The following is a 72,089-nucleotide window of genomic DNA, read 5'->3' as shown; positions in this document are numbered from 1 at the left end:
TTTTTAAATAAACAAGGGCTGAATAGTATTTATGCTTCTTAACATCTTCTGAAATGATCCTATGAATTTATTTTTGTTTTACCACCTTAGTGCTGTGTTTTATATTATTATAATTTCTGATTGCATGCTCCTTTCACCTCTGGATTAAAATGAAGTTGTTTATGATTCATTCTTTATACATTTTATATGACTTTTATATGGCATATTTGCCTCTGTTCAAAAGTGAGATTGGTCTATAAGTTTCTTCTGTTATCTCTGTCTGATTTTAGTCTCAAGTTATTCTAGTCCTATAAAATGAATCATTTCACTTATTGTTAAAAGTTTTTGAAACAGTTTGTTGTGATGGGAATTATTAATTTTTCTTTACTAACTTGACAGAAACATTCCATATAGAAACACTGAGAGCTTGGAGATTTAGGGGGGAGAGGGAGGTCATTGAGGATAGCACTTTGATTACCAATTCAATTGATTCACTGGCCATTAGTTTATTCAAATTTTTAATTGTTCTTGAGCAGATGCTCACTAGTTATAAATGTAAGCAGTATGCTTAATGATTATAAACAGACTGTTTTCAAATCTGGCAGCACAGGTCTAAAGCCTGTCTTTTCCATTTTCTAACCACTGACCTTGGCCAACTTTCTAAGTTTCTTTAATGTTTGATTTCCTCATCCATAAAAGAAGCATATTAAATATGCCTACCTCATTCAGTCATTTTAAGCATTAAATGAAATGATGCATATAAAATGTTTACCACAGTGTTTGGAAAACTGTGAGCATTTAGTCAATGTTAACTGTTATTAGCAGTGGTGTGGTGTACATACAGCCATTTAACTGGATAATTCTAGAGAAGACAGGTGCTGGCTGGACATGTCAACATCTCTAACTGGAGAGAATCTGCTTCTAAGCTACATGCTTTCCATTAAAAAGAAATGTTTTTCTTTTTTTCTGTTTCTGAGCCACCTTCCTCATTATGACAGGCAAATAGGCAAACAGGTTTCTCTCTATTGGTGTACAAGCAGATTCTTCAACCGTACCCAAGATGAGATTATATGAGTTCTCAAATGATTTCTCTCTTCTCTGCATTGCGGTCCCTAGTTATTCAATAAATCCTAAGTGGTTGTATGCATAAGTTTGCCTCCAGTGAAGGTAACTAATTAGGGCAGATTCTACAGTTAAATGCAATGTCCCCTGGACTCACACAGAGCCAGGCCTGGCTCTAGTACTTACTGCTCATAACTTTAGGCAGGTTACTTGAGTCTCCAAACATCAGTTATTATTCCTAGAGAATGCGAGTACAGGCTTAAATCCCTTATCAAAAACTCTTGGGAACTAATGTGTTCTGAAATTGATACTTCAATTTCAAAAAGTTAATAGGACACACATATACCGTATATTATGTAGCATCCCAGCTGGAGTCTGAGGCACATCCTTATAATCAAACACACTAATATTGCAGAAGACAAATATAAGATTATTCATACTAAGTCAAATAAATAAAGATTACAAACAGCTTGACACCACTCAGGTCAGGTCAGATTTTGCTACCAAATGAGTTGGAAAAAAAATTTCCAATGTTCAGTGCTCTTTGAATTTCAGTGCTGCAGGAAGGGATCTGTGAACATGAAATATCAGTACCTGCCCTGTCATGTTTTTGTACACATTGGATGAAATTGTGTACAACACAGTGAACTTAAACTGTCTTTTCACTACTGAGAAGTGCTCTTCAAACACAGGGGACTCAACACCCTAGAAATAAATACAGCACATCTTCTTATAGCAAATTTTCATGTAATTATCTTTTTATACTCCCTCTTCCTCTCTCTTTCTCTCTCTCTTTCCATACACACACACACACACACACACACACACACACAGTTGACCCTTGAACAGCATGGTTCTGAACTGTGCCTAAGTCCATTTATGTGCAGGTTTTTCAATAAATTATAGTACTGTAAATGTATTTTCTCTCCCTTATGATTTTCCTAATGACATCTTCTTTTCCCTAATAACATTATTTTCTCTAGCTTACTTTTTTATAAAAATATAGTATATAATACATATAACATGCAAAATATATGTTAATTGACTCTTTATGTTATCAGTGAGGCTTCCGGTAAATGGTAGCCTATTAGAAATTAAGTTTTCGAGGAATCAAAGTAATATGAGATTTTTGACTGCACAGGTGTGGGTGCCCCTAATCCATGTGCTGTATACAAGGGTCAACTATATATAAATATAAATTCTCTGCTCTTCTCCACTTGCAAAGGAGGTAAACTGCCACTGGGCTGAGACCTTACACCATTTGCTTTCTCCATCAAGGCTCATGTCCTAGATGAATACAAATGGCTTCTCAACATCTCCACTTGGAGATCTAACAGGCACCAAAACTAGACCTCTCCTCTCCCACCCCCGATAAATCTGCTCTTCTTTTAGTTTCTCTCATTACAATGAAGAGCATCTCCGTTAGTCTAATTGTTCAAACCAAAATGATTGCATAATTCTTAAATTGTTTCTTTCTCTCCTACCACACATCCCAATTCATCAACAAATCACATTTTGCAACCTATGCATTCAGACAACAAGCACTTGCTACTAGTTCCAGTGCCCCACGCTAGTTCAAGCCTCCCTCATCTCACAATGAACTCAACAGCCACCCAACTGGTTAATACAATAGCAACCTGTTTGATATCAGTCCTTCATTGTCCACAGCTGTTTGCTTTCTCTCTATTGTGACTAGAGTGGTCGAGTGGTCTTTTTAAAACCTGTCAAGTAATAGTCTCTTCTGCACAAAACCCTCAAAGGGGTTACTCAGAGAAAAGGACAAAATTTCTACACATCACATACAGTCCAGACCCAAGTCCCTGCCTGAGCTCAGCCACTGTTATTCTCCCTCTTGCTTGCTGTTCCAGCCATACTTACTGCCTTGTTATTTCCTGACCATACCAGTCACATTCCTGCCCCAAGATCTTTGCATTCTCTTTCTAATTCTTGGAACACTCTTTCCCAGACACCAATATGTCTTGGTTCCTAATGTCCTTCAGGTCCTTAAATGTTGTCTTTACACTGAAGTATGCTTTGAACCTCCTCTTTAAACTGTACTAACACTCTTTCTCATTGAACTGCCTCTCTTGCTTCCATGCCTTCTTATCCATTTGCTTGCTCCTCATTGTTCAATACACCATGTATTTTCTCTATTTATTTGTTTGTGATATGCCTTTCCCCACTGGAATAAAGCTTCATAAAGGGTAAAATGTGGGAGTGTTTTGTTTTATTTATTTATGTTTAGAGAGGGGGAAGGGAGGGAGAAAGAGAGGGAAAGGACCATCAATACAGGAAAGAAATATCAATTAATTGCTTCTCGCACATATCTCAATCTCAACCAAATGCACAACCTAGGTGTGTGCCCTGACCAGGAATTGAACTGGTGACCTTTCTCTTTGCAGAATGATGCCCAACCAATTGGTCAGGGAAAATTTGGGGTATTTTGTATCATTTCTTTATCTTAGTGTCCTAGAATAGTATATGGAAATATTTATTGAATGAATAATTAAATTATAACATCTCTATTAATTTTTAATAGGAACAGAAGATCAAAAGAAATGTCTTGCTTGTGGGGAGTACTGGGTGCCTCTCTCATGTCTCTAGGCCTAACCCTAATAGAATTACCTTTATTGCCTTCTGCCAGCAGGAATTCTTTCCAGAAAAGATTTCAGGTAGCTCTATATAATGCATTCGACCCCAAAGGTCATTTCAGGATGACTACAGCATCCCTTGCTTAGACATAACCAAACACTAATGTAAACAAAATAGATTTTGGTATCATACCTTGTTATTTTTAAAAAGTAAAGCAATATATTTTACTTTGGAGGGAGTTCATGATATATACATGGAACCAATGAAATTTCTACAATTGTACCCAGCCCCTAACAGAATAAAAGCAGAGTAGCTTGGCTGTGAATATAGGCTAACTCGCAGGGGGGAAATATGTGTTGAAAAATTTTAGTAGGGGAGAAAGGGGGAAACTCTTTCAATCCATTAAGTATGGGGACCAACTGCCTAAATGAATATCCTAGTATTAAAATGAAGTTCAATACCTGATATCAATAGTTTCAATTCTGAGTTACTGAGGATGGCTGAAATTAAGGTGAGAATATGCATTTTTTATCAAACCTCAATTTCAAACCTTTATTTTATTTTATATAACTGTTTTATTGAGATATTTATATAGCATACAATTAATTTATTTAAAGTATTCAAATCAATGTTTTTTAGTATATTCAAAGAATTTTGTAACCATACCACTATCTAATTTTATAGCCTCACAAAGAAACCTCATACCCATTAAAGTCATTCTCACTTTTCTCCCAAAGCCACCCCCTCCTCCCCAACAGCTCCTGCTAACCACTAATCCACCTTTTGATTCTATGACTTGCCTATACTAGACGGTTCATGTAAATGAAATTATTCAATATGTGGCCTTTTGTGCCTGGCATCTTTCAATTAGCATGATGTTTTCAATGTTCATCCAGGTTATAGCATGTATTAATATTTCATTCCTTTTAAGTTCTGCATGTTTTTAAGGAAGGCAGTTTAGTGTTTCAATATTCAAATTATTCAAACCTAGCAAACAGACTGTGACCTGTTAATATCATTTCCCTTAAAAATGATCTAGGTATTAGAGGAGTATAGTTAAAGAAAGAGAGAGAGAGGGAGAGAGAGAGAGAGAGAGAGGAAGGAATGAAGCAAAGAAGGAAGGAAGGAAGGAAGGAAGGAAAGAAGGAATGAGAAGAGAAGAAAAGGAAAGAAAAAAGAAAGAGGGAGGAAAGAAGGGAGGGGGGAAGGGAGGGAGGAAAAGGAAATGAAGAAAACATCACATATACCCAGAGGTTAAAACATATTTTTAAGGAAACTAGCCAGGTCTCTATAGTAAATGTGTTATGAAAAAGAAGTTGTACTTGATCAAAAGATATTAAAAGAATATAGTGACCAGATGTAATGTACAAAAACTTTTGAGGGTCATTTGAGGAAGTTTGAATATGATCTAGATATGATACAATAAAAATTTACTAAAATAGAAAGGTGGAGTTTATTACAAACATAGATTACAAAAGCGTATGTACTGTATTAATCTCATTTTCATTAAAAATGTGTGTTTGTCCATGTGTAGGCAGATTGAAATAGAAAGGTGGCTGGATAGACAGATATGGAAGGATGCACAGTGATGATTTCTAGAATTGTTTCTTAATTTTTTTAAAGTTTTGCTTGCCTAATTTTCTGTAATGTACTTCTGTAATAATTTTGGACTATGTAAAATAAACTTAAAATGGTGTAATTCCTAGAAAATCAATCAATAAACTATTTTAGATCCTAAAATAGATAGCCTTGTTCAAGATGAAAGATGAGGAAATCTTATGGAAATGAGAGTAAAATAATTTATAAAGTATATTTTTGAAGACCTAAAATCCTAAAAATGGGGAAAGTGTGAGGGAGATCATATCCAGGTTGAAACAATATATATGCATTTAAACTGAAAGAGAAAGAAGATTATATAGTAATTGGTAAATGAGACAACACAGAGGTCTTTAAAAACATATTGAGACGTTAAAGCTGAGAAAGGAGGTTTTTCCAGCAGGAATTTAGGGATTCTCTAGACTCAGAATTAGCTAGTATAGAGGGTGAAGTGAAAAGTGGAGCTAAAAAGTGGAGTTAAGTGGAGGGTATGGAACCAGATAATGCCTCTTCCCACTCATCAGTCTCCATACTAAAGCAGAATCTCTTAAGAATTTACCCCTAGGCAAAATGCATAATATATACATACATAAGAATTAAAATTTAGAAAGAAGATGAAGGCCTTAGAGAATTAATTAATTAATTAATTCAGAAGGCCCAACTATTAGGTTTTCTAAATAAAGAAAACAGAGAAAATAAAATGTGAAGGAACTCAACAAAAAACAAAAAATAATAGAAGAAAAAGTCCCAGTTGTGAAGAAAGACATTAGCCTTCAAACTGAAAGTGCCCACCAAATGTGTGATTAATTTTAAAAGACCTATTTGGCACATATAATAACCAAGAATGATGGAAATTTGTAATATGATGTAAACAAAAGTATTACAATTCTTATGTATCCTCTCCCTTTTCACCTCTGCAGAATATCAGGCTTCGAAAGTAACTTGGTCATTAATAATTGCTTATATAAGTATGCCCTCCGAAGAGGTGGTAAGTAGTCACAAGTTAATCAACTTCTAAAATTAAAATTCTTAGGCTAGAAGGGATATGCAATATGGTATTGCCTACAATAGCCAGGAAGCAAAATCTCAACAAACTGAGAAAATGCTCTAAAGAATGGCAATTTTGCATCTTATTTTATACATTAGAATCAAAGAAGGAGATGTAAGGAGGGTTACATGAAGTTCACTGGGAGGTAAAAGAAACCAAAGCGAGGAAATCTCTGAGATTAGGTTAAAAAAACATACTTCTACATTGGTGGGTACAGGATAGTTGACCTTTACAATACATAGAGATGACGTGTGGGCAAAAAGTTAACAAGGTTTTCCGGTCCTGGCGATTGTGCCTTCTAGGGGCTTGGAAAAGAAAATTACTCCAACATTTCAAAGATATATTATGTTAGATGCACAAAGACAAGAGACAATTTCAAAGATAAAGACTGACCTTGGTCAGGGAAGCTACAGACCTAGGATGCAACTACCCGCCCTTACATGCTTTCAGTTAGAAATGTTTATGTTCAGACCATTTTGTGTGGTTACTTTCAGTCTCTGAGTCTATAAGGTCTCCATGCAGACTTCCCCTTATCATGCCAGGTTCAGTATGTGGCCCTTTTTGGCTCCACATTATTTTATATTAAATAACACATAAAATAGTATTGTGGGTTCTGATTTTATGAGAAAATGTATCCAAGAACAAAAAAGAGACACAGTGCTATCTAATTTGAGAATGAATGTGTATCTTCCATAAAAAGAGTCCACTTTTCTCCCCCAAGGGATTAAAGATCATATCTACCATGCCTTCAACCTCAAATTATCATTGAATCATTAGAGAGTATAATGAATGAACCTACCATACAGAAAAAATCACAGTTCTAAACAGTGTTTGTGATATTAGAAAAGTTAATGTGATATTAGAAAATTATCAAAATTTTAACTCTCAATTTCCCTAGCTGTAAAATAGGGTTAAATATCTGTCCTGCCTGTCTTATAGCACTACTGAGATTATTCATTCATTCAATACATAGTTATCATGTATCTGTTACACACACTGTATACAAATATTCACAAAAACAGTAGACAGGTTTGCTTCTCTTCCTTCTAGTGGAAGGAAATAATGATAAAAGTCTCACTAAAATCCTCTTAAGTTGTTTTAAAATGTATATGCAAGTAAAATACTGCTTTAAAATTTAAGTCAAATTAAGCTGATTTTTGGCTCTACAAAGTTCTTGTGCTATCCTACCCCTGTAAGTATTTTCAATAAACACATATATATTCCAATGTATGCTTTTAGAAGTACTAGACAATCTAAAGTTATTTATATAACACTAAAGTAAGAGTTTCTCATATCAGCCTGGCTTAAGAACTTTTAAGTAAATCAGGATATAAATTAATAATCATGATGAATGTGGAAATTTTGCTACCACATTAACATTAAACAGTTATAAATTCTTGGTGCAGAATAAATAATTAGAAGCAAATTATTTTTAAGAGATTTTGAGAAACTGGTTATCTTACATTTATTTCAGAAATAAGTATAATATTTCTAATGCTGTTCTGTGAGTGAGATTATAAAAAGAATTGATTTCTGTATTAAATTCCATCTAAAATGTATTATATAGTTCTTCAGGTCATAAAACATAGAAATTCCATTTGGTTTACAATGCTCAGGCAATTTAGAGTCAGGTTCCGCCTCCCCCCACCCTTTTTTTTTTCTTGCCAAGGGAGCTTAGCTTTTCTCCTTGTTTTGAACAATAGATCTTTTAAAGACAAGAATCCAATGACCTTCTTCGAGGGTCATTTGGAACCTTGAGCTAAATGTAACAGTTCTTACTGATGGATTTCCACACACAGTTACTGGAGTCTCAAAGTCTATAGTAAATAGAGTCTAAGGAAACACAAACCTGGATCTGTCTGCCAACTCATTATTAATACATCTGAATGGCCTGAACCCCTGACCTTTGCACTGAATCTTTAAGCAAAACTTCCTTTCTTACTCACTCTTCTCTATGGCACTGGGGTTGTTGCTGACTTTGCTTACTTTCTCCTACACTTAGAATTCATGTAACCCCCATCACAATATTAAATCAGATTTATTTTGTTTTCCACATCTATTCTTCTCAACCCTATTGATACTTCATGGCAAGATGAGCTAGCGAAAGAAAATAACCAGAGCGTTTGGGGTTGTGGGAGTAAAACTGGAGCTCTCCTTCTTTGATTTCCAAAGTCATGTTTCTCCTACAGAGCTTGCTTTGTGCACCTTGGAAAATATTAGATGTTCAAGTCACATTATTAGAAAGTTTGGGAAGAGCAAAGAAGAAAGAATAGGCAACAAAAAGCCTAGAATTAAAAATGAGTCTTTACAGAGCCCTTAAATATTAACCTAAACATTAAAAAAAGGAACGTGCACAAAATTCATATGCAAGTGCATGCATAAATAAAATTACTGACATAGTTAACTCTACTAAAATGTTAGTACTAGTCAGTTGATTATTTGATAAGAAAAAGAAGAATCTAGCATCTATAAAGCATATTAATGTTGCTACAAAATTTGAAATCTTCTCCTGAAATTCTCTACTACCATTGTAATATCAGAGCTTCAAGAATTTAACTTTTTTATGATGGTTTGTCTCCAAAGACTTAGTTATTGACTAAAGAAAATAATCATTAGTAGCAACATAGACATGTTCATTGTCTAATCGATTCATAGCTCTCTGACTGGCTTAACTATGAAAACATAAAATCTAACCTAACTTTTTTCCCAAAAAGAACTAACACGGTTCTCTGGGCATTGAAATCTATACTAACTGTCATTTTAATTTTGTGTCATTATTATTTTATTCCCCATTTTTCTTTAGGAAGTAAAAAACATCAAATTGTAGTTCCAGTTTTGCCCAGTTATTTTGACCCCAGAGATAATAATAAATAATATAAAATTATTCATTACATTATTGTTAAGCAGAACCAGTACTATTCCTCCCATACAGCCCTTCTCAAAAAAAGTAATTTAGAAATGGGTTCATGGCTGTGAGTGTGGAAGGAGTTGTACATAATGCTTAGAAGTATTAAATCTGAGTTGAGTGAAAATGGGTTCTTTTGCAAGCAGTGAAAAACCAAGGAATCATTTCATTGTCATGACCCAGTGACTACCAGATGCTTAAAATTCCACATCCTTTAAGGACAACCCATTCAATGACTCTTTTGACACCCAAAGTATGCCAATAATTCAATGTATTAGTTGGATGCAAATTTTATACAATAAGGTATGGAAAGCAAACTGTAATTGGGAGTGCCAGAGTGAATGGAGCTCTATCCTTTGACACAGCCCATTGTTGAACTCCAGCCTGAACCTCCGACCCTTTACTTTGCAGGGATACAATAGCCTTTGATATGAGATGGTGGGAAAAGGACTTAGAAACTCATTTCACATTCAGTTGCAATTCATCAGTTTGGCGAGGACTTTTAGCAGCTTTAATGACCACAGCAATTGATGGTTAAATCAATTTGTGCCGGTGACAGCATGGCTGGCCTCTAGACTGTAACAATCCAGGATTGCACCAGGCAGAAAAGACTGTGTTATTCAGATGTGCACGGCTCCCGCTCAGTTCAGAGTGAGAACAACGGGAAGACAGTCTCTCACAGGGCAGGCACTGAAGAATGCACACATTCACACAATGCTGGGGCTTCTTTGTGAAGGGGTGAAGTAGATTTTTTTTTAAGTATTGTTGCAAGTAAAAATATACAGTAGAAGACAAAGATTTCTAATATTTAACTATATCCTAAGAGAAAGTAGCAACCCAGAAAGAATTTAACCTTTGTTCTTCTGATCAAAATGGGTGGTCCTACTCCCACCACCACTAGCCACTACTGCCCCCATAAAAAATAGAAAGAACTAGAAAACCAACAGCAGAGATTATGACAGAGGAGGTTTACGTTTAGGAAAAAAAAAAGAGAAATGGGAATTTAAAAAACATTGAGTTCTGTGTCAAAAAGAAGGAAATATTGCTCCCTCTTCTGTTTATCAGAGGGATTTTTTTTCCTGAACACAAGACCTATCATTAAAAAAATTTTTAATATAAATGTTTATAATGAAAAAAATGGCAGTGTCAACATGGTGGGACAGCCAGTATGGCTTATGTGATTCATTTATATACAAATATTAAATTAATAAATACTTCGCTAAGCCTACTTCTTCATGTTTGAGAAATTTATAAGCAAAATTGACATTTTAAAGATGGGGGAAGGGACAAAAAGTCATTTCACACCAATAAAACTTTTTGTGTCAGCATAGTATTAGAATGACTAAATCATATACAATAGTTTACAAGTCTGCATAAAATGGGCTACTTAAGGCATCTCAGTCTAAGTTCAAGTAATTAGGAATGCCAATATATCATTTAAATATCTGAATTATAGTGGCTGAAATAATTTAAGGGCCACAGATGTACTTTAATGCACATCTGAGGTATGAGGACTAATTTAAGTAACTGTTAGGGTTTTTTTAATGGGCATTAATGCTACAATGTTTGCAAAACAAAAATCATCTTCAGAAGAACAAAAATAATACAATAATACACATGTATTAAATTCAGTATTTATTGAAACTGACTACAAGGATGGAATCTCTATAATCTTGAGTTATCTTTTATGCCCTATTAAAAATCAGACTACACAATACAATACATTTTTAAAGCGATGGTGGAAAACGGGAAAGGGATCTCTTTCAGAACATAGGGAGATCCATGGGAAATTGTTTGCATAAAACATGCAGCTATAGCACTGTGTAAAAAAATGTAAACAACATTTTCCACCAGATTTGTCTAAACATTGAAAGAATATTGAGGTTGTACAGAGGAGGTCTTGGCACTGAGTCCAGAAGCTGTACTTGGTAACTGGGGAGGGGGGAGAAAGGAGGTGAGTTTCCATGACAACGCTGGTGCTGGTACAGAAAGCAAATGGAACAAGCATGCATCTTCCCAAGGGAGGAAGGGAGAATGGAAACTGGAAATGGAGGGGGAAGGGCAGTGGCAGATTTTGAAAAGCTAGTTTATGCTGAATAAGTGTTTTGTGTAAAGCTGCGACTTGATCGTTATCAGAGTGTATATTCGGAGAGATCTGACCTCTTCTTGTAATGTACTGCTTCAGTGATTAAAGTCGCTTTGCCTGGAAATATATTATTTGTCTTTCAATTTCCTGGTTAAATATATAAAAATATTGAATTCATCTTGATGCATACATTGTCTTCTGCCTTCATAATAAAATGATATGAGGTCACTTGAATGGACCTTTGCATGCATTTTTCTTTACCATTGTATCTAGAAATTAAGTTTATATTGGGGGGGAACCTTTTTATTTCCTTCTCTTAGCATTCAAAGTCAGATAGATGTGGTTTCTCATACTTTTGCTTATGAAACTCTAATTCACAACCCTGATAATGGTGTTTCATGTGTCACAAGGCAGTATGTTATTCCTAAGGAATAAGATTGTATAAAAGCTAGGTTTTTCATCTGATTAAATAAATAAATAAATAAATAGATAGATAGATAGATAGATAGATAGATAGATAGATAGATAAAATGATCATTAATATTATTTTCATCTCAGTGTAAAAATTAAAACAGCAATAGCACCAAGAAGAGGTGACGGAGAGCTCATTCTCCTCAGTGCTCTGGAAATATGCGCTGAAGAAAAGCCCTTTCATTAAAAGTCAGATTATATTGCATATTAGCTTGAGTAGAAGTACCCTTATAAAATATAGGCTCAGTTACACAGTAGTTAAATTTACACCATCAACCGATGGTTTTAATAATAAAAATCTGGATCAGAGTATACACTGGTCCATAAACTATGTAAGCACAGTGACTGTCTACCTTTTTCACATACTATTCTCAACATAGCCCACCTCCAGAGCCTACACATAGCAGATGCTCAATACATATTTGTTGACCATTGAAAGAGTCAAATGAATCTTTTTCAAATTTGTGAGACACAACTTGTAAATGCACAGGGAAAAAAAATGACCCTTGATTCGCCTCCAGTATTAGGCAACGTGCTCATGTTATTTTATTTAATACTCACTGATACCTGGAAAGGAAGGTATTATAATCAACATTTTAAAAATGAGAAAGGAGAATTGCTGGGAGCTTCAGTTACTTCCCCAGCTTTACACCACTGACAAAGCTAACACTCAAATCCAGTCCTACGCAAATAACACAACTCATGTTCTTTCAACTTTTCATACTGCTTTCTTTACTAGATAGTACTGACTAATTCCCACTTTGGTCTATTCAGAAAAACTATCGTGCTAAGTATTCACTTGCCATACTCATCGTTCTCCTTGAGACCTCCCTGAAAGCCCGGGGAACCAGGCTTCAGATCTCTCATCAGCCCTGCTCCTTGGAAGCCAGTGGAGGCCAGGATCTGAAATCCAAAGTTGAAGTAACCATTTATAACTCTGTCTGTCATATATAACCAGGGTTAAAACTCTGTAGAAGTAAAAATATGTGTTTTTAAATTTTAATTCAATCTTGGCACAGCCTACATTTCTACTGTGCTACTCTAATGTGCTGCTTCCCACACACTATGATTCAGTTTATGCTGAGATTGAACCCCTCTGGACTGGCAAAGCTTTATCTAGATCCATCTCAACCTCTTCCCTTCCTCATCCTTCCTCTACTGACCTTGTTTAAAAAAGATCAGTTCCAGTGAATCTAATGGAACCTCTGTTCCATAATCAATATTTAAATTTTACTATAAACTTTGACTCTTCATAGAATAATACCTCTACCACATCTTCATGGTTTTCTCTTTCTCTAGAAAAAAAAAAAAAAAAAAAAGCTGTTTCTTTTTCTTCTACTTGTATTTCAAGAGTCATAACACTCCCAAGTTCCCACCTACATTTTCAGACCATTATTCTTTCACCAGTGTTTCAAAAGGTAGGCCACAACTTTATTTATGTGCCCATATATTATTAGAGAGATAACGTGACACGCTTTGTCCAAAAACATTGGTTTATTTTCCATAAATCTCACTGCAGCTCCATGAAGTGGTGATTTCAATCTCCATATAATGTTCCTTAAAAGTAAGTTTCAAACAGGTTAAATAACTGACCCAACTTTTGAAGTAGAGTGGAAATTAAACCCCTAACCCAAGTTCTTTTCACAGTATTGCAGATCCTCTCTATCTTTCCATCATCATTCTGTCATTCACGAATCTCCATAGAACTTCCACAATCATTGAGGGCTCTTACGATATTTTTTCTGCTAATTCTCAATATATTGGGGCATGCTCATGTCCACCTTGATTATACATCATAGCAACAGCACTGACCTCTTCCCTGATCATCTTTTTCTGTATGTCAGAAACCCACTCTCATGTCCTAGAGATCTTTGATGGTCACCAATGTCAGCAAACACCTGGCAGTTAAAAACAAAAGACAATAAAACCATTTTGTTTACTTTTATTTCACGAATCTTGTTTAGTCCATAAATAATCTTTATGCACAAATTAATTGCCCGTCACTATTGTAGGCAATGAAGATGCAGCAATGAACAAGACAGACAAGTTCCTGTTTTCATGGGACTCAATCTTAGACTAGAGAATGGGAGAAATAAAAAATTATAAAAGAAAGAAGCAACACCTTATCAAGTAGTCACTTGTAACCATCATCTATTCATCTATTCAACAAATATTTCTTGAGTTCCTGCTCTCTGTTAGTCACTATTATACATAGTGGAGATTAAACAATAATCCTAAAATGCTAAAACCAAAGAAATATTTACCCCTGGAAAAGAAAATGGAAAGAAATCTATCAGCTGATTTTAGCCACAGTTGGTCCATGACCTTGGCTTCAATATATTGCAAGAATTTGTTCTGTATTATTGCCAAAGTGTCTGGAATTAAAACATGCAGGTGTTCATGTAATCACCTGTACTTTTCTGTGAATATAATGGTGCTTTGCTCATATGTTCAACTGAGAACTCCTTGGAAGCAGGAGTTTCCTTGGCAATAAAGTTGGATAAGCCAAGGTTTGTTATCTACCCAAAGGATAGTTTTTAGTTTGTTTGTTTTCTCCCGAATAAACAATGTCTTTGTTCTCTCGGAGATTGCTTTTTGGTGGTGGTGGTGGTGAAGGGTTGATCTATAAGTAAATGATAATAAATAAGTTTGTTTCATAGCATAGGGCATGAAGAAATAAAACATGGTAATGTGATAGAGAGAGGTAAGAGTTAGTTTGAGGTCTGAGAAGAAGAGAATAAATATATTGCTGGAAGAAGGCCCTTTGAAAGAGGAAACTTGAGAACTGAAGAATAAGAAGTGCCAGAAATTCTATGATGTGCTGAATAATCATCACATGCTTAAAGACTACACATGTACAACAGCAACAGAAACAGTCAATAGGTTTATCTGACATTCAAGTTAAGAGTCATCTTATTTAATATTTTTCAGAACATGCCTGTTTTTGTTTGCAGTTATTATTATCCTATAATATATTTCAAAATCAGAAAAAAATAGATCAATGGCTCAAAAGTTGCTCATTGAAGTATAAAAGTGCCAGAAAGAATCAACAAATTACTACAACCAAAGAAGTAATAAATAGCGAGCCGAATTCCAGGACAACACCTAATGTGAGTCTCTGTGCAAGGCAAGCAAATCTGCAAATGTAACCATTTCACACAGAGAAAGACAAAATGAGAATAGACTACATGATAATGAGTATCTGAAAATTCAATTTTATTGAACCAGTGATCATTTAGTCTCAGTGCATTTTCTGTTGAAAGTATATCAAATAATGGTACAAAGTCATAAAAGCTTCTTAAATTGTTCTCAAAAAAGCACAGTAACCTCTCTGGTAACCAATTGAGTTTTTCCAGCATGGGGAATAAATAATGGTTTCCAGCAGAGAATTGATAATCTGGCTTGCAAAGGGGGAAGAAGAAACTAAAACAACAGAGGTAATATTCAAAGTCATATGTCACATAGTACAAATAGGTATTAATACATACTATTGCTGACAAGTCTATAAGGTAGTCAGCACAGTCAGTTGTAGGTGTGTGTGTGTTTTGAAAAGAAAGCAAAATAAGTTGCATACCAAATACACCAGTGTATTTTGCATAATATCAATGGTACATAATTTAGAAGAGCGATTGTTGTTATATTTGTGCACTAACTGATATTTTGATTTAGAGTTCTACCTGAATTAGGTCCTAGTATGTGAGGGAAAAGCACTAGGTCATTATTCCTTTCTGTTTATTGCTGAAAATCTGCACTTACAGAGATGTGATTTTTGGCACTTACTGATCACTTTTTCAACAAGATATAGTCTGGCAAAGTTCATATAGATCAATGCTGGCGAATTCCAATTATGTGTGTGGCAATAGGATATGTCGCTACACAAATAAAACTAATTGCACCTGCATATCAATCAATATGCATCTTTATTGACAGAGAACTGTTAATAATCAACACCATTTCTCCTGAAGTGGATGCAGTACGGGGAAAAAAAATGGAACTTTGTAAACATAATTAGATGGGACCACTGAGTATATTATTTTTGAATACATTAAGGAGAAATTAGTAGGGCGGTAACTATAAGAAAATCCCCTGGTTGTTGAAGGGAAAGACACATCTATTTTTGAACTAAGGAATAAGATATAAATACTTCATAATAACACTGATACTGCTCAAACTATTTCAAGTAGCTCTCTCTGGTGTTCTACCATGAATATCCTTCATTTATCACTTAAACATAAACATCATACACATTTTAATGATGAGAATCATTTGAAAAATCTCCCAGGATTTCTTACAAAGATAGAATGATTGTATTAATAGGTCAGTTGCTAAAGGTTTCATGTTTCTCCAACCCTCAATGATTTTTTTCAGTAATTGGACAAATTGATAACATATTATCAAGCTTTTCCTTTTTAATTGTGACTAAAAAACATATACAATTTACCACCTTAACCATTTTCAAGTACACAATTCAGTAGTATTAAATATTTACATTGATGTGCAACAGATGCCCAGACATTTTTTAACTTGCAACATTCAAATTCTACAGCCATTGAAAATCAGCTCTCCATTTCCTCCTCCTTCCTACCCCCAGCAATAATCCTCACTGTACCTTCTATGAGTTTAACTGCTTTAGGTACCTCATATGAATGGAATCATACAGTGTGTCTTTTTGTGACTGGCTCACTTCACTTGGCATAATATCCTCCAAGTTTATCTATGTTGTTGCATGTAACAGGATCCCTTTCTTTTTCAAGGCTGAATAATATTCCATTGTACATATATACCACATTTGTTTATCCATTCATCCATCAATGGATGCTTGTGTTGCTTCTACCTTTTTGTTATTGTGATTAATGCTGCAAAGCACATGAGTGTACAAATATCTCTCAAGATCCTGCTTTCAGTACATTTGGATGTATTGCTATATCCAGAAGTAGGAATGCTGGACATATTTTGAAAATGTTGAGGAATTTCTATACTACTTTTTATTGCAACTGCACTATTTTACATTTCCCCCAATAGTGCACAAGTGTACCAATTTCTCTATATCCTCACCAAACTTCTCATTTTCTTTTTTTTTTGATGGAAGTCATCTAATGGGTATGAGGTAATAACTCATCATGGATTTGATTTGCAATGTCCTTAATGAGCATCTTTTCTTGGTTTGTTGGCTACTTGTATGTTTTCTTTGGAAAAGTGTTTATTTAAATCATTTGCTCATTTTTTAATTGGGTTCTTTGATTTTTTTTGTTGTTAAATTTAGAAATCTTTTTATATTCTGGATATTAACCTCTTATTACAAATATGATTTGAAATAATTTCCCCATACTGTAGGTTGCCTTGTTACCCTGTCTATTTTTTCTTTACTGTGCAGTTGTTAAGACTGATTCAGTCCCATTTGTCTATTTTTGCTTTTGTTGTAATATCCAAGGAGTCATTGTGAAATCCAATGTATGAAGCATTTCTCTTGTTTTCTTCTGGGAGCTTTATAGTTTAGGTCTTGCATTTATATCTTTAATCTATTTTTACTGAATTTTTGTGTATGGTGTAAGGTAAGGGTCTAACTATTTTTTTGCATTGGGATAATAAATTTTTTCAGCACCATTTGTTAAAGATACTTCCCTTTCCTGTTGTGTGATCTTGACATCCTTGTCAGAGATCACTGAATCAATTTTGAGAGGGTTTTATTTTTATATCACATTCAAATTCTATAAAAATTAAAATACAATTTCCAGAGATAAATGCAACTAATAAGTGGATTATAAGCTTACTTGCATTTATTTTCCAACATCTAGTTCCAGTGGAAAAAGTTTTTTAACAACACTGGAATTAGTTTAAGTGAGAAATCTCTCTGAATTTCTGGACACATATTTAATCTGAGTATCTAGTACTATTTGACAGCTATCAAATAATCATTTTCATGTTGCAAAATCATGATTGTACATATAGGGCTAATTTAATACAAATAAAGACCAAGAAGAAAAAACTATTGAGCATGGTTCCTAATCTTACATATTAAGGTACCTACATTGGAGCTCCATTTCGAAACTTTGGTGAAAAGTTTAAGCAATTTCCTTACATTAAACAATGATCATTATTTTTAAAACATATTAAAATGTTATTTGCTCTTTATTTTTATACTGTGACAGTTTTTATATGCATTTCAAATTATTGGTCTATTATGCTCCATGTGTCCATTAAATAACCCAAGACTACATTTTGTAAAACTGTCTTGAGTCTATAATTACATATCTACTAAAACAGCACCACCCAATAGAAATATAATGCAAGCTATATATGTAATTTTAACTTTTCTAGTAGCCACATTAAAAAAGTAAAAAATAACAGATGAAATTAATTTTAATAGCATAGTCATTTAACTAATTATATCCCCAAAATTATCATTTCAACAAGGAATAAATATTCAAAATGTTTTAAAATATTGTGATATTTTGCATCCTTTTTCATTTTAAGTGTTCAAAATTTGGTCCATATTGTACACTTACAGCACACTTAACCTTAAAAATCACATTATCTTTTCTTAACCTTCTATCCATTCACTTTTTCCAATATTTTTCTCTCACTAGACCTAAATTTAAACCCTACAGAGACCCTGTGCTTTGCTCCCCTTCTTGGAGCCTAGCAATTCCCTCTGGTCTATGTTGGGAAAGCTTTGCTCTCTAACCAAAGTGCTCAGTGCTTGAGCATTCTACGATAATGGATCAGTGTAAGCCCTCACTTTTCTATTTCTTCTCCATAACCATGAGCACTACTGAAGAAAGAATAAAGCCATGTCAGTGGGTGCCATCTCACATTTATTCCTTTCGCTCTCAGCTGAGTTCACAGAATGAACAAAATTTGGGGATATAAAATTTGGTGAGCCCAATGCCCCACAGCTGGTCTTAATAGCAAAGCCACAGGGTGGCGATTGTATGCAAGGAGCTACACTGCACCAGACCAACTGTGTTTTATGATCCCAGGTCTGTTTTTCACATGGCATATCCTCCCACAGCAAATGCCTTACATGACTTGAAACTCTTCCCCAACTCCTACAGACCTTGCTTTGTTAGAATGTTGAGGTTTCTAATGTTAATCTTAACCACATTCTCCCCTCTGGGTGCTGCCCTAGGATGGTTCAAAGCAGATGCTTATGTTTAAAAAAAAAACAAAAAACATTTTCATGAAATAAAATTCACATTTCTTGGCCCTATATAGTGAAGAGAATTTGTTTCTTGTATATCACATTATTTCCATCTTATGCTACTAGCAAGATGCATTGCCACGTGTTCAAATCTCTTAGAAATGTCACATTAATGGTTTCACCTCACCTCCTAACCTCCCTAGCCCTGTGCTCCTCTGATGCACTATCAGACATTCCATCGTTACATATATTTGTTTCTTCCTTGATCAATAAGTTGTCTGACTCCCTTCATATCTGACAACTATGTGGCTTTGTACCTAGTTCCTCAGCCAGACACAGAATTAATAATATTGTACTGAATTTCATTCTAATAGTCCTTACATAACAGTTGTCACTGCACAAATAATTTTCATAATTCTAACAAACATTTATTGAAACAGGCACCTTTCTAAGCATTTATTTATATTAACTTAGTCGATATTGACAACTACACTGCAAAGTAGAAAGCATTATTCATTAAACTGAAACATTTAGAGATTAGTTAATTTGAAAGTTATACAGTTAGCAGTTAATGGAGTTATGATTTAAACCCAGGAACTCCAATGCTACAACTTGCATCACTACCCTTTCTGAGATATAGGTTCATTAGTAACAATATCATAATTTTAATGTTTTTATCTATATTTTTTCATTTTTAAATAATTTCAAATTTACAAGAAAGATACAAAAACTGTGTGCTATCCATATTACCTGCAACCCATAGCACAATTAATAAAACCAGAAACTTAGAATTAATACAATACTAATTAATTAAATTAATATAGTTTTTATCTTCAACTATTTTTCAAATTTTGCCAATTGTCACACTAACATCCATTTTCGGACCCGTGATTTAATCCCAGACTAAATATTACATTTAGTTGTCATGTTTTCTTAGTCTCCCTCATCTGGAATAGTTCTTCAACCTTTCTTTCTTTTTTATGATCTTGACACATTGACCTCATTATTTTGTCAACTGCCCTTTTGAGTATCCAAAATAACCTTGAGGCTTGGGAAAGCTGTACATTAATTAGTGAGAGGTCCTCCTAACATCACACAAAGACCCACCACAGATGTGTGTCTTTTCCTGTATGTATCTTATGGGACGCAAGACTGGCCTCTAAAGGAGAATTCATAGGTTTCATCTTTGAGGTGACTGGGATTAGTTGCTGTCTCTCTACTCTATGCCTTTTCCTCACCAGTGCACCTTTTCAGAGTACTATTGGTTTGTAATGAATTAAAGAAATATTTTATTCAGCTGGACAATCTGTATGAATGTGATCTCTCAAGCATTTTCTTCCCTGAGACAATTATACTGAGAAACATATGAAGGAATTTAGTTTGTTTTCTTGTATATGTTCCTCCTGGGTATTTCCAGCTAATTGCCTCCAGATGAATTCCCTGCATAAATAAAAACTATAAATATGACATTTCTACTGTGATATAGGTATGATAAACAATGTCTATGTTTTATAATCTAAGTTAAATGCAATTATTTGCCAGCTTCAGGTTATTGCCTACTTCTATTTCCTAGATTATCAGGGCCAAATGTACAGAATTTAATGTTAATAGACTAATCCTTGTGTCACTTATAATTATCACAGTAGATTTTTTTCAGTGGACATTCTAAACACTAAATGTAAGAACATGGGGAAGGGGTGAAGAAAGAGCCTTTGTTAAGTGTTATATAATTCATGTAATACAAAATAAGCATGGTTAAAATTGGTGGGTACCGGGGAGTGAGGGTTTTCTCATACAGTTCAGTAAAAAAATGACTTGTTTTCCACTAAACAGGAAAAAAAATTGTTTGTTTGTTTTTCTTTTACACTTGTCCCACTTTTTTTTCCCTATTGCTTCCCCTCACCCTGTCCACCCTTTTTCTCGCAGTTGGTCCCCACCCAGTTGCCCATGTCCATGGGTCATTTATGCATGTTCTTCGACTAGACCCTTCCCCTCCTTACCCCCTTCTCTCCCTCCCCCCTCCCCCTCTTGTCATTGTTTGTCTATACCTTGTTTATATACTTCTGTTTCTATTTTGCTCATTTGTTTGTGTTGTCCATTAATGTCCTGTATTAGGTGATAGCATAAAGTATTTATCTTTCCCTGCCTGGCTTATTTCACTAAGCATAATTCTCTCCAGTTCCATCCATATTGTTGCAAATGGTAGGAGTTCCTTCTTTCTTTCTGCTATGTAGTATTCCATTGTGTAAATGTACCACAGTTTTTTGATGGGCATTTAGGTTGTTTCCAGCATTTAGCTATTGTAAATTGTGCTGCTATGAACATAGGGGTGCATAAGTTCTTTTGAATTGGTGTTTCAGGATTTTTCGAATATATTCATAGCAATGGAATTGTTGGTTCGAAAGGCAGTTTCATTTTTAGTTTTTTGAGGAAATTCCATATTGTTTTCCATAGTGGCTGCACCAGTCTGCATTCCCACCAACAGTGCACCAGGGTTCCCTTCTCTCCGCATCCTCGCCAGCACATGTTGTTTGTTGATTTGTTGATGATGGCCATTCTGACTGGTGTGAGGTGGTATCTCATTGTGGTTTTTACTTGCATCTCTCTGATGGCTAGTGATGTTGAGCATCCTTTCATATGTCTATAAACCTCCTGTACGTCCTCTTTGGAGAAGTGTTTGTTCAAGTCCTTTGCCCATTTTTAATTGGGTTGTCTGTCTTCTGGTGTTCAGTCATATAAGTTCTTTATATATTTTGGAGATTAATCCCTTGACTGAGTTATCATTGGCAAATATATTTTCCCATGTCTGGGGACAGCCAACTGACCTGGAGTCTGCAAGAACCTTCCCCATATGGGAAGGATACCCGCCTCCCCCCATGCCCCCACTCTTATTAGGGAATTCTGGACCCAAGGGTAGATAGGACGACAACCACGCCCAGCTTGAAGCAGCTAGAGGAGCATGAGACTGTCACCCATTGTCCTCCATAAGATTATAAAGGGTCTAAAGTCTGAAGGGGGGGGAGAGTTGTTGTTTTTTTAATTTTTTTATTATTGTTATAAAAATTAATCAGTTAATGAATTAACTCTAAAATAATAATAATATAAGAAAGGGAGAAACCAGAAAGATTGCATGCATGACCCATGGACATGGACTAGGGAACGTGGAATTGCTGGGAGAAGGGGTGCTGAGCGGGTGGGAGCAAAGGGGAAAAAATGGAACTATTGTGACAATATAATCAATAAAACATACCTTAAAAAAATGACTTGTTATCATCATTATGACCACTCAAAATTTACACTGCTCTCTCTCAGATTTAATCATTGAGTCGTCATTCATTGATCAATGTGCTTAACTCTATGCTTTTCCACGCTGACAGGTAAGACAATGTACGCTAATTTTATTTTATTGTTGTTCAATTACAGTTGTCCCAAATTTCTCCTCATTACTCTCCCCTGCCCCGCCTACTCCCCCACAGTCAATTGCCCTACCCTGTTGTTCATGTCTATGGGTCCTTTATACTTGTTCCTTGACTAGCCCCTTCCTCTTCTTTCCTCCGTTTTCCCCTTCTCTCTTCCCTCTGGTTGCTGTCAGTTTGTTCCTTATTTCCATATCACTGGTTCTATTTCGCTTGTTTGTTTTGTTCATTAGGTTCCACTTACAGGTGAAATCACATGGTATTTGTCTCTCACCACCTGGCTTATTTCACTTAGCATAGTCTCTCCAGTTCCAATGTACATTAATACATTTTTAAGAGATTTTATTTATTTATTTTTAGAGAGGTGGGCAAGGAGGAAGAGAGAGAGGGGAGGAACATCAACATGAAAGAGAAACATACATCGGTTGCCTCTCATACATGCCTCAATTGAGGACTGAGCCTGCAATCCAGACAGTGCCCTGACTGGGAGTTGAACTGGCAACCTTTTGTTTTGCAGGTTGATGCCCAACCAACTGAGCCACACTGGTCAAAGCTACATAGACTGGTACTTTGTAAAGCAATAGCAGTTCTCATGTTTATCAGTCTCAGGAACATTTTATACTCTTAAAAATTATTGAGACCTCCAAAGAACTTTGTTTAAGTGGTTTTTATATATATCACTAGTTACCATATTTGATCAGAGAAGGAAAACTCTGACTCCAAAAATCCTCCGCTGCCTTGCGGCATACCTCTTCAGGGGAAAGGCTAAGGGAGTAAACCCCGACAGAAAATCCGGAGCCGGAGTCCCTAAGGTGGTTTGACGTTGTAGTCAACACCGGCAACTCCTGCGGCGCACCTGAAGCCAAGCTGTATTGACTCCGTCTTTCCCTTGGACCCTTCAGCTGCGAAGAGAGGGGGGGTCTGCTGCATGGGCAACAGCAGACCCTCCATATCACCCTGCCCAGGCTCTGTAGCTTCAGCTTCACTGGAGAGGACACTCCAGCGACATCGCAAGATGTCGATTCAACACGGGAGGAGACAGATACCGTGTCACTCCCGAGTTGGACTGCACAGCCATTCTCGGCGGTGCAGATAGACTCTTAAGAAGCTACACCATCGTCTCTCGAGACGGACGGCTGCCGACGACGACGACCATATTTGAAATTGAAACAGAATATTTAAAAATATTTATCAGTTTTTTTAAAATAACAATAAATGCAGATAAATAACATCATTGCTTTATTGTCAAAATAAGTTTGACTTCACAGACCCCCAGGGATTTCAAGATCACATTTGGAGAACTGCAATATAATAGACATTAAATCTTTGATGCATCTCCAGAAGAAATTTAAGTCATGGCTAAGTTTCCAAATTATGATATTTTTAGTAGATACATGAAAAAAGAACAAAACCAAGTTTCTCAGCCTGAGAAGATATGACACAATAAAAGATTTCCTTAAAGAAGACTGACAGCCATTTGTTATATTGGTGGGGATGAAATTTTAGGCATTATGAAAGCTGACAACAGGGTAGTAATTTTTTTAATCTTTTGTCTTGATACCAATTCTGTGGATAGCATCATTCTTTGACTATCCAACGATGGTCAGTAACATAGTTAATAAAATACTTAAGCAGTCTATATAATACTCTCTTGCCTACATATAATATCTATCACCAGTTTTAGCACATGTACTTAAAAGATATAAAATCAATATAAAGCAATGATTGATTAGGATTCATAAAAAACTGTAAAAATAAAATGAGGCTAAAATGGTCTAGAAATTTGATCAACTGCCTCCAAGTACCCAAGAGATGACAAAGTTTTGGATTACATTGTATCACTATGAAATTTGTTACCAAGATTTCTTAAATCACTTTCCTATTGTATTTTTACTTATGAAAATCAAATCTGAAAGAGTGCTGTCTCTCAGTTCAAATAGTTTCATATTGCAACTTCTTATATTTTACTGTTTTAAATTAATGTCATAGAATTTCAATATTCTTACAAAAACCTGCATTGCATGTCTACTTAATCGTCATAAACAAAGACTTTATCTTTATTAATGTATTTTAGAAACAAACAGATAAAAGCATATTTAAATCTCCAAGCCACAGAAAAGGGATGAAATAATACTTTAATTTCTATCATTCCTTTATTCTAAAGCAGGAGACTTGCAGACAGTACTTAGCTCTGCTTTAGTCAGGGTCCTGACCCAACTACTTCTCTTTGGAGGCTTTGTAATGATTAATTATGTTCCTGGAGCATAACACAACTCAATATAAATAACTTTAATCACAACACAGTCTATTTGTAGAATTGTCAAATCTTCTGAAATATTTAATAGTTATTTCACATATATATCTTCTAGAACTCACCTGTCTCACCACCACCACCAATCCCAGACATTTTAAAACCTTGATTGAATTGGTAAAGTCTAGGCCTTTATTACCATATATTACTTTATAATCTCTGCCCCAAACATTACCTAATTGTAAGCTTCAAGTCAATTGATATCTGCAGATGAATAACTTTTTTTTTCATTTAAAGTTATTTTTATTGATAAATTCACCATTTAGGGAAAACTCTTTTTTTTTTCTTCTTTTTTCTATTTTATTTTTTGGTTTCTCAATTACAGTTTTCCCATATTTTGCCCCCACTGTTCGCCCCGACCCAGCCCACCCCTTCTTCAATTAATAATTTTTTAAAACTCATGCTCTCACATAATTTTTGCTCTCACAATTTAATTGGGAACTATGCTAATTAGAATTTTTGTTACAAATTACATTAACCAGCTCAAACTATCTTAAGAAAATAATAAAGTTTATCAGGTGAATACTGGGCTAATTCATTGAAGTAAGGAAGAAATGCAGAAAATCAAGATAGTTTTACAGACTTTGAGGACTGTAGTGAAGAACTCAAATGCTGCAGGCACTGCCTCTGTCTCTCTTGGTCTCTCTCTGTCTTCTTGTCTCTCCCTTTTCTGTATGTGAGCAGGAGCATGCACACCTCACCTTGCTTCACACTGCTTGTCAACTCTATCCTCCCAGGCTTTTTGTCTTTACCAGAGAACATGGCCCCCAGCAGCTATGAGTTGAAATCCTTACAACTCCAACAATGTGTTTTTCTCTCCAGCAGAAAGAGGAAAGGCCCTTCTTGAGCCATATTCACTCCTGTAACCAAATTGAAGCTAGAAGATGAGGAACGCAAAACAGACAAGTTTAGGTCACATGGCTACCCTTAGAATGGGAAAAAGGGGGAAAGAGGCTAGGAGAGCCGCCATCAAAACTACTTGATTGGAATCAAGAAGAAGAAGGTTCTGAAGGGAAGATGAGAGCTATTTCCAGAAGAATGATGGGGGGAGGGCAAGATAATACTTTCCAATGAAAACAAAATACAGCAACAATAAATAGTTTTTTATTATGAATACTGACTTTGAAATTAATTACTATATGTATGCCTTACATTTAATTTACCCTGGCTGGTTTGGCTCAGTGGATTGAGCGTCGGCCTGCGAGCTAAGTGTCGCTGGTTCAATCTTCCAGTCAGGGTACATCAGAGAAGGAAAACTCTGACTCCAAAAAACCTCCGCTGCCTTGCGGCATACCTCTTCAGGCGAAAGGCTAAGGGAGTAAACCCCGACAGAAAATCCGGAGCCGGAGTCCCTAAGGCGGTTTGACGTTGTAGTCAACACCGGCAACTCCTGCGGCGCACCTGAAGCCAAGCTGTATTGACTCCGTCTTTCCCTTGGACCCTTCAGCTGCGAAGAGAGTGGGGGTCTGCTGCATGGGCAACAGCAGACCCTCCATATCACCCTGCCCAGGCTCTGTAGCTTCAGCGTCATCGCATGATGTCGATTCAACACGGGAGGAGACAGATACGATGTCACTCCCGAGTCGGACTGCACAGCCATTCTCGGCGGTGCAGATAGACTCTTAAGAAGCTACACCATCGTCTCTCGAGACGGACGGCTGCCGACGACGACATTTAATTTATCATTGAGTTCTATCAACTTTTGTTTCTCTTAAAATAATTAATATATTCCCTTCACTCACCATTTTATGATCACTATCCTAGTACAGTCCCTCAATATTCAACCCGTTCCGACTTCCCCAGGTGGTCAATGGACTGACTCCTCTTCATTCTGTTTCCTAAAGCATTACTTTCATGCACACCCTGCCCTACTCAAAGTCCACCCTTTGAGTAATTTCTGTTTCCAGTGCTGAACCCATCCTTTAGTTACATCTATCAAGTCCCAGTACCCTAAGAAACATTTCGTAGTCAGTTCTTAGTCGTTTACTTCTCCTCCTGCTAGCACATGTACTCAGTGCATTATATGTCTCTACTACGGCAATTCTTGTTCATTAGACCAGCTGCCTGAGGAAAGTTGCCATAGTTGTTACAATTTGTATCTGCTGCTATTTCTGCCTAGTCTATAGCTCTTCAAGCTCTTACTGAGTCTAAGTTTACTCTCCTCATATTTTCCTTAGGTTTCTTATCCATGTTATATATTTCAATCTTATTGTTCAAAGTTTTTCTCATACTATTTCAATGAAATAGTTTCTAATCTACACAATGCCTTAGTAAAACTTGAATATCTGAATACAATTCCAATGTAAAGCTTAAAATTTCCCACTATTCAAATAATATTTTCATTATCTGGATTACATGTGGCTTTGCCTTGCTGAAATACATTACTAAAACTTCAATTTTAGCATAGTAAGTGAGCAAAATATATTTAATAAGGGAAATAACTTGAGGATGAAGCATATGAAAATATGTGATAGTGGAATGTTATTTTCTAGACCTGAATTTATTTCAGTACTAAGACCATAGAGGGAAATGAGATAATCATTAAATGCAAAATATTTCAGTTATGAAGGAAGGTAAGAGAAGACCTTAAGAGGCCAGGACAAAAGTAAAAAGGATTATAAACCATCACCTGTTCTTCAGCATCTGTGATGTACGAGTATCTTCTTTGAACTGTGTAACTTAATGGTTCTTTTTCCTTTGAGCTTTCTTTCATACCAGAGTAGTTTCTGGATGCAACATGTAAAACGAAAGTTAAATAGCCAGAACAAATTAAACCCCTTGGGGTCAATGATTTGAACACTTAGTACATACAATTCTGATGATGCTATATTGTAACTAGCCTGATATTGACGCAACCTTATAATTTCCCAGCATTCACATGATTTTCTCTGTAACATTGATGTAGGTATATTCAAAGTCCTACCAATAGGATATGTGTTGAGTATATTGCATGTTGGGCCTGTGAAAACAAGACTGCCTAAGGTTCAGGCAAGCACAACAGGTGTTTTTCCCTTCCCTTTCAACCACCACACCAAACCAATCCTACCAGTATTCAAAGCAGTGAAAATCATTAACCTTATTTTGCTTTTCATAATTATTCCCTCTGCCATAGGAAACCAGGACAATGTCTGGGCATGATACGTTTATGGTGTTCTCTTTTTTTGAAACAGAAAGCAGATGACACTCCAGCTCCCTTGGAATTTGGAGTCATAACAGCATTTAGGTCATTTAAGTTAAGTAAAAACTGTCCAGGGCTTGCCTCCGATAATTACTGTTCTATTGAGCATTTTCTAGGTGGGGAAGAAAAATTCATTACTCCTATTATTTCAAATAGCTCTCATTGTTGTGAATAAAGTTGAAAAAGATAAAAAGAAATCCTTTCATAAAAAGATCTTAAAGAATGCCATACTCTGCTAGTTTAGAATACTGTGATCTAATATGCTAATGTACATTTATGAAGTATGTACTCTACAAAGGTAACAGTGTGAAGAGACTGTTGGTATAACACTGTTAGGTGCCTTTAAAGTAATGTTTTAATGGAGTACATTTCTTGCTGCCAATGTAACTGTCCTGCTTCCAGTGGAAGAAAAAACAGAAAGAAGAAATGTCTCATGCTGGTTGCTATGACAGCCAAGTGCAAAGAGTGTCTGAATTCTGTGTCAAGGTAATGAATTTAGCATCCACAGGAAAAGAAATGGATTTCCTGTCACACACTGTAAATCCACCACAGGAAATGAATACAATGTAGACAGTTTGGAATGTTTAAAACCCATTTAAGATGCACAAAAGTGGTAGAGAGAGTGCATCAGATTACCTCAAAGGGCTCAGTCTTTCTCCATCAGCGTGTTTTCATCCATATCTGCCACAGGGAGGAGGAAAGAACTTTCAAGATGAATCTGGCTGTTTGTACTCAGCAGGCCCCAAAGTGACAATGACATGGCCACAGCTCTGCCTGGGCCTCATGTTGCTCTGTACTGCTGTAAGTCTTCTTCTTGGGAAAGCCCTTCAGGAGGGCATTTCACTCCTTTCTTGACTGCCGGTGATCCTCTAGCTTTCATGCGTGTACACTTACAGGATCATCCTTTAGTGGGGGCTTCCTGGGCCTACTCCTAGGCTCTCTCTTCTCCCTCACAAAAGTAGTGTTAAGTTGGTGATGAATAAGCCATTTCCAAGTGTGTGTATTTGTGTATGAATATAAATGCTGTATCTTTTTGACCTAAGGGAGAGACATAATATTAATTTAGGGAGTGCCAAAGATTTAAAGATTCAAGAATAGTCCCACTTAAGTAATGTTTGCTCTCATAGATACAATAGCAACTACCTAACTAGTAATGACATGGGGATGATTTAATATGGGTGCCACAACAGACCTAAGTCTCAGAAATGTAATACTAAATATTGATTTTTTTATTGCTGGCCCTGCCTGGTGTAAGTAAAACGGCCCTCTTGACTTGTAGCTCTGCCATCTGGAGCATTTGATCTCCAAGTTTGACCTGGGAGGGGAACAGAGGAGTCTAAAGGACAACCTTGGAAGTAGCATCCATTCCTTCCAACTATGATACATTTCATTGGCCAGAAGCCAGTCACAAGGCAACCAAGACTTCAGGGAATCATGAAAATCATAGGTGTACATGAGCAGTTTCTAAAACCATAATTTTCTAATAGAGACTTCAATAAATAGTGTTTTCTGTTTTAAAATTTTAAGTGACTGTTGCTATTGATTGAAATACAAATCAAAGTTGGTTAAAATGACATGGTGGCTCCAAGATACACATAAGAAATGAACTGCCTTTAATTGGTGGCTGCATTGAGCCTCATTATGTCAACATTATTACTTCTCTGTGATTTCCTTATACCTCGCCTGTTTTTTTCTAAAACACAAGGGTGCATAAAATGATCTCTAAATTTTATTAGATAAATATTTCTGTATTAGCCAGGATATTTCAGTAAGGAACAAGACACAGAGATAACAACAATGATAGTCATTCATCATACTTTCAGACAAAATTTAAAACTCTTGCATTCTTAAGAGCCCATTTTCCACCTTTGAAGTATCTTTATACTTAGTCTTCAAAGGAGTCTACATGAACATGCTATTATCACAAAATATCTTCATATTACTTAGCATCCCAGTAACAGTATCTTGATGTCAGTAAAATTATAATTAAGTGCCTTCTTACCTTATCTCCAAAGAAAGTTAGTATAGTCAGAATAAACAGAAATTCAAATCAAAAACTATGTTATTGCTTATATTACTTTATTAAACATTGAGTAAAGACAGAATCAAATAAAGACAAGGTAGAAAGTATGAGTTGTCTCAGTCCACTCAGATGAAAAGCAAAGAAACAGAATCCCTAAGTAAAAATTTGGCTGAACCCATTTGGAAGCCAAACTTGGCCTATTGCTTTAGAAATTAATGGACTACAGATGTTACTATATTTTAACAGCATATTGTGCCCAGATCAGAGACTATGCATGGTCCCAGTAGGACAGATGTTTTGTGCAGTCAGTGGAAAATTCAATCAAATAAGCTGTAATTGCAAAAGTAATTAAAGTTTATTACTTACAGTAAATACACTCAGAAAATTTCAATAGTTAAGGAAAAGCAACTTTTTTTACCATTACATGAGACAAAATTAAAAATGAAAGAATTTGATCACTAGGGAAAGGCAAAGAATTCTCTTCCACCCAGAGATAAGTAAATATTTGCAAAGAAGTAATAACAGTAAATTAAAATATTCAGAGATGTTTCTTATAATAAATACTTGAGTTGACAAAATTGTGGGCAAAGGATATCATCAAACACAACTGATGACAGATTGGGACATATAATAAATTTCAAATAGCTATATAATTTCAAAATTGTACCATTTGGGAATATTGCATAAGAGGTTAAAAGTATGTTAGATCTTGCCAGTTTTCTGTGAGCTCAATATCTGATTTTTTAGAGTAGCTCTGAGGAGTGTCCGGAGATCTTCTGTCCTCAAAAATTCAGTAAAGTGTCACCAAATATGCATCTTATAATAGTGTCACAATAGCTAGCACTTTTTATTTACTTTCTATATACTGACACTGTTCTGTTATCCCCCAACTTATAGATAAAAATAATGAGACTTAGAGAGGTTAAATAACATTCAAACATTACACAATATGTGGAAAAGTTGTGATAACAGAGAAAGCAGTTATACTTTTAAATATTTCATTATATCACTTCAGAGAGTTGGGATTCTTATTCATTTCAACACTATCCATTTCCAATAGTCATGTAAAGCAGCTACAACATTTTAAAAAATCATAGTTTATTCATGAATATCTTAAAATATTTCTTAAACTCATTTATATTTTCAGCCTACAGTGATTGTTATGTAAAGTATCCCTTTTGATACTACTAATTTTTCAACTTTCAACTTTTGGGATTTGAAGAGACCCTCTTTATTATACCTGTTCTGTATTTTGTGTAGTAAGGGGCTTGATCACAATTTTCAGAAATTAAAACTTTTAGATTCATCTTCATTTACTCTTGGGTTTCCTTTTAATTCTTTTCAATAGGCCTTATTTTCTTCCTATTTGCACTAACATGGAACCTATTTACCCACTTTATGAAACTATTGTCATTCTTCAAATTATTCTTTCTGATTTTACAGTTTCTTTACCCCTTAAGACATAGCAAATTAGAAACACAAAAATTATCTAACTCTCAGTAAGACCAAGCTAGACTCTTTAGTTTTGTTTCTTTCCTGATAATACTTTTTAATCATAATAACATATTGGGTTAGAAAGTTCAAGGAATGGGCAATTACTTTTTTCTAAAAATATTTTCTAGGCTGTAATTTGTAATACATTCACTTTGATTATTGTTTGCATTGTTTTCTAAGTATCTCATATTTACCAATATGAAAGTTTCAAATGTTGTTGTTCTGAATTTTTTAAAATTTACTAATAGGAGATTTTTTTAATGGAAACACTTGCTTTGATAATATTATTGATTTTTCTTTTAGATTAATTTCTGTACATGGTAGCTTAGTAAATACTGAGAATGAAGTATTTGCTTTCAATTATATTTGTCTAAAAGTAATTTCCCCACTTAGAGGTAATTTACAGATAAAACAAAAGACTAAATAAAGTGCAAGGTAAGATAGTCTGAAAAATTAACTTCCAAAATCATTCATCTATACAAGTCTAGTTAATCTGCTTCCTAAATGATGGGTCTTTGAACAATAGCTCCATAACATTAAGTACAGCAGGTCTTCTACTGTTTGAGAAATGAGTAATTAAACAAGTTAAACAGGTTTTTATACCCCAGTTCTCAATTTTTAAATTATATTAAAGTTTATTATGAATTTCAACAGAAAAACATAATATGAACTATTTCTCACATTTCTTTGACCCCAGGGCCCTTGTAGTCATCAAAATGCTCCCAATTCTAAAACTCTGTGGAGAGAGCACACACTGAAAAATGTAAAGGTAATTAATATGTTCCGCAAATTACTATTATAAACTAGAATAATTTCTACTTATAAAATATCTAGCAGTGGATATTTTAGGCACCCTTATTACTTAAGGACTTATTTCAATGGTAAGTACCCTGAAGAAGATCAATACAGAAAGGGATATTGCTGAGGAGACATGCAGCAGGGTGATAGGCAACACATACTAATTATCATCAATATAACCTCAACACTTTGTTAATTAACTTTATTAACCTTTCTCTTGTCAGATTTTCATTCCAGTGCAAGCATTTCAAATTATCAAGGCACTGTTTTTACTAACAACATTTAGCTGCTTCTATTTTTCTGTAATATATGTAAACACAGACATAAATAGTATGTAAAAAGATTTTCCTTTACATCCAAAGTACTGAAGTTCTTAAAGCACAGTGTTAGTAGTATCTGTAACAGAAGCAAAGCAAAACAAAACAAAACAAAACAAAAAAACTGGTTCTGTTTAAAAAGGGTAAATCTCCAACTGGTTCATTGATTTTTTTTTTTCTAGCAACAGTTGTTATGTTTTCTAAGATTCTTAAAAATCTATAGAAAAACTGGGGAATTGCTTGCTTAAAAAGTATATTATTCCTATATATATTATATTAAATTATTGAATTTGCATACAAGTTGTTTATACTGTGTGCCAAGCAAATAAATAAAAACATGAACAACTATTCACCTATTGGTCATGCTATAAAGGAATGTAAGAAACAAATTATTAACAATTTTTTTTCAAATATTGCAAGGCAGCAAGGTAAAACATCTTCTCTTATCCCATGATGTCTTACCTACAACAAACCCTAATGTAAAACTCGATGTACCTTCTTCAAAGATATTTTTGTTGTCCAAAAGGAGAAAGATACGTCCAGATGTAAGGTGGAATTTGAGCATTCTCTGAGCAGAGCCAGTTACCTGAAATTTGACCCCATTGTCTATGTCTTTAGCATTATAAGTAGTATTATTCCTTTGGATACGGAAGAAGATTTGGTCTTGAATCAGGTACTATTAGATATACAAATCCCCTTTGGTAGATGTCAAACAATAAAAGTCAATTAAGAACAAGACCCTGTGCTTAGAAAGGGTGAGGGGGCAGAGGGGAGAAAGGAGAGATGATAGGGAAATATAAGTACAGAAGAAAAACTTCACCTCTTAGAAAACATCTCCCCTGTGGACACAAGAATTTTCCAACTACAGAACAATTCCTGGCAAATAAGATTGCAAGATACTAGAGGTTTTTTTTGTTTGTTTGTTTTCTTTCTTTTGCTTAATCTTTTCACCTTTTTCTCTCAGTCCTGCAACCCCTATCCCTTCAGTATCTGTTTCTATTTTGTTTGTTAATTTATTTTGTTCATTATATTCCACAGTTGAGTGAAATCACATGATACTTGTCTTTCTTTGACTGTCTTACTTCACTTAGCATAAGTCTCCAGGTCCATCCACACAGTTTCAAAGGGTAAAATTATCTTCTGTTTTACAACTGAGTAGAGTTCCATTGTCTAACTCTACCACAGACAACAGTATGGTGATCACCAGAGGAAAAGGAGGGAGGGAAGTAGAAAAGGGTATAAGGGGGATAAATGGTGGTGGAAGGAGACTTGACTCGGGGTGGTGAACACACAATACAATATACACATGATGTATTCTAGAACTGTTCACCTGAAAACTATATTATTTTATAAACCAATATCATCCCAATAAATTCAATTTTAAAAAGACAATAAAGAGGCAGATAGTGTAAAAAAGTGGGAAGAGTCCCAATTTTTATTGTCTAGCATTAGTTTTCATTTTTGAACAATGAAACTATAATTAAATAAAAAAATTAATTTAAATTGTTTAAAATTTTTTAAGTTTGAAGGATTAACCCTTAACCAAGGAAACAGAAAGTAAAGGAGAAAGATCACAAAGTATCCCATTTTATGCAGCCCACCCAGAGGAACACAAGGCCAATTAAGAAACAAGACATGACCAGTGACAGAATTAGGCCAAACACTCACTCTTCCCAGGACAAAGGAGAATCACTTTTCATGCCTAATCTTATCACAAATTCCACAACTTCACAGATGGCAAGAAAGATAAAATATGAAAATAAAAGCACACTATCAATTTAAGAGGGAATGAAAATCTCACAGAAAACACTCAGAAGTTAATGCATCAGCATTGAACATGATATTGAAAATCTTTGTTAACACAACAGTAAAGTAGTATTAAAACCAATGAGCCTCAAATAGTAAGTAATGTGGTGAACTTTTTTTTCAGGTAAGAAATAATATTACTGCGTTTGTTAACTTTGCTACAATCAACCCTAGAAAACATCTTATATTCAGCTCCTCATTTCATATATCTGTAAAATGGGGCAAAAAAATAGTACCTACCTCCTGGTAGTAGGAGGATTAATCCTGTGAGGATTAGCTTAGTTACTTCATGTAATAGATTTAACACAGTGCCTGACACAAGCTAACATTTCTTTTTTTCTTTTAAATTATATTTTCTTGCTTGTGCTCTTACAGTTGTCCCAATTTTTCCCCTGTGCAACTCCCACCCAGCATCCCCCCACTTCTAGAACACTCACTTAGCAGGGAAAGCATATACTACAAGGGCCCACCCTTTGGAAGATAATTCTGTTTTATTTTGGATATCCTTTTCATATATGCATTGCTTTTTTATTTTTAAATAATATTTTATTAATTATGTTATTACAATTGTTCCAATTTCCCCCCTTTGCTCCCCTCCACCCAGTACCACCCCCCTCCTCAGGCAAACCCCACATCATTATTCATGTCCATGGGTTAGAAGTGTAAGTTCTTTAACTGCTCCATTCCCTTTACTGCACTTTACATCCCCATGGCTATTCAATGATGACCAATTTGTATTTCTTAATCCCTTCACCTCCTCACCCATTCCCCTATATCCTCCTACCATCTGGTAACCATCAAAATGCTCTCTGTATCCATGATTCTGTCTCTATTTTTCTTGTTTGCTTAGTTTGTTTTTTATATTCAATTGTTGATAGGTATGTGTTTATTGTCATTTTATTGTTCATAGTTTTGAACTTCTTTTTCTTAAATTAGTCCCTTTAACATTTCATATAATAATGATTTGTTGATAATGAACTCCTTTAGTTTTTTCTTGTCTGGGAAGCTCTTTCTCTGCCCTTTGATTCTGAGTGATAGCTTTGCTGGGTAGAGCAATCATGGCTGTAGGTCCCTGCTTTTCATAACTTTGAAGAGTTCTTGCCAATCCCTTCTAGCCTGCAGAGGTTCTTTTAAGAGATCAGCTGACAGCCTTATGTGAATTCCCCTGTAGGAAACTACTTTTTTCTTGGGCTTTTAAGATTCTCTCTTGATCGTTTACCTTTGGCATTTTAATTATGTATCTTGGAGTGGGCCTCCTTGCAACCATGTTGTTTGGGACTCTCTGTGCTTCCTGGACTTTCATGTCTATTTTCTTCACCAAAGTAGGGAAGTTTACTTTCATTATGTTTCCAAGATTTCCAATTTCTTGCTCTTTCTCTTATCCCCCTGGCACCACTAGGATGTGAATGTTGGAATGCTTGAAGTTGTCTCAAAGGCTGCTTACACTATACACATTTTTTTATTCTTTTCTTCTTCTTGTTCTGATTTGTTTGTTTGTTTGTTTGTTTCCTGTGTTCCATATATTGCTTTGATTTTTTGCTTTATCTATTGTATGGTGATTCCCTATAAATCATTCTTTATTTCCATTAGCATATCCTTCATTTCTGCCTGGGTCTTTTTCATGCTGTTAAGGTCCTCACTAAGTTCCTTGGACATTCTTATAACCAGTGTTTTGAATTTTGCATCTAATAGATTGCTATCACCATTTTGAATAGTTCTTTTTCTGGAGGTTTGATCTATTCTTTTATTTTTGGCCATGTTTATTCAGCTCTTCATTTTGTAGCCTCCCTGTGTTTGTTTCTATGTATTATGTAGAGCTGCTATTACTCCCTGTCTTGGTAGTGTGGCCTAATGTAGTAGATGTTCTGTAGGGTCCAGTAGCACAGCCTTCCTTATCACCCAAGCTGGGTACTCGAGGTGCACCCTTCAGGTGGGCTGAGTACACCCTCTTCTTGTAGTTGATCCTTGATTGCTGTTGGCAGGTCGATGGGAGGGATTTACCCAAGTCAGTCAACTGAAAAGACTGGCTGTGAATACTGACCACCAACCTGTGCCATCCATGGAGGATTAGCTGTGCAGGGGCAGGGTGATGTATTCCAATGTGGTCTGTGGCTATCCACTAGGTGCACAGGCTCTGGGTTTTTCTAGGTGGTGCAGACCAGGTTCATCCACCACCTGTGTTCTGCTCCAGACCACCCAGCTTGAGCTACAAAGCAATCTCCAGATAGCTGCTACTTGTGCTGGATTTGGAGGTTCCCATGTGGAGCCAAACTATGATACAAAGCTTGCTGCTGCTAGTGCCAGGCCTGGGGCTCCTTAACCAGAGATATGGGGGCTGGGGACTCACTGAGGTTATCTGTTTCTTGTTTGAGAGGATTTATGAAGATAAAAAGCCTGAACCAAGGCCAGCCATTCACATGGAAAAACCACTCTTAACAACTTAGGTGGGCCATAAACTGGGTGGGGCAGAACCTCAGGGATTTCTGAGCAGAGTAAACCATATGAACCAGGTTCATGGAGTCTCAGATATGGCCTCCACCTGCTGGCTCTGTTGCTCTGTGGTGGGAGGGCTCAGGAAAGGAACAATGGCCTCCGCCCACCTTTCTATCTGGGAGAAAGCCATCCCCCAGCTCTTGCCCTGATGCCAGATACTTCAGTTAATCCTCATACACCACTGGTGCCTTTCAAGTTCCTATCCTGGCGCTGAAGCTCAGAGGGAGTGAGTCTGAGTAAGTCCATGTGTGGGTCCCATAAGAGTGACTGCTTAAGAATCCAGTAGTCCCTTTCACCAACTCAAACCCCACTGGTTTTTACAACCAGAAATTATGAGGGCTTATCTTCTTGGCACTGGAACCCTGGGTTGGGGTACCTGGTGTGAGGCTTGGACATATCACTCTCAAGATACATTCCTGAATTTTTATCCACCATACATGGGTGAGGGACCAAACTGTTCCTCTGTGTCTACTGTCAATCTGGATGAATGTCATTTCTTTAGTTCCATGGTTGTCAAACTTCCACTCAACTCAATTTCTGACATTTCTTAGTAATAGTTGTTCTATATTTTAGTTGTGATTTTGATGTGGTCGTGTGAGGAGGCAAGCCATGTTTACCTATGCCTCCATCTTGATGGGAAGTGGTGAACATTTTTAAGGAAAATACTGTCACTCCTTAAATTACATACTGAAATAGTATCAGAAGACTTAAAAATGAAATCAATTACTTTTTTTTTAATGAACACCTTAAACTCCCAAACTTGTATTACCTTTGGTTTCCTCAATACATGAATTGTCTTAAAGATTTAAAATTCACTTTTTGTGAATTTTAATATATTTTCTATTTTGTGAATTTCAATTTATTTTCTATTTCAGTATAGATACATAGAAAATAATAAATCAACCACTGCCCATAAAAGCCCTCTTATAATTTTAAAATATTATTAGTCTGCCACATGTGACACTAATCTTCACTCAAAGAAAAAATTATTAAAACTAAATTCACCTTTCCAGTTTTATTAACTATCCCTCCCTCCCACAGAAAACCATTAACCAGAATTCATTGTGTGTGTGTGCATGTGTATATCTTCAGGTATTTAAAAATAATCATATTACACATATATGTATTCATATGTAATTTTGGTATTTTAAAATTTTACTTAAAGGATGTCATTGCTAAATATTTTCGTGCAGGTTATATTTTTATTCACACTTATTTTATATTTAATTTATCCTTATTGATGCATAGATGTAGTAATTCATTTTAACAGCAGCTGAATATTCAAATTATATTTTCAATGTATTTATTAAATTTCATTGTTTTAAATGAGTTTTTATGTAATGGCTTTTTTCTGCTTCCTTGTTTCTCTCCATTCCTGGCCTTTCATCCCAACACAGACACACTCAGAACTTTTACTTTAGAGATCTCAAACCCCAAATTCTGCTCATGCATGTTCTGCAATCAGGCTTCCTGGCTCTAAGTGTGGACAGGAAATATCTGAAATTTTGTCAGGACCCCTTTGGGTGCAATAATTACACATAACTGAGAAACTATCTGCAACTGAGTGTTAACATATGAAATTTTGGGGACCATGTTTGGAATGTCATGTTAATTTTCCCAAAGGTTTAACAGTTAAAATGGCACGTTAGGAACAAAAACTAATAGATAGGGTGTGTGAATCACTGACTTAACAGGGTGTTTCTATTAACAATGTGTTTCAGCTGTGCAATTTGGAAAGAAAAGTAAAAAGGAAGGGTGAGCTCATTAGCTCACACGGAAAACTGAACTCTCTCATAAAATTTTGCTGTTGACTTGAGATTGCTTTGGATGAAAAAATGCTGCAGCCTCCCTGTCCCTAGTTCCCATTCTTTCCATTTCTGGATTTAATTAGTAGTACATTCTTGTCCTTCATGCACACATACACACACACGCACACACACACACACACACACACACACAATGTGCATCAACAAGGACAAAGCACAAACCTAAATATTTAAAATAATTTACCAGTATTTGTTTAAAATTATATTTGCTCCACATGTTGTGAAAGATATGTTACTGCCACCTCATTTATGCTTTAGAATTGGATGTTAATCAATTAATATAATTAAGTGCATGGGAAAGAGAAGCTCAAGCTAATTTTCATCCCCTCCCCTCAAAATATTATGATTTACTTTAAAATTACCCACAGGCTAAAGATTATATTTATGGAATTTTATATAACCACAGAGATTTTATATTGCATAATTTATGTGACCAAAACTGCACCATGGATACTATAAAGTGTGAGGTTTGTCCAGAAAGTATCCATCCATGTACTATGAAAAATACAGATATTTACTGAAGAAGACACAAGCAACATTGTACATAAGACAATGACACCACAGTCTGCTTCAAAGTAGGCACTTTGGGACCTCACACAGTTCTCCCAATCACCATCACCTGCGTCATCATATTTTCCTGGATCTCAACTGTCTGAAATCTCTTTTCTTTCAAAGGTGCTTTCAGTTTTGAGGAAAGCCAGAAGTTGCAGGGTGCCAAGTCTGGGCTATAAGGTGGGGGGACGACTAAGTTAACTGGGTGATTTGATGTTTCTCAAAAAAACTCTGCATGAAAGATAACGCATGAGTGGATGAGTTGTCATGATGAAGTTGCCAATCACCAGTTGCCCATAGTTGCAGCCTTCTGAGTCACCCAAATAGTTTTCATGGACAAATATTCAAGCTTAATGCAAAATTTGATGCAGATTTGTTGCTCTACTCTGTCACTTTGAACGTGATGGTCACACAGTACACATGCTCACTCAACAATGTTTACCACCCCTGCTGACTAGTACAGTGAAGTCATCATTGTTGACACATCCACATTCCAGTCCACTCTCCTTGGGTGTCAGTTTATGTCTATGTTGCAAAAACTCTTCTCGTTATACTAAGAATGGTTGAACTTCTTCTAGACAGACATTTTAAAATAAAAATAAAAACTAGACTTCTGGCCAGGATGGAGTCCTGGATGGGCATGCTGCATCTCCCTCCACAGTTGAGGGGGAGTATAACTGCCTCAGGGCTGGAGACAGCTAGGGATTTCAGAAAATCGAGCTGCATGGAAGTCCAACAGACAGAGATATGGAGAGGGGATACTTGTCCAGATGGGTGGAAAGGGCAGAGCTGGGGTGGAGGTGACGCAGTGTGCTGGTGGCAGCAGTGGTGGCAGTGGCAGTGGAAAATGCAATCACACACTTTTGGGAGTGGAGAGGGAACAGTGGGGGTTAGGGCAGAGGAGGATACTGCCTCTCCTCAACAGAGTCCCCTTGTTTAGGGGGCCCCCATGCCCCTAGAGCAAATGTGGACCCGCACACTCTGGGAACAGCAGCCAGGGCAGTGGCTGGGGGTTACCAGTCCCATATGGAGGTAGGAGAGGTTCCTGGGAGCAGCATTGTTCCCTGTCTGACCCCTCCCCAACAAACAGAGCCACAACGTGGTGAAACAGGTTGCCCCATACTAATGAATAACTAAGACTCCACCCCTTACAACCTAAGAGGAGCGACAGCACTGCCTAAAACACAGAGGCAAACAAACACAGGAGCCTGTCAAGATGAGAAGACAGAGAAGTATGGTCCAAAAAGGGGAACGAATCAAGGGTCCAGTGGGAGAAGTAAGCAATGAGGAGATAGCCAACCTAAGAGATGCAGAGTTCAAAACACTGGTGATAAAGATGTTCACAGGCTTGACAGATACACTAGAGTGCAGCAAATGCATAAGGGAAGAAGTGAAGGCTATGCTAAGTGAAACGAGGGAAAATCCACATAAAACTAATGATGAAGGGAAGGAAACCGAGGTTTAAATGAATGATTTGGAACATAAGAAAGAAAGAAAAAAACTACCAGTACATAATGAGGAAACAAGAATTGAAAAAAATGAGGAGAGGCTTAGGAACCTCTGGATCAATTTTAAACATACCAACATCTGAATCATAGGGGTGCCAGAAGGAGAAAAGGAAGAGCAAGAAATTGAAAGCTTATGTGAAAAAATAATGAAGGAAAACTTCCCAAATTTGGTGAAGAAAATAGACATACAAGTCCAGGAAGCACGGAGAGTCCCAAACAAGTGAGACCCAAAAAGGACCACAGCAAAACACATCATCATTAAAAATGCCAAAAGTTCAAGATAAAGAGAGAATCTTAAAAGCAGCAAGAGAAAAGCAGAGTTACCTACAAAGGGGTGCCTATAAGGCTATCAGCTGATTTCTCAAAAGAAACTTTGCAGGCAAGAAGGGACTGGCAAGAAGTATTCAAGGTGATGAAAAGCAAGGACCAATAACCAAGATTACTCTATCCAGAAAAGCTATCATTTAGTATGGAAGGGCAGATGAAGTGCTTCCCAGGCAAGATAAAGCTGAAAGAGTTCATCATCACCAAGCCATTACTATATGAAATGTCAAAAGGAGTTACTTAAGAAAAAGAAGATCAAAACTATGAATACTAAAATGACAACAAATTCACAACTATCAACAACTGAATCTAAAAATTAAAAACAAAATTCAGCTAAGCAAACCAGAATAGGAACAGAATCATAGGTATGGGGATTATTTGGATAAAATTGGGACTACTGTAACAACATAATCAATAAAATACAGTAAAATAAATAAATAAATAATACTATAAAAAAACTAAAAATGATTCTGGTTCTCAGGGAGTTTACATTCTAATAAGTGAAATAACACAAAAAAAATTAAAAAATAGCTCTATGAACAAATCTTAATAGGGAAGAAGAGGAAATTTTACTCAGGAGAAAGGAAATAGACCTGGAAACTGAAGAAGAGTTCTATCAACTATACTTATCAGGAGATGAGGCTCCAGAAGCCAGGCCAGAATAGGAGAATTAGAATTCTAAAGCCTTAGTCCCTATCCTGGCTTTACGCTTACTGAATGGGATCATGCCTGACACATAGTAGGTTCTAATAAAAATTATTGATGAACTCTATAGACTTGAGAGCGTCACAGTTTCTTGAAGTCTTTGCTCTTCTCCCACAAAAGGGAATAAGTGACAATTTGTAAGATTCTTGTGAAGAGCAAATGAAAATAATAGATGAGAAGATATATATTAAGTATTAGGCACTGGAAACATATTGCTATCACTCTCTCCGAAATTAAAAAAATATGAGTTGCAAACTTTTTAAGTTTGTACATCACAATGTACAATTCCTTTAGGAAGTGAAAAGAGTAAAACTTAGCCCGTTGTTATCCTCTATTTTTGGCCCAACCACTCCCCATTCCACACAATCCCTCACCCAGTGGTTAGAAGGTAGCTGACTTTCCAAACTTGTGACTTCCCTTTCTATGGTTGAATGGGACTTTTCCCAGGAGAATGTGAAGCACAAACTACCTCCATGCTCAAAACTAAAGCCAGAATTGAAGCCAGTCAGTGTCTGTCTCTATGGCCTCAACACAATAGCCTTAGGGAAGAAAATTTAACAACTGGGTTTCATAAAGTTGTGGGGTTATCTATGATTTAAATCCCTATTCTAGGCTAGACTCCCTGCTAAGAATAATGGAAGATCTGGGTGTATATTACCTGTATTGCCTGTAATTTCTTTGTTCTGCTGTAGACTAAGGAAGGGTGCCCAATTTGGAAATAAAGACAGCACCATAATGACAGTGATCAAGAGGTAATAAGGAACCTGTGCTCATAGATTAGATGTCTAAATCACACCCTCAGAGATAACATTTATTGTCCAAGAATAGGCACAGTCTGAGCATTATGGGATTGACCAAACTGTCTGTACAAATCCTCAAAACAGACATTGTGTGAATATACTATGTCCATCTACTATAATTCTAGTACTAATCTTTTTATGACACACTTATTCTATAGCACTTTGATGATGGTGTAAAGAGAAAAAATATGACTAAGCCAAAAAGTGAGAAGACTAGAATTATCTAGAAGAAAGAAAGAAAATGAGAGAGAGAGAGAAGAAAATAAAAGTAAGTCAGTCCCTAGTTGATCAGGTAAAAGATTAAGCAAAATAAAGGACACTGTATGGTGTTCAACCCATGCTGACATATTTGAGAGAGGTGATTCTGTTAAGGTATTTTACTATTGACAGACTTTCCATCAAAATGGAAGTTGTGTATATATTAACAGTAACCTTGCACATACACATGGTTCTAGCTACATGCCTTTCTTCTCATACATGCCAATACAACATTGGGATTACAACAAAAATAAAAATCAGTAAGTCCTATAAATATCTATGAGCTGCAAGATTCATTCCTTATCAATTCAACTAATTATAATTTTTTCAATTTCTTTTGTTTCTTTTTTCTCATATGTAACAAACATCTAATACATTTATCATTATGACATTTTTCACAGTGCCCAACACAGAGTATCCATTCCCTCCCTGCCTTTTCTTCATGTCTTTCTTTTATTTCTGGTAGTTTCCTAAACTGAGTATGTATGTGGTGCTATAAAACAAAGAGGCTGAGTAAGAAGTGATTATGAAAATTAATAGAGATAACTTTTAAACTAGAAAAGTCATTGGGTAGGTAGTTTTCCAAAAGAGTAAGCTAAGTTTTTGTGGATATGTAAGCTGTTTTTTGGAAATGTTTTTTTTCTTCTTTTACCCATCACCCAATCTGAATTTCTCTGTATTCTTTCTCTTTCTACTCTCTTTTTTTTTCAGATAACTTTCTTTTTCTTTGTGATTTTTTTCTCTCAGCATTGGAGCCTAACTGCTTTATGGTTGTTCTCTATCTTACTCCCCATAGGATCTTTCATGGGAAGTCTATTTGTGAGTGAACCTCAGTATGTTTAGATGTAAGCAGATGAATGCAGTCCCAGATTCTACCACAATGCAATGTGGAATCCACATCTTACAGTGAATTGCTCTCAGGCAGATGGCAGTCTCCCACAGGACAGTATACTATATGGAGTTTTTATTCCTGAAGAGTTGGCCTCAAGTGAATCATAAACATGACTAACAATATATCATTAAAGTGTAGATACAATAATATAAACTACTGAAGCAGATTAGTCTATCCTAAATCCTAAGAAATAAATTTTAAGAATATAATTTGTATTGATCATTATGAATCTCTACTAAGAAATTAGCAGAAGCATTGCCCTTTTTCTGAACCTGCCAGCCAGCAGATGGGTGCCTTATCTGAGACTCCATCAACCTGGCTAACACTGTTTGTCCCACCCTGGAGATCCCCAGAGATTGTCCTGTGCAATTTATGGGCACAACTAAGCTGCTTTTCCATACGAAGGACTGGTATTGGCTCATATTTTACAACTTCCCAAATCCTCTCAAACAAGCAACAGACAGCTTTAGTGAGTCCCTAGTTCCTGTGCCTCTTGCTAAGTGACCTCAACTATCATATTAGGAGCAACCATCTTTGGATCACAGTTTGGCTCTGCCTGGGAACCTCCATATCCAGCACATGTGGCAGCCATCTCAGATTGCTTTAGAGCTCAAGCAGTGTGGCCCCAGGCAAAACACAGGCAGAAACTGACCATGGCATGCACCACCTCAAAAACCCCAGAGCCTGTGCACCCAGTGGACAGCTACAGACCACATCAAAACATCACCCTACCCCTGTAGAGCTGATCCTCCACAGAAGGCAGAAGTTGGTGGTCAGTATTCACAACCAGTCCTTTCAGCTGACTGTCCTGGGTAAATCCCTCCCATTGACCTACCAACAGCAATCAAGGCTCAACTACAAGAGGAGGCTGTACTCAGCCCACCTAAAGGGTGCACCTCAAGTACCCAGCTTCAGTGATAGGAGAGGCTGTGCTACTGAACCCTGCAGAACATCTACTACATTAGGCCACACTACCAAGACAGGGAGTCATAGCAGCTCTACCTAATACATAGAAACAAACACAGGGGGGCTACAAAATGAAGAGACAACTAAACATGACCCAAATGAAATAACAGATCAAAACTCCAGAAAATGAACTAAACAAAATGGAGATAAGCAATCCATCAGATGCAAAGTTCAAAACACTACATGTTCAAGTACCTTAGTGAGGACCTCAACAACATAAAAGAGACCCAGGCAGAAATGAAGGACATGCTAATGGAAATAAAGAATGATTTACGGGGAATTAACAGTAGAATAGGTAAAAACAAGAACCAAAGCAATATATGGAGCATAAGGAAACAAAAAAAGCAATCAATCAAAATAACAAGAAGAAAAGAATTTTAAAAATGAGGATAATATAAGGCGCCTTTGGGACAACTTTAAGCATTCCAACATTTGTATCTTAGGGGTTCCAGAAGGATAAGAGAAAGAGCAAGAAATTGGAAATCTTGAAAACATAATGAAAGTAAAGCACAGCACGGTGTCCTACAACGGCGCAACCTCTGAGGCCTTCCCAGTCAGCAGCGGAGTAAAGCAGGGCTGCGTCCTCGCGCCTACGCTGTTCGGAATCTTCTTCTCCATGCTCCTCCAATACGCCTTTAAGGACTGCAGCGAGGGTGTCTTCATTCACACCAGATCCGATGGCAAGCTCTACAACCTGGCCCGTCTACGAGCCAAGACCAAAGTCAAAGAGGTGCTCATCTGTGAGATGCTCTTCGCCGACGACGCAGCCTTGACATCACACTCCGAAGAGGGACTCCAGCAGTTAGTCACTTGCCTTTCCCACGCATGCAAGGAGTTCGGACATACCTATCAACAATTGAATATAAAAAACATACTAAGCAAACAAGAAAAATAGAGACAGAATCATGGATACAGAGAGCATTTTGATGGTTACCAGATGGTAGGAGGATATAGGGGAATGGGTGAGGAGGTGAAGGGATTAAGAAATACAAATTGGTCATCATTGAATAGCCATGGGGATGTAAAGTGCAGTAAAGGGAATGGAGCAGTTAAAGAACTTACACTTCTAACCCATGGACATGAATAATGATGTGGGGTTTGCCTGAGGAGGGGGGTGGTACTGGGTGGAGGGGAGCAAAGGGGGGAAATTGGAACAATTGTAATAGCATAATTAATAAAATATTATTTAAAAATAAAAAAGCAATGCATATATGAAAAGGATATCCAAAATAAAACAGAATTATCTTCCAAAGGGTGGGCCCTTGTAGTATATGCTTTCCCTGCTAAGTGAGTGTTCTAGAAACCCATCTCTATCAGTGTACCAGCTCACATTGTTGTGAGATGCTGTATTAGTCTTCAGTGAATTTTTTTTGAGGACTATTTCAATATGTTTGCTCATTTCATGATGGATGATTTATGAGTGCACCTGACCACACTACATTGAGGGTTCAGCAGTGTTTGACAAAAAAGTGGCATGATGTCCATGTCCCACCCTTTCTGTTCAGCCAATCTTGCCCCAAGTGACTTTTTTGTTTCCCAGATGAAAAAAGTTCTTGGGATATGTTTTGCCAATGTGGAAGAGGTAAAACAAAAAAATAGCAGAAGCACTTAAAGGCATCAAAATTGATGAGCTCAACTTCTGGCCAAGATGAAGGCGTAGGTAGACACACTGTGTCTCCCTCCACAACTAAGAAGGAATACAACTACCTCAAAATTGGAGATAACCAGTAGTTCCAGAAAATCAAGCTGTATGAAAGTCCAACAAACAAAGACATAATGAAGAAATACCCAGACAGGTGTGACATCTCTATCTAAGACACAGAGGCAAACATAGGAACCTGGCAAGTTGAGGAGACAGAGAAGTATGTCCCAAAAGAGGGAACAGATCAAGGTTCCAGTGGGAGAACTAAGCAATGAGTAGATAGCCAACCTAACAGATGAAGAGTTCAAAAAACTGGTGATAAAAGTGCTCACAGACTTGGCAGATATGCCTGAGTATGGCAAACAGAGAAGGGAAGAGTAAAGGCTATGCTATATGAAATGAAGGAAAATCCACATGAAACCAATGGTGAAGGAAAGGAAACCAGGGTTCAGATCAACAATTTGGAACATAAGGAAAAAGTAAACAGTCAACCAGTAGAGAATGAAGAAACAAGAATTGAAAAAAAATGAGGAGAGGCTTAGAAACCTCTGGGACAACTTTAAATATGCCAACATCCAAATCATAGGGGTGCCAGAAGGAGAAGAAGAAGAGCAAAACTTTGAAAGTGTATGTAAAAAAGTAATGAAGTAAAACTTCCCAAATTTAGCAAAAGAAAAAGACATACAAGTCCAGAGAACAAAGAGAATCCCAAACAAACTAGACCCAAAGAGGAGCATGCCAAGACACATCATAATTAAAATGCCAAAGGTTAAGGATAAAGAGAGAATCTTAAAAATATCAAGAGAAAAGCAGAGAGTTACCTAGAAAGGGGTTCATAAAAGACTATCAGCAATTTCTCAAAAGAAACTTTTCAGGCTAGGAGGAAATGGCAAGAAGTATTCAAAGTGGTAAAAAGCAAGGACCTACAACCAAGTTTACTCTATCCAACAAAGCCATCATTTAGAATAGGAGGGCAGATGAAGTGCTTATCAGACAAGGTAAAACTAAAGAAGATAATCATCACTAAACCCTTATTATACGAAATGTTAAAGGGACTTATTTAAGAAAAAGAGGGTCAAAACTATGAACATTAAAATGACAATAAACTCACAACTATCAACAACAGAACCTAAAAGCATAAAAACAATAACAAACTAAGCACACAACCAGAGCAGGAACAGAATCATAGGTATGGGGATCATTTGGAGGGTTATCAACTAGGAGGGGGAAAGGGAGAAATGGGGAAATGATACAGGGTTTAAGAAGCATAATTTGTAGGTACAAAATAGACAGGGAGACATTAACAATAATATAGGAAAGGGTGAAACCAAAGAACTTATATGCATGACCCATGGACATGAACTAAGGAGGGTGGGACTGGTGGAGGGGACGGGAGGGGAGTACTGGGCAGAGAGGAGCAAAGGGAAAAGAACTTGGGACAACTGCAACAGCATAATCAATAAAATATACTTTTAAAAAATCAATGAGCTCATAAAGTATTTTGAGCAGTGGAAAAACATCTCAATAGATGTATTGCATCAAATAGAGAGTACTTTGAAAGTGACTGAAGTTTCAACATGTAAGAATAAATACATGATTTTTTATAAATAAATTCAATTTTTTGGTCTCCCATCATATATATATATATATACAGAGAGAGAGAGAGAGATTAACTAAATGGGGAAAATTTAAGCAATTATTAAACAGGATAAAAGGTGTGTGTGTGTATGTGTGTCTGAGTGTATTATTTCATTTGAAATTAAATACAAGTTTAAAGTAAATAAAAAACACATGTCAAGATTAGCACCTCAAATTACCAACAGTCATGGCTTGGTATATCTATTTTACCCAGGATTAAGTTTTCCTTGGGTGTAAGCTTTCATCACTATAACCAGGAAAGTTTCAGGAAAACCAGGGCATGTTGGTCACCCTATCCTCAAGAAAATTTACATTGTACTTTGAAGAGAGGAGTTTCCTTGCTATCTTGTTTGAATACTAAGAATTATTTGTGTTTATGGAAGCATAAAACCAATATTATTAGGATGAGGAAAGAAGATGTGAATTGTGTTATTAAGAGTTTTTTGGCATGCTGGAGTAGTGACTTAGTAGATGAAATAATGGAAATAGATATTTACTATGCACCTTCTTTCTTTTTTTTTGTTTTGTTTTGTTTTGTTTTTTCAATTACAGTTGTCCCATTTTTTCCCCATTGCTCCCCCCCTCCCAGCCTATCCCTTCTCCCACAATCATATCCCTCCCCGTCGTCCATGTCCATGAGTCACTTATACACGTTCCCTGACTAAACACTTCCCTTACTTAGCTCCCTTCTCTCCCTCCCCCCTCCCTCCTATTGATTATTATTCTTCTCCTTGTTCTATTTAGTTCATTTGTTTACGTTGTTCTTTCGTCTCCTGTATTAGGTGATATCATATGGTATTTTTCTTTCTTTGCCTGGCTTATTTCACTAAGCATAATTCTCTCTAGTTCCATCCATGTTGTCGCAAATGGCAGGAGTCCCTTCTTTCTTTCTGCTGCATAGTATTCCATTGTGTAAATGTACCACAGTTTTTTGATCCACTCATCTACAGATGGGCACTTAGGCTGTTTCCAGCACTTGACTATTGTAAACAGTGCTGCAATGAACATAGGGGTGCATAAGTTCTTTTGAATTAAGGTGTTAGGATTTTTCAGATATAATTCTAGCAGTGGAATAGTTGGTTCATAAGGCAGTTCCATTTTTAGTTTTTTGAAGTAATTCCATACTGTTCTCCATAGTGGCTGCACCAGTCTGCACTCCCACCAACAGTGCAGTAGGGTTCTTGTTTATCCACATCCTCGCCAGCACTTGTTGTTTGTTGATTTGTTGATGATGGCCATTCTGACTGGTGTGAGGTGGTATCTCCTTGTGGTTTTTATTTGCATCTCCCTGATGGCTAGTGATGTTGAGCATTTTTTCATGTGTCTATGGACTTTCTGTATGTCCTCTTCGGAGACATGTTTGTTCAGGTCTTTTGCCCATTTTTTAATTGGGTTGTCTGTTTTCTTGATGTTGAGTCGTATAAGCTCTTTATATGTTTTGGAGATCAGTCCCTTGTCTGAGGTATCGTTGGCAAATATGTTTTCCCATATGGTTGGTTGGTTTCATTTTCATCTTGCTGATGTTTTCTTTTGCTGAGCAGAAACTCTATAGTTTAATGTAGTCCCATTTGTTTATTTTTTCCTTTATTCCTCTTGCCTTAGGAGATGTATCTGTGAAGATATTGTTATGTGGAATATCTGAAATTTTCCTGCCTATGCTTTCCTCCAGGACTTTCATGATGTCACGGCTTATATTTAAGTCTTTGATCCATCTTGAGTTTATTCTCATGTGTGGTGTAAATTGGTGGTCTAGTTTCGTTTTTTTTTGCACATCCCTATTCAGTTCTCCCAGCACCATTTGTTGAAGAGGCTCTTCTCACTCCATTTTATGTTCCTTCCCCCTTTGTCAAATATTAGTTGACCATATAGTCCTGGGTTTATTTCTGGACTCTATTCCATTCTATTGATCTATATGTCTGTTCTTTTGCCACTACCAAACTGTTTGGATCACAGTGGCTTTGCAGTATAGTTTGATGTCTGGTATTGTGATTCCTCCTGCTGTGTTCTGTCTCAGGATTCCTTTGGCTATTCAGGGTCTTTTTTGGTTCCATATGAATTTTTGGAGTATTTGTTCTAGGTCTGTGAAATATGTCATTGGTATTTTAATAAGGATTGCATTGAATCTGTAAATGGCTTTGGGTAGTATGACCATTTTGATGATGTTGATTCTTCCCATCCAAGAACATGGTATTTGCTTCCATTTATTTGTATCTTCCTTAATTTCTTTCTTCAATGTTATGTAATTTTCAGTGTACAGGTCTTTTATCTCGTTGGTTATGTTTATTCCTAGGTACTTTATTTTTCTTGTTGCTATAGTAAATAGTATTTTCTTTTTTGTTTCTGTCTCTGATATTTTATTGTTGGTGTACTGAAATGTCTTAGATTTCTGTATATTTATTTTGTACCCTGCTATTTTGTCAAATTTGCTTATTATATTGAGTAGTTTTTTAGTGGAATCTATAGGGTTTTCTATGTATAATATCATGTCATCTGCATATAATGATAGTTTCACTTCTTTCCCAATTTGGATGCTTTTTATTTCTTTTTCTTGTCTGATTGCTGTGGCTAGGACTTCCAACACTATGTTGAATATGAGTGGATAGAGTGGACAGCCTTGTCTTGTTCCTGATTTCAAGGGGAATGCTTTCAGTTTTTGTCCGTTGAGTATGATGTTGGCTTCCGGTTTCTCACATATAGCCTTAATTATGTTAAGGTATACTCCCTCTATTCCCATCTTGCTGAGTGTTTTCATCATAAATGGGTGTTGTACTTTATCAAATGTTTTTTCTGCATCTATTGATATGATCACGTGGTTTTTGTCTTTCATTTTGTTTAGGTGATGTATCATATTTATTGATTTGCGAATATTAAACCATCCTTGCATCCCTGGGATGAATCCCACTTGATCGTGGTGTATGATCTTTTTAACGTATTGCTGGATCCTGTTTGCCAATATTTTGTTAAGGATTTTAGCATCTATGTTCATCAGTGATATTGGCCTGTAGTTTTCTTTCTTTGTTGTGTCTTGACCTGGTTTTGGAATTAGGGTAATACTGGCTTCATAGAAAGAGTTTGGTATTTTTCTCTCTTCTTGATTTTTTGGAATAGTTTGAGGAGGGTAGGAGTTAGTTCTTCCTTAAATGTTTTGTAAAATTCACCTGTGAAGCCATCTGGTCCAGGGCTTTTGTGTGCTGGGAGATTTTTGATTACTGTTTCAATTTCATTCTTTGTTATTGGTCTCTTCAGACTTTCTACTTCCTCTTGATTCAGTTTTGGAAGGTTATATGTTTCTAGAAATTTGTCCATTTCATCTAGGTTGTCACATTTCTTGCCATACAGTTGTTTGTAGTAATTTCTTACAATCCGTTGTATTTCTGTGATATCGGTTGTGATTTCTCCTCTTTCGTTTCTGATTTTGTTTATTTGGGTCTTCTCTCTTTTTTTCTTGATGAACCTGGCTAAAGGCTTGTCGATTCTGTTTATTTTTTCCAAGAACCAGCTCCTACTTTTGTTGATCTTCTGAATTGTTTCTTTAGTCTCTATGTTATTTAATTCTGCTCTGATCTTGATGATTTCCTTCCTCCTTCTTGCCCTAGGCTGTGTTTGTTGTTGTTGTTCTAGTTCTTGTAGCTCTAGGGTTAGTTTTTTTTATCTGAGATTCTTCTATCCTTTTCAGATATGCATGTATTGCTATGAACTTCCTTCTCAGGACTGCTTTTGCTGTGTCCCATAGGTTTTGGGTTGTTGTGTGTGCATTATCATTAGTTTTCAGAAACTTCCTGATTTATTCTTTGATGTCATTGCTAACCCATTCATTATTTAATAGCATGTTATTCATTCTCCATGAGTTTGGATGTTTTTAATTTTTTTCTTTGTGGTTGATTTCTAGTTTCAAGGCATTGTTGTCTGAAAAGATGCTTGATATAATTTAAATTATCTTAAATTTGTTGAGGTTTGTTTTGTGTCCTATCATGTGGTCTATCTTTGAAAATGTCCCATGTGCATTTGAAAAGAATGTATATTTTGTTTCTTTGGGGTGAAAAGTTCTATATATATCAGTTAAGTCCATGTGCTTTAGTGTATTGTTCAATTCCTGTATATCCTTGGTGTTTCTTTGCTTTGAAGATCTGTCTATTGTTGATAATGGAGTGTTAAAGTCCCTACTATGAGTGTGTTGCTGTTAATATCCTTCTTGTGGTCTTCTAGCATTTTCTTTATGTATTTGGGTGCTCCTATGTTAGGTGCATATATGTTTATCAGTGTTATATATTCTTGATGGATTGTTCCCTTAAGTATTATGAAATGTCCTTCTCTGTCTCTTTTTATGGCCCTTGCTTTGAAATACATTTTGTCTGATATGAGTATTGCTACCCCAGCTTTTTTTTCATGTCCGTTTGCTTGGAATACTTTTCTCCATCCCTTCACTTTCAGTCTGTGTAAATCTTTTGTTTTGAGGTGTGTTTCTGGTAGACAGCAAATATATGGGTCCTGTTTTCTTATCCATTCCACTACCCTATGTCTTTTAATTGGAGCACTTAATCCATTTACATTTAAGGTTATTATTGACATGTATTTATTCATTTCCCTTTGTACCTGTGTTCCTCTCCCTCTCCTTTTTTCTTCTTTTTCTTAAAGCATTCCCTTTAGCATCTTTTGCAATGCTGGTTTGGTGGAGTTGTATTCTTTTAGTCTTCCTTTTTCTGAGAAACTCCTTATTTCACCTTCCATTTCGAATGAGAGCCTTGCTGGGTAGAATATTCTTGGTCGTAGGCCTTTGTTTTTCATTGCTTGAAATATTTTTGACCATTCCCTTCTGGCTTGTAGTGTTTCTGTTGAGAAATCGGTTGACAGCCTTATCAGAGCTCCCTTGTATGTTATTTGCTGTTTTGCACCTTCTTTCTTAAAGAATGTCATTTATCCTATAAATGTGCAAATTCAATCATCCAAATGCACAATATGCAAAATTCATAACTTGTATATAAAGAGATTGCCTCCTTATACAGAAGATTAAAGGAAACCAATTTCCCTTTTGCTTCTGTTTAGTATTTATTGAGGGACTTCAAGTTATTTCAACTGAGATTACAACTTAGTGTTCTCTCCAAGGCACAGTACCATCACTGGCATGCATGATACACTGCCTATAAAGGGAAAACAGGTAAATAAATTGTGTAATTGTATTTTCAAAACACTTTAAAGAGCTTTGATGGTTGAAAAGTCACTTCACTTTTTGTCAACCAATAAAGTCAATTTTTCTTTGATCTAAAAAAAATGCAACACAAGTTTGAAGACAGGTTTTCAGAGGTTAATATATATTTCAATTGAGATGAAGTTTGGAAAATATAAGCCAAAATCTCATCACATTACTACCATAAATACAGTATGAACACTCTTACAAATATGTGATAAGCTAAATATAAAGAAGAAATTTTGAAAGATTTTCCTATAAGTATGTCTCAGTCAGTATCTGCCCTCAAAGTCTTCTGCAAAGGAAGTTAGCAAATCCGCTCTTGAGTTTCACAATTATATTCATACAAAGTTTCTCCCTGCTGGCCCATAACTACACTTCCCAGACTTTTGAACAACATTTAAGGAAAAGTGTCCTTTATTCCTCAACTTGTAGTTTTGCTTTTGGGGATACAACATTGACTAGAGGAAATTAATTTGGATTTGGAATCCTCAAATTTTTTCCTGAATTTTAGTTTCACTAATTATTGCTCTTTAGATGGAATTAGTGCCATGACTCTCTGAGCCTGTTTACACACCTGCAAAATTGTAATACAATAACCCTTGACTTTCCCACCTCACAAAGGATGTTTTAAGCATCCGTTGTAAGAATGTATAAAAAAACAATTTGCAAACATTGGTAAGATTTTTTAGATAGAGCACATATCACCCAAATACTGTCCTGGTAGATTTTTATAACAATTTCCACTCCTTGTAGTGTTTTTATCTCATCTGTTCTTGCTGCAAAATAACTGTATCTAAGAATAAAGATTTTTAAAAATTTTTTCCATAAGAAAAAAGACTTGATTGTGTGAGCAATTTGTGTATGTACTTATAGAGGTAAACTGTGAGTCTTCTTAGTGAGGTGGACAGCAACCATTTCATAACACGGGATGAACTGGAGACTTTCAACAATAAGTTCCTGTCTTTATTAAGGCATTTACTTCCAAGAGGACAGCCCTGGCTCTGCTGGCAGCAGCAGCTCCCAGGTGACTGCTCTGGCAGTATTAAGTCTAGCAAAAACCCTCTACATAATTCCCATTGTTTGCTCCCTGGAATTCCCAATGCAAAAATGACGAAGCTGAAGCTGTCCTACTTTGGTCACATCATGAGAAGGCAGAGTTCTTTGGAGAAGATAATAAATGCTGGTAAAAATAGAATGAACAAAAATAAAAAGAGGAAGACCAAATAGGAGATGGATTGACTCCATAAAAGAAGCCATAGTCAGGAGTCTACAGAAGCTGAGCAGGGCTGTTGAAGCAGGACATTGTGGACATCACTCAATCACAGGGGCACCAGGAGTCCAAACTGCTCCAATGGCATGTAACACACACACACACACACACACACACACACACACACACACACTTCCTAGTTTATTTTATTATTGCATCAACCTTAAAACATATTTTCCATTAATATATTACATGTTTATAATAACAGAATCCAAAGCTGCCTAAGTTCTGCACCCGATTTCTTCTTTTATAAGCTCTTTATGTATCATTAAAACATTACATTTTTCCTTAATTGAGTATATTACTTTGATAAACAGTTTTGAGAAATGCTCTCATTAATGTAAGTTTCCTTTTTAAATTAGAACTTCATTATTGTTGGTGAACTGATATTTCTCAAGGTCAAGAATATATGCTAAGCACCAGCTGCACCAACTCAGATAATTCTTAGCCTACCTCAGTGCACAATTGCTGGAAATGGTCGATTTAATAAATTTATTTATTTATAATAACCTAGTGGTCACATAAATTCCTCAGAGCAGATATTCCACAACTTTAGATAAGTTCCAGAACCTTGACAGATGGATGATATTTTCCTAATGTTCATGGAAAACAGAGAAGAACCAATCAGGCAATTAAACAAAGACGTATGTCTCAGGACATGACTCTTCCATGCTCTCTTTGCTATTGAATACAATCCACTTGCACAAAGATGAAAGCTTAAGCATGTGGCCCTCTGATTGCCTAAGAGAATCTGACTATTTTGTTTAAGATGTTAGGTTAATGATGGTTTTCCTAAACTTCAGAATTCAATTCACCTTTTTTTCTCTGGACATCAATTTTATCCTTGAATTACAGATGAGCTCTAAAATTGAAGAAAGTCATAAGTTTTATTCTTTTGCATTGACTTAAACAGAAAGTTGGAAGTATCAGGCTTATTTTATGAAATTTCCTATGACTAAGCAAAAGATTTATTTACTACTATTAGTTATCATTTATGTAGCATTTGATTAATGTTGTTCTTCTGTTTACTTAATTTGAGGAAACCATATGGGTGAAGGACAGAGGAAAACGGAACTATCTTAATATATATGTTTGAGATTCAGCTTAGAATTCTAAGCTCTTTTGTTTAGGACAAACAAAACTAATTGAATTATTCTTACTTCAAACTCATAAAATCTATGTCACTATAAATATCTATGATACTAAGAGTAAGAAGGCAGAAAATAATTTTTCTCCCTTTTCAAGAAATGAGTTAGGTCTAGAGCTTCATTGTATTTTTTCATCTATCTATATTGGGCACAAGTCTTTTATATAGATATTTGTGGATAAAATTAGTTATCAAAGTCTATATGAGATATTTTTAACTTTCCTGAATAAAAAAGGAATGTCCTCTGGAATTTAAAACTCACTCTAAATTTCTATACTAGGTCAGTTGCTTAGAGAATATATGTAGAATTACCATGATTGAATCAGGTCTGATCAGGAAGAGAACCCAGACCAAGCAATTCAATAGAAGCCACTAGTTGCAAAGGTATAGGAAAAGCTAAAAGGTAGTCAGGGAATAGTGAAAATACCCAGAGTTTTGTATCAATACCCAGATATCAGTGTCAGCCAAAAGTATTAAAGGGAATGATGCTACCATAGGCCGAAGAATACAGAACATCCAGACAAAAGCCAGAACCACAGAGGAGCAGCCACTCATGGTAACAGGGTCATGGCAGGAATCTGTCCAGCAGAAATTGGGGGCACAGAGCAAAGATTTGCCAGAGACAGATGGAATCATGAAGACTCAATTTACACTAGAAACGCAGCCCAAAACCAAGAAAGAGGATGAAAAAATAATCTGGCTTCCCTCTCAGAGTCTTCCAATTTCCCAGTTTTGTCTCCCATTAGCCATATCTATCCAGAAAAAAAAATAATTGACAAAGGGAGTGTAAGAAATCAGGGCCCTTAGACACTGAGCAGAAACATAACAAATGCCTCTTTTCTCAGAATTAAATAGTTATGACTTGGGGGAATTTCGGATCATCCAGTATCATCGACTATGAAAGAAGTAAGAAATGTAGGGTTGGAAAGTTCTATAATGATTTTAACAGTAACATTGCAACAGACAAGAATATTCACATTATTAGTGTTTAAGCTTTATAGCAAAGAACAAAAGTCTCAGGGATCTTTTAAAATATCTATGAGCTCTAGAATCAGTAGGAAATCTTGCTTGTGAAATTGTTGCCAATTTTTTTGTAATAGCAACCACAGACTGAAATCTAATTATGCACCAAGCACCGTGCTTTACATGCATTTTCATATTTAATCCTCACAAGAGCTCTTTGAAGTGGATAATATCTTCATTTTGCAGATAAAGGGACAAAGACAAAAAGAGATTAAACAATCGTCAGAGGTCACAGTGGTGGTAAGCGGAAGAGTCGCTATTCAAACTTATATTTTCTGCTCTCCAAACTGTCATTGATCACCATGTAATTCTACCCCAGTGAGTTCTGGCCAAATGAGACGTCATTGTGTGTTACTCATAATCTCCTTTCTGGAAAAGATGACTCTGTTCTACTTCCACAAAGCTGGTTCACAATAATGATGGTTAAAATTAAATAGGTATTTTATATCCAACCCATACACAAAAGATGACATCATTCCTGCTTATATGACCAATGATTTTTTTTAAAGGCTACTTGTACATTTTTACCATCTCTTTAATCCCCTGTAACTAGTTGTTTTGTAAGGCGGCTAAGGTGATACATACACTGAGATAGGGAAGGAAAGATTCCTCTACAGACAGAGAGAGCAAGTCTTCTCTTCATCCAGGACAGCCTCACAGACCTCCTCAGTCTCCAGGACCTTGCTGATCTTGCCTTGCCAATGCTGAAGTGGGAAAGCACTCGGAGGCCAATATTGGTACACACAGCTACATTGACCTGGCCACAGGAAGCTTATCAAATAATCACATCCTCATCCTGCCCACTGGACACAACCAGTGGTGGAGCTTTCAGCAGAGGTGGTGAGTGGAAGAGATAGAGAAGTATGAGGCTACACTGAGGCGGTGCTTTAAGAGTTAAGGGACATGGTGTGTTCTGTTTTAGAGAAATTATAAGAGTCATCACCTTCAACTACAAGTCACTTCTGTGCCACTCAGATGCTACAGTGCTGATGATGTTAAAGGAACTATTATCACCCAGGCACAGAACAACAGAGAGAACTGTTGGAAGAGAGGTACTGGCCAGTGAAGCCATTCTTACTGTTCCTGGGTGGAGGTGTTATCTGCTCAGCGAGGAAGAGGAGGAGACCCTGGAGAGATTTGAACCCTTTGACTTTACTCTGGATGACTAAAAGAAGGGAAAGGTACTTAATGAACTTCACAAGAAATAGTAGCACCCTGTTTTTAAAAAACTACAGTCCTCCAGGGGGGACTGTTTCCCTGACTCTTTTTTGTGCATTCCCATGGAACTTCCTGCAGCAAGAGGTCTAAGATCAATATTTTGGGAGATGTTACCATCTAGAATAAAAATTCTGGTTAAAAGCATGACTATTTTCCAGCTCCAAGTACAGCTTGTATCTGTCAACATTTTCAAAAACATCTAAACTATCAAATAAAATATAAATGATTTTCCATTAAAAAAATAGTAATGTGTGATGTGTAGGTGACAACATGAATTCTGATATTTTTACTTTAGACTAAATTTTAAAGATATCTGATTGGATATTTAAGCCTAAAGAGCTCAATTAATTGATTAACTTCTGAAATACCATTCACTGTGTATGTGTTTTGTGTGTGTGTGCTTAGTAAGAAAGGGTGCAGCATATGATTCCAGGATTCTTTCTCAAAACTGCATAAACTGATGGCATTATAGAACATTATTTTTAATTGGTATCAATATTTAGAATAATAAAACATGTACTACACACTTAATTTAATCCTTGTATATTCCTATATAATGATATCCAGGTTATACTGTACATGTTTCACAAAGAAATGTACCTCAAAAAATAGGAAAGAGAAGAGTATCATTCTTCATTTGCATCTATTGCACATTATGAAAATATATTTCCTATTTATGGAGCCAGCATGATGTTAGGAAAAGGATGCTCATCAGAAATTCAGGTGTATTACCTGCGCTCGGTCTTTACTCTGTAACCTTGAACATGTCACTTAGCTTCACTTCTTCACAGTTGTTTCTTTATAGTGTGAGGCAATTACTTCCTGTTTTTTCTATCTAAATTACACGTGAGGTAAAAAAATGTAAAATAAGATGGTTAATGTCAATGCACTTTGCAAATGCCGTACAAATTTAAGCTACCTTAAACATTCTTCTGAGTTCCTGTGTGCTGGTGTAGATATATATACACATATACTGTAAATGCTTTCATTCATACACACACACACACACCTGGGAACTAAGTATGGACCATGTCACGTATATCATGCACACTTTTATATATTAAGACGCATAGATCATGAAAGGTGTTGAAAGGGTGGGAAGGGAAGACCCATTGGTTTGAAAGACTGGAACAATTCCCTGGCCGCTATCTTACTGGTAATCTCTGTTGTATGTTAAAGAAATAGTAGAGGAGCAGGAGTAGTGTGCCATTACTGCTAAAAAGGCATATGTGGCAGAAAATCAAATTAAGTCATCAAGTTATATTGTGTTCCTGTAAATGTTTTCCTTAGTGAGACTGAAAAAAAAGAACATTTCTATCTTATCTTGATTTAGAAGAATATGGGATTGCACTTTCTCAGATAAATTATAAAAAGATCTTTCTCATGCCTGACATCTAGAAAATGAATAAGAAATGTAAAAATTATCATAAAGAACAGAACTGCATTCACTGTACTTTTAAATAATATTTTTCTATGTAAGGTCATTGTATTGCTAAAAATTGGAGAAATGTGAAATTTTCTGATTTGGGGGATTTAATTCAAGACAATTAACTTTCCTTTTTATCGAGTGCAAAAACTTAAAATGCCATATATCCTGTGGTTGCATTATTGGACCATCTTTTCTGTAGCTATAGCAAAACAACTTTGTCACTATTAATTTTGCTTATTTCTTAGGTTTTCTCTTTTTAAACATGTCAAAGATCAGCCTTTCTGATTGTCTTTACTGCAGTAACTATTTTAAGGAAAATTCTGATCTACTCATTTCTGTGTTGTTCTTAATCTTATTCTTAACTTTCTGAAGTTTTTTAGTTATTATTTTTCCTAAATTCTGAAATAAAATGAATCACACATCAAGTAAGGGGCATAGTACCAGAAGAAAACTGTATGTGAATACACTTAAAAGTATGAACTCCAGAACATCTTCTATACATAATAGAGAAAAATAGTAAAATAGATTTGGCTACATAAAAATAATAGCTTCTGATTTGGAAACGCTGATTATTATATTTTATTCTGGTACATTTTCAAAGACAGCAGAGGTTTGCATTTGCCTTTTGTAATCAATTTGAATTTATATTACAAATATAAACTTACAAACTTCTGGGCAGAATAACATGATTTATTTGGTACTGATATCAGGTTTCTAGATAGTGGAGCAGAGAGAGTACAAGTATTGGCAGTACAACTTAGTTTCAGATGATCAGGAAATGTGGTTTGAAGCATAGGTGAGTCATTGTTCTAAAATACAGGTCTGTCCTCTACTTAATTAGCACAGAAAAGTGTTCACAGAGCATCCAATAATTTTTTAGTTTTTATTTTTGAACTTTTGTCATTTTTTATATCTTCTTAGACACTTGTATTGCCAGAATGATGACTAAAGTATAAATTTAAACATAAATTACACATGAGAGAGTAAAATATTCTTGGAGAATGCAAAATTCCAGTTATTAAGACATTGAGATAATTATTTAACTTTAAAATAAAGTGGGAGGTTAAAATCTGTATATCCATTATCTACTGTGGTATTTCAAAGGAACAAAACTGAAGTTAAAACATTTATTTCTTCACATTTCTGTAATTTGGGCTGCACCTCATTGGATAGACTTTCTGCTATTTTCACCTGGAGTCACTCATGCAGCTGCTGGCAGTGAGCTCTCTCTTCTGGGAATGAATGGTCCCAAATGGCTTTCCTCGTGTGTCTAGTGCTACACAGGACAGCCAGCCAGGGCACTTCATAGAGCAGAATATCCAAGGTCAGTGAACAGCCTGCTGGGAAATACCTATCAGCCCTTAAGTGTTGTCTCTGCATGCTAATCATTGACTGTGATGGCAAAATAAGTATTACTTTCAATTCCTTATGTCATGATTTATGTCTATGTCTCTAAGATATTGACAAAATTAATTAAAGCTCATGATAAGATAGAAATATTTTATCAAAACTACTCACACTTTCAAAAGTATTTGGGAGATACCAAAATTCATATCTTTGCAACTACTTGAACTCATGCCCAAAGATTTTAAACATGTGATCAAAATGTGTGAGGGGTTCCGTTTAGTTTTCAGTTTAGTTTTTTAAAGATTACTTAGGGTTTTAAAATTATTTTAGGGGAAATGCAAGTAAAATGTGTAAAACACACCGCGGAAGAAGATGATCATCTCTTTTGACCAAACCATTGCGTTGTGGGCACAATGCCTCATGCACAAGGAGATATGATAGGTCAGGATATTCATTACAACACTGTTTGTGAGAATAAAAACTGGAATCAAATATTTACCAAAGGAGTAATGAATAAATAAATGGTAAGACTTCAGACAAAAAAGAAAATCTATAGTGGTGAAAATAAATGACCTAGAGCAATGTTACTCAAAGTGCATTCTGTAGACCAGTGCCAATTGGCAAGCTCTTTGTTGCCAATCTGTGTCGAGATGAGTACTGAAATTGAGAGCAGCTTTTAGAAATTTGTATAGCAACTTGAGGAGGTTTCTTTCTATTAAATGTAATAAAAAAGTGGTCCTTGTGCTTAGTACTTCTTTGTTTTTCATATTTTTCCAGTGACCTATTTTTGTTATATTTTAATTTGACATTTGGTTCATGATAAACAAAGTTTTATGTAAGTGATCTTCAGGTGAGTGAGCATAAATAAATATTAACTATATCGTACTGAGTAAAGAGAAAATTTGAAAAATATATGTACAATGTGTTGCCAATGATTTTATAAATATATACATGGTAAAATATATATTAGATATACAATAAAATGAAATAGTAAAATATGCCCAACTTATGTAGTAAAAAGTGTAAGTATAGCTATAATAAGCCATGCGTGAGAATGATATGCACCACCTCTGAATAGCTGTGCCCTCTGTGAAGCAGGGAAGAGAAGAGAACAGACTCATGGAGGGGTAGGGGTTTCAACTGTATCTGCAATGTATTTATTTTTTAAATACCTAAAACAAGCATGGCAAAATGTTGTGGTTTTTTTTTTTTTAAGCTTGCTTGGGGTTATGTGAATGTTCATTATATTATTCTCTACCTTTTCTTATATTTGAAATATAATAAAATACATAAAAGTAAGTCACAGTTTTTAAATGCAATATAAATTACTGATTGTTGGAAATTTTCCATATGGGAAAAAAAGAGAGACCAAGAGAAGACCAAAGCCTTTCTAAAGTTTCTGACAACTTTAATGGATTAGGTGTCTTTCCAAAGTAATATACTGAATATCAACTATGTATGAAGAACTGTGCAAGGTATTAGAAATAAGGAAAACTATGTATCGAGGATATAGAAAAGACTATTTGGGAGAAACCTGAGACAAAACCAAGGGCCTCTTAAGCCAGATGCCTTGATATGTACCCCAAAACAAAATTGGATCTCTGTACCTCAGATGGACAGAATTTTACCTTGAAAAGGACAAGATTTCCATTGTTAATACTTGGTTTTCCCACATTAACATTACCTCATATTATACTTGTCTTAGTGGTAACACCTGGCGGACTGACATTTCTAGGAACACACTAAGGTTCATAAGACAGAGACAGTTTCTAACAACGGATGCTGGGCAGATGTTTCCACTTACCTTTCTTTTTTTTTTCTCTTTCTTTTCCTTTTTTTCCTTTTTTCTTTATTTTTTTTTTCTCTTTTTTTTAAATTCAGAAGTTGGGCAATCGTGGTGTTTATGCTGAGGTTTAACTCCACAAGCCAGCTGCCCCCACAGCAGCCTCAGAACAAGTGGATTCCCTTTGTGTGTCTGAAATCACCCAACACCAGATGTCAGCCAAGAGGTTTCCATCACTCAGGAGTGCTGGGCTGCCATATTACAGAGCACTGACAATGAGGCTTCAGAAACAGTAAGTTCCTGTCGGCTTTCATTAAACTAAAGGTGAAGTAAAAGGGACCTTGACCTCCTCACGTAGATGCTTTCTTTCCCCTCTGAGAAGTTTGTTGTTATGAAATGAAAATGCAATCACTGGAGGGATGTACAAAATGAAGCTAAGCTGGACAGCTTGTAAACCGTCTAACAGAATGCATGTGTTTCAATCGTAATAAGGTCAAAGTTTCACAGAGGTTACATTTAAAATAACTTGACATTGATTACATGATACTAAAAAGGGGAGATGCTACTGTGCATCACTGAACAATGAGGACGTAAGAATAACAGTAAACACTCTTCATTATGGCTCTGCCTCTCCCAGTTCTTGTCACTTAAGATATCCTTCATCATAAGCTTGAGCAATTAAGAAGGCTGATCTCCCACGGAGAGAGCTTTGTGTTAGCTAAGCACAACCAAGCACAAAGCTTAGGATGCTGTCCTAAAATAGAAAAGCTGACTGAAGGGTCTGTGATTCCTCTTGTCTTAATTTACAGCATAAATTAAAACTCACTGTATCCAACTGGTAAATAATCCTGAAAAAAAAAATAAGGTATTTTCTTGGATCATTTGCATAGATTTAAAATTTTGCCTTGCAGAATTTTTCAGGGGCCATTTAGAGCTGTTTTCCAGATCTGAAGGAAAACTTAGAGCCATTTTACAGAGAAAAGGAAAATGATATACGTTTCAGGAAAAAGTTTTTATTTACTTGTGATGTTCTCTCCTTTCTCCTCATTCATGGTTAAGACACAAAAGCTGAGTGAAAAACTCAGACTAAGAACAGCATTCAAATGGATCATTTTTAAGCTGTTTTTATAGCACCACAGCATGTCTTCAAAAAAACCTCAAAATTTCTTCATTAATTTTTCACCACTTATATGTTTATGTTAAAGCAGAAAGGAAGGAGCAGGTGAGAGTTTCAGGAATGGCACGTCCATATGCACATCCTGTGAGCTCCTCCCCAAGTTGGACCCTCCTCCCTGGCTGTTAAGAACAACTCTCCAGAAGGCATACATAGAGCAAAATAACTCAGACTCCCTGCATCAATAAAATGGGAAATAACAGAGCATCTAACCTCTCTATTCTAAAGAGTAAAGTTTTAACATGTGCCAACCCACAGTGGCCACTATAAGCAACATATAAATGTTAGCTACTGTATAATTTAATGTAATTAGGCCATTGCTCCAGCTAAAACAGCATTTTTACAACAATGGTGTCAGTTAGAGACACTCACACAATGATAGAGATAAATATTTTGTAAATATTAAATATAGAAACATAGATATAAATATTTTAATACAGAAGGGAAATACCACAAAATACTGAGTATTTATCTCTGGGTATAGTGATTTTTTTCCCTATTTTTTTATTTTTTAAATAATATTTTTATTTTTCAAATTTTACTTTTATAATAAGGAAATAAAATTTCATACAGAAATACACGATAATGAATAAGTTAAAGTTCTAATTTGGATACATTGTCCCCTAAGACACCTTCATGCCATGCCTCTTTGCAAACTGGACTCTGATCTCTCTTTGATATTCCCTAAGTGATGGGCAACTTTCATTTTCTGTGTCTGAACTTGATTCCTCTAAGAAGAAAATTCTAGCTACTTCTAAAATTGAAGTCTGTTCAGAACAGCTCCAGAAGTGGATTGCCCATTTAGTGTAAATATAAGCGTTTTAGTTTGTTCGTTTTTCTTCATCAGTTAGAAACACCTAAAGAAGTAAATGTGAATAGCAGGGATTACTCTTAAAGCAACCCAGATTAGTATTTGGCATACAGGCAAAGTGCCCATTTTGCTCACTCTATCTATGAGGAACTGAGATGCCAGATTAGCAGGGACCTGAATGTGGAAGGAAGTTCAGTTTTTCTTCAGAAGCACCAGAACTCTTCTTTAAAATACGGTTCCTTGGAACCCTCTCTAATCTTACTGAATCAAAAACTCTCAAGAAGGGAATGAAGAGGAAGAAAGACTTTCATTTTTTAATTTCACCTAAGTGATATTAGTAATTGGGCAACTTTGTAAACAGTTATAGCTTGGGACAAAAAAAATGTGTCAGTTTGAAATATAATAATTGTATGTAATTCTATTTTATATCTTTTATGTTTATGTTTATATACTATACCACACATATACTATGTCTATACATGCTCTATATTATTTATGTATTTTAGATCTACATTATCAGTTTTTCATCACCTTAAGTAACTGAGAACATTCATAATTGTTGGTAAGTAAAATAATCCTCATTTAAAATATTATATTAAATTTATTTATTTGGGCCAATATTTGGTCCAATATTTACATTTTCCCTTAGAAGATGTCTTTGTTTTAAGCCTACGGGTTTTTAGTAACAGAAATGCAAAGAAATTTTTCTGTCAAGACACTCTGTACTTTTGGCTCTTGCAGTTGTACCAATTCTGATATGAAAGGTGTTTGAGAATGGTTCAGGGGAAGCAGAAAGTTACTGTCTAAGGCATTAGGCTTCAGGTTCTTGTGACCAGCAAATGAATGTTCGATTATTTGTATGTGAATTGTTTGGCTACTTTTTCCAGTCCATCTATAATACCAAAGTGTTATAAAAATACACTTCAGATTTACTTCAGTTAGGTGTTTCAGTTTTGGCCAAAAATTCTTTTTTAATCAAGTTATAGACACCAGTGTTACTTAAAGAGTGGGCAATATAAAATGAGAAAATTCCATATATTTTTCCAATCTCTTTCAAAATAAATAAGCCTTTTGATTTTTCTACTTATGTAAATTCCATGGGACTTGGGAAATAAATTTTTAAAAATAAAGCAATTTTTTAACTAAGGGAGAGAGAAATATTGGAAATAGGAAGTAATAGTTTCCCACACTCACTTTTTTAGCATAAGAATTATTTGATCAAGCAGGCAACACAATGGATGACATCTCCCTATACCTTGGTACTTGAGCGTCATCAATCCTAGTGACTTAAATGAAAAGTGTTTGTTTGCTATTTCCATATTAAAAATTCATGTTCATTAAACTAAAGAGAAGAGTCTTGAAGGATTTTATCATCTACTCCCCACCAAAATGTGCATGGTGATTAGGTGGAAATGGCTCTTTAAACCAAAATTTTCCAAGATTTAAATTTTAATATTCAACTCTTTAAGTAACCAGACACTGTATCCCTCTTCCAATGCCACATTCTCAAGCTTAAAATGCCAAAATTTAAATGAAGAAATCATTTTAGAAAAGTTAATAATGATCCATAGTGTCCTGGTATGCCAGTCTTGATTGCTGTATCTTAAAAGTGTTTCTCAGATAAAAGTTTAGTTTTTAATTACAAGATAATTTACCATGTCACTAAGGAGAAGATTTTTCCATATGATGAACCAGCTTTGAAGAGATTTCAGGTCACTAATTGAAAAAAACCCTAGTCTGAATGCAAAGATATTCTGAGTTACAGGGAGGCTGATGTGCCAAATCTTACTTGAGAACTCTTTAGAGTCTGAGGATCTTGAGAGAATGCATCAGAGTTCATTGTCATTTCTTTCCAAATCATTTTCACTGGAGGACAAGTGACCATCCAGGCTGGGAAAGACTATAAAGGGGGTCCTAACAGTATCAAGGCAAACAAATGAAGGAGCAGATCAAAGGAAGTAACATATTTCTTCCTTTGATAAAAAGCTATCACTTTTCAAAGTCGTCCCAAACCAAAGTCCTCTTGTGTTCCAATTTATTTAGTATTCTTTTTAATACCATGCACTCAATGAGTTCTTACCAATTCAGAAAAAAAATCATATTTAATTAGTCAGCCAAATGAATGAAAATTTCATTTAAAGTTAAATATTTTTGAACTATTTGGCTTAGCTCCATAATGCAAAGCCCAAAGTGCCTTCAGATTTTTATTCTTAAGTGAGTTTTCAAATTCAATTACATTCTCTGGCTTCAAAGATATTTAAGAAATATTCTGGGCCAAAGATATTTCAGTTACTTTTAAGCCCTCTGGGGAACGCCCCTCCAAAAAAAATCAGGTCATTTATTCTCCAAACTCATAAATGTCAATGCAAACATACCCTGAAGGTTCATTTATCATATACAGGTTGAGTGAGCCTATGATTGGAAGTAGAATGAATAGAAATAACTTCTGAATATGTTCCATATTTTTGCACGCCCTGTAGTCTTCAGTATCAGTTTTCGTTTGCTACTCCAGAGCTGGAATTTATTAAAGTATATTAGGGATAGGACTGAGGTTCATATTTCAAATATCTCTGCCAATCTCCCATGCAAAAGCAAAAGAAAAAAAAATAAGTGTTCATTGATATTGATAATTCCCACTACTGCTGACAAGTTTCACTGTTTTTTTTCTTCTATTTCCCAGCTGAAAAAATATTTGCTGTTGAACATCTGGCTAAAGAATGTTAAAAGTCCGAAAGGTCTGGGGTATCATCTGAAGTGGATTTTTTTAAAGAAAAGTAACATGGAGTATTAAGCAGCTGCTCAGAAATGGATTTTTAGAGAAAATACCCTGTGGCATTTCATGAAAGTCAGAATATCCTAAAAATGGAAGGGTAGACTAAATGACTCTGATCGGTATGGTAAGTTTATTGTGGTGTGGACATTGCAATGTACCATCGTAGGAGGTTCAGCTCAGAGCCATATAATGCACTGACAGCCACAACTGACAGGTCCAGACAGTGATGTGCCTAACTGGTCCTGACAATGGTATCATCTACTCACACCTGTGCCCAGTAGGGAACAAACAGGTAAAGCTCTCAGATTTAGGAAGAGAATGCTCTTCCCCACCTATGTTAGCACTCTACTTGGGAACCAGCAGGAAAGTGCATGTTTTTTCTTATTAGTTATTGAATCATCTGCTCCAGCACTTGACCATCCAGGGTTGAGTTTAATGAATTTTTGTGCTGAAAGTGTGTGTGTAGGTGGAAGGAGTGGTCGTGAGTGCAATTCAGCATTGGGAGAGCTTGTGCCAACTTAAAAAGTGAATTTGTATGTTTGTGCAAACATGTACAAACCTCCACAAAGTATTGAGTTACCCTAAAACTCCATCTCCAGCCATTCAACAGCACAGGCTGAATAAATACATAAAACCTCACATTTATGTGCCTTGTATCCACCAATGGGTCATATTGTTTTGCATCTATTTATATATTTCACTGCAAAATCTTTGCACTGATTATATTCATGTGTTTCAGAAAGAAATATCAAAAAATGCTACTTACTTTATGCAAGTGAAAATTGCATGTAGTATAAAATGAAATCGGCAAAAATAAAGATCATATTCTGATCATCCTGAGATCCCTAAAACCTGGCAATAAAAAATATTCATTGTCTGAATTTAAATGTGTTCATTAGAAGTTTTTATCTGAAACAGGACAGAGAGATTTTCTAGTCCAAACTTCTCATCTGGCAGAGTAAGAAACTGTGATAGGAAGTGGAATATTTTTCCAAAATCATACTAATAAGTAGCAGATTCAGAGTCCCTACCGCTTTTTACTACGTTGTAAAGATTCCCTTATGATCATTACCATAATATTGCTTGTGCCGATGATTAGGGAATGGTTTTGTTGCAGGTTTTCTGTGAATTTTTGAAACTGTTAAATCCACCTCCAATGAGCTTAGTAGAATATTTATTTTTTAAGTCCTAAAATGCTAATATGGAGGTAGAGCACGACATGCACATTGAAAAATCAAGGCCTAAAAAAGGGGCTGAGAACTGGTGTGGGGCAATGTGAACAGCCCACCCCGAAAACAGTCCCTGATGAAAGGGTCTTTCATCAGACTAAGCTCATACATTCCTTTCTCCCTCTCTTATTTTCTTTCTTTCTCTCATTCTTTTTTCCTTTGCAATAGTTGGACAAATACAGTTATTACCATGACCAGGAAAAATAATTCCTCCAGAAATGTACAGTCTGATACCGATTAAGAAATGACCATTTCTAACAGAATGGTGATCAGTTAGTTGTTGCTCAAGTGCATTGTGTGGGGGAGGAAGATTGGTTGGTGATTTTTCTTTTTAATTGTATAGAGGCAGAAAATAAAAGTTCCCCCGTTCTGCCTAGTCATTTGGGTTGGGTTGTAAGCTCTTCTGGGAGAACATGGAGGCAGAAGCAACTGTCTCAGAAGCCCAGTTTAGGTCTGAGTTGTCCTTTCCCTGAGGGTCCTGCAGATTCATAGCCAAGCAGCAGAACCACTGCAGGCTGACCCAGTTCCTGTTTTATCAGTATTTTCAACTCCTAGATCCAATTTGCTCTGGTGAATCCTGTTTGAAACCCAGCATTCCCACACATGGGCTCACATGTTCTCATTTTCAAAATGAACAAAGAATGGACTATTATTAACAGAATCAAAGAACCATGTCATAAAACCAAAACAAATAAGCAAACAGAGACCCCAGTCTGTGGGAGGAGAGTCAATAATACCACTAGATGACAGCCTTCCAGTCTCTCGAGTCTTGTGTTATGCAGACACCTCCTTGGACTATAATAAATTAGTTTGACAAATTATTCCTCTCACCAGACTTGTCCATTATCAACCTTTCTGAGAGGGCTTTTAGTAAAGGAATCTTTGTCTGCAAGTGACATGCTGAAGGCATCTGTTTAACAGATTCATTTTGTTAAGGGTCTGTGACTGCACCAGGCTCTTCATTTTCCCAGTGCTCGCACCCCGTGTGTCACAATCTTTCCACCGCATCTCTAGCCTGTCCTTTCCTTGCCCTCTGGAGTCCCATATCTGCTTTCAGAGGGACAGCTCAGCCTTTATCACCTTCTATTGTGTGGAGCACATACCCGCCACTGAGATATTTCACAGTTGCATTTTTATTTTATTTTGGGAAATTCATTTCTCAAAGATCATTAAATAAAAGCCAATATAGTTTAATCAATAAATGTGTTACCATATTTCCCCTCAGCATAATCATGAAGATTTATTTTTCATCCTACGGGAGATGAAGAGCAAGCACATTCATTTAACAAACTCTTCAAGAAGGTATTGCCACAGATACCAGAAAATAATTGAACAGCTCTCTCTATTTCCAGCCTTGCTCTCTCCAATTCATTCTTCACCCGCGGCTAGAGTCATCTTTCAAAAATGCAAATTTGAGCACATTATATACCCCGGCTTAAAATCCCTGAATAATTCAACACTCTTCTCATAAGCCTAAATTCCTTGGCAAGAAGTATAACATTTTGTTATCTGACTTCTGCTTTCCTCTGAGATCAGCTTTATCTTTCAAGGTTCTACCCAACCTCCCTGGCAACCTGTATACCAACCATACCAAAATGCCTTAAATTCATCCAAGAGTGCCTCCTCATATAATGACATACCCCTCACACTCATCTCCAGATCTTTGCACATGCAGCCCCACCACTGCCTAGTTTGTGTCATTCTTTCCCTTTGTCTATTCTCCTTTGGGTGATTCCTATTGTTTAAAACACATCTTAGCTGCCATTGCCTTAGGCAGGATCCCTGGTCCTCCAAGGTTGGATTAAATATTCATAGCCCCAATCAATTCAATTGTACCATTGTACCAATCAATTCGTTTACAATGATCTTTTTTCCACTTTATTTTTTTCTTGGTAATCAAGATATAAATTTCTTTGAGGTAAGGAGTAAATCTATTAAATCATGATAGTATCAGCATTTAGTACAGAGTCTCATACCAAAAAAAGGCAAAATTTAATAATTTCTTAAAGGATGAACCAGTCACTGTGAAATAAGAGCTTTACTTAATGCCCTGCTAGCAGTGATAAGTAACAAAACCCTATTCTCGGGGAACTTGCAATTTAGTTGGAGTAATGATAATTCATCTTAAAATATTACTAATAAAAAGTGAGGTACATGAGTAATGAATACAAATTTTATATTAATAGAAAATGCTATAGTAGCTGACAGGAAAAGAACATCACAAATTGTATAACCAGAGGGGTTCATGTTGGGGTTAGATTAGGCCTAAAATCTGAGGGACTTGACTACCTGAACAAAAAGAGAACAAGGCCAGAATCAAAGGATCAAAGAAAACAAACTTCAGATGAAAAAAACATACGTAGAAGACATGTTCAAAGAATGGTAACTGTCTGGTTGAATCTGTAAAAAAGGAAATGACTAGGTTTCTGGGACAATTTGTTAATTTAAGAAACATACACTGAGCATGCATTATACATATACCAGGCACTGTTCTTAGTAGTTGGGATACATCAGTGAACTGAAACAATGAACACTGCCTTCATGGAGTTCATCTTCCAGTGGAGGGATAAACCTGACAATTACATAGGAGGGCGAACCCAAAAATAACTAGAATTTATTTATTTAAAATTGTGTATTTATACTTACATATTCAAACTTTAGTCACCTTCAAAGTACTCTCCATTTGATGTAATACACCTACTGAGATGTTTTTCCACTGCTCAAAACAGTTTTTGAACTCGTTGATTTTGTTACCATTTAGTGCTTCTGCCATTTTTTTTGTTTGTTAGTTTCACCTCTTCCACAATGACAAAATGTTTCCCTTTGAAGACTTTTTTCATCAGGAGAGACAAAAAAATGTTGCTAGTGGTGAGATCAGGTAAATAGGGAGAGTGGGGCACAGGGGTCATGCTGTTTTGGCTCAAAAATTGCTGAACACTCAGCACAATGTGGGCAGGTACACTCGTAAATTATCTATCATGAAATAGGCAAACACATTGAATCTTTAAAAAAAATTTACTGAAGCCAAATGCAACATCTCATAACAACACCAGCTGGTACACTGATACAGATAGGTTCCTAGAAGACTCACCTAGTGGGGGAAGACTGTACTACAAGGAGCCCATCTTACTGAAGATAATTCTGGGTTTTTTTGGGTCCCCTCTTGTACAGGTCCACAATTCCTTAATTGCAGAACAAAGTCTAAAAAAGTCTAAAAATTTAAGTTGTTCTGAGTTTATTTGCCAGTACACCTGATCTGAACTGAACAGTTAATTATAGTTCATATTCTAGTTAATATGCATATTTCTGTGTATTGCTTAATAAATATAAATGTGTTTGATTGCAGAACTGTGTGCTATGAATGAGATGTAATATATAACATATGCTAGTATATGCACTACCTTCTCTACTAAAATCTGAAAGAGGCAAAATTCTGAAATGCATCTGGTCCCAAGAGCTTTGAATGGATTCTGGACCTAAGTATGTTGTTAGGAACAATGCCATGGACAAAAAAAAATTGTTAGGAGCAATGACATGGAGGAAAAAAAAAAACATGGAACAGAGTTGGAGAATCTGGAGGATGGGGAGTCAGTGAGGGTAGTTGTATTAAACAGGGTGGTCAGTGTAGGTCTTATTGGGAAAGTGAAATTTAAGCACCTTCACTTACAGAGGGAGTCAGCCAAGCAGACATCCAGAGCAAGAGTGTTTCAAGCAGCAGAAACAGGGAAGCAAAAGCCGAGGGCACAGGAGAACACCAGGGACATCTGAGCAACTTGTGAGGGAACATACATACATGAACAAGAATAAGAGTATAAGAGATGAGAGAAATGATAGGAAGTCAACTCATATAAAATCACTAAACTGCTTCAG

The 72,089-nt window shown here is 35.9% G+C and overlaps 1 pseudogene; it reads left to right on the top strand.

Moving 5' to 3' along the window:
• The first annotated feature begins 42,366 nt into the window (after positions 1-42,366).
• On the top strand, positions 42,367-57,624 carry LOC150007630 (pre-mRNA splicing factor CWF19L1 pseudogene; annotated as a pseudogene).
• The last annotated feature ends 14,465 nt before the right edge of the window (positions 57,625-72,089 follow it).

The sequence above is a fragment of the Furipterus horrens genome, unplaced genomic scaffold (assembly GCF_987537825.1).
Source record: "Furipterus horrens unplaced genomic scaffold, mFurHor1.1.pri manual_scaffold_6, whole genome shotgun sequence".
Lineage (NCBI taxonomy): Eukaryota > Metazoa > Chordata > Mammalia > Chiroptera > Furipteridae > Furipterus > Furipterus horrens.
The sequence above is the reverse complement of the archived record's forward strand: the minus strand, read 5'-3'. Positions and strand labels throughout refer to the sequence as shown.